We start from the raw sequence: 55,000 nt of genomic DNA, 5'->3' as shown, positions 1-55,000 counted from the left end.
CGTTTGTAACACTTGTAACACAGCGGAGGCCGGCCGGCAGAATGGAGGTAATCGGTCGGAATGGTCGAGGTGGAGAAGTCAAGATGCTTCTGTCAGAGGCCGACGGGCTGGCCTGCTGAGAACAGGAGAGAAAGGATATTTATATCTATATTGATATCTATGTTTGTATCTACATATTTATATATATATTTATATCTATGTTTATATTTATATATGTATATCTATATAGTTATATCTATATAGTTATATATTTATTTATATCTATGTTTATATTTATATATTATATCTATATATTTATATCTATGTTTATATCTATATAGTTATATGTATTTATATGTACTGTATATATATTTATATGTATATATTTATATGTATATATTTATATTTATATGTATATGTATATCTATATAGGCGATGAGACAAATTGGCAAAAAAAAAAGAGAAGAAAATAAACTAACTCGCCTCCATCTGATGTGATCCAGGAGCCTAAAGGTGATTTTAAAGTGAGACTATGTTGATACATACAACATGACGTCATCAGTTTATGTAGCCTGGAGACATTGGTGAGACGTCTGTCCTGGGGGGCTGGTGTATTAACCCCGGGGGGGGGGGGGGGGTCTGTCCTGGGGGGCTGGTGTATTAACCCCGGGGGGGGGGTATTTTTCTGCAGCAGGTTTACTAAAGAATCCACATAAATCCTCTAGGCCGGGAATGACAAATTATCTGGAGATTTGATATTTCCCAAATCAGCCGTCCGTCCCGCTAGTGTAGAACATGAACAGAGAGGGTTAGAGGGGTTAGGGGGCTGCAGGTCGCGAGGGAGACCGTATCCGGAACACCCGTGGACAGCGTGCTTCTGCAGACACAAGACGTCAAACTTCTATCATTCTAAAATTATAAATTAACAAGATTTACCTTTCTAACTGTTAGTCACAACACGTTAATGTGTGTGTGTGTGTGCGTGCATGTGCGTGTGTGTGAATCACACGAACGTCCGAACTGTGTCACCAAAAGATGACCGAATGTTTTTATTTATTATTATTTTATTATTATACATTTTTTTATTGCCTCATAGATCCATAGAAATGACGACAAATACCAGGAAACATCGGGAAAATAAAACATAACATCTATAGCTGTTTAACTTTTAATTAACTTTTAAAACCTTAGGGTAAATTATATTTATTATTAGGATATATAATTGTAACATTGATATTACAAAAAGCTAATTAAAAAGCTGACAGAAACCCCCCAAAACCAATGCTGACGACAGTAATGTTGATAATAATTAATCATAATAATAATAATAATAATAGTGTAGATATTGATAACAGTGACAGCAGCCTCTTTCTCCGTCGGCTGAAAGCTGAAGGTCTGTTACGTCACAGCGCTGTCACCTTCATAACCTACCTAACTACCTACCCTGTAACCTACCATAACTACCTACCCTGTAACCTACCATAACTACCTACCCTGTAACCTACCATAACTACCCACCCTGTAACCTACCATAACTACCTACCCTGTAACCTACCATAACTACCTACCCTGTAACCTACCATAACTACCTACCCTGTAACCTACCATAACTACCTACCCTGTAACCTACCATAACTAGATGATTGTGTTATAAACCAGACATAACCAGGTGTGATTGAGGGTGACGTCAGCGACTACCTCTGTGTTTTAATTACCCTGATCACCCGTAGCCATGACTACCCTGATCACCTGTAGCCATGACTACCCATGTCACCTATAGCCATGACTACACTGGTCACCTGTAGCCATGACTACCCTGGTCACCTGTTGCCATGACTACCCTTGTCACCTGTAGCCATGACTACCCTGGTCACCTGTAGCCATGACTACCCTAACCCGTCTTTACGCGACCAACACGTTACCATAATAATATACATCATCTCTGATATTACCTAATACAATTATTATTATATATTATGGACTGCACTTATATAGCATTTTTTGCTGCTCCAAAGCAGCCTCTCATTCACACACCAATGGCGGCAAGCTGCCATGCAAGGCGCTGGCCCGCTCACTGAGAGCAATTTTGGGGTTCAGTGTCTCATATTACTATATATTATATAGTTATTATTATTCTATGAGGCTCCAGCATTAGGTCAGACCAGGGTCACTGCTGTATGACTGCTGTTTTTATCTTCTCCTAGATCCTCCCTGCCCGCTGTGGAGGAGGAGGAGGGGGGGGGGGGGAGGAGGTTGAGGAGGTGGAGGAGAGGAGGAGGAGGTGGACTCTCAAACAGCCGCAGGAAGCTTTGTTCCTGGCCAGTCAACCTGAACAGCAGCAAAAGCAGAACACCGCCGCCTCCTAGAGGCCACAGGCAGCAGCTGCAGGTTCACCAGCCTGAACCACAACAGAGACTCTTCCTGCTGCTCTGCTGGTTGATGTCTGTCTGTCTCACTGCCATGGTTACCATGGAGACTACCAGATATACACCACCTGACCATCCCCACGGTTACCATGGTTACCACAAGATTACACACCGTGCTGGACAGTAACCGTGCCAACTGTTGCCACCTTGGTAACACGGGTCACAACTCAACTGAGAGAACCGACAGTTGGCAGATAATATAATAATATAATATTCACAGATTCTGCTGAGACGTCAATTCGGTCTGACGTCAAACGTGACGTTTAGCAATTTCCGGGTCAAAACCAGAAATTCCCTGCACCAGAGTACCAGTGTACTAAAGCACCAGAGTACCAGTGTACTAAAGCACCAGAGTACCAGTCTACTAAAGCACCAGAGTACCAGTGTACTAGAGCACCAGAGTACCAGTCTACTAAAGCACCAGAGTACCAGTGTACTAGAGTACCAGTGTACTAAAGCACCAGAGTACCAGAGTACCAGTGTACTAAAGCACCAGAGTACCAGTGTACTACAGCGGTAGAATGACAGTTCAATCGTTTTTTAGACTGGGATCTATTCATACAACAAGGGACACAGCAGCACTTTCCCGTTTTTCCCATTGTCAGCGTCTTTGAGCCTCGGAAAAGCGCTATACAAATATAATGAATTATTATTATTACTGAGGCATTTCGAAGACAGCGCCTCAGCCAACGTTGGACCCGGAAACACGTCACCATTTAACAACCAATACAGCAGAACATGACAGCAGAACAACCATGAGACTGCAGCTGGACTCAGACAAGGAGACGCGTTTAAACACTCAGATTTATTTACCAAAAATACAAAAAAACAGTAAAATCAGCGTATGTACACAAACACTTTTAAAATAGAATATTTATGATACAACATATGTACAGCTGTGGAGGCTGGGGGCAGGGCCTATCTGGAGCGCTTGTCTCTGATGGTGTAGTGGAGGACCAATGGCTGAGCCTGGAGACACAAAAACAACCAATCAGATATCAGATCAGTGCGAGGTCAGCCTGTGTTGTTTCCTCATCAATAACCAGTGTTTCCTCTATATGCATTGATTCGTGGCGGGCCGCCACAAATACATTTTCTCCGCCACCAATTGATTCAGTCCACTTTGATTCAGGCTGCGCAACGAGCAAGGTATTATGACCGGAGAACAGAAAAAAAGATTGAAGCTAGATTTAGGCCGCTTTCAGACCTACATTTCGTTCCGATTTAGGGTGTAGTAAATTACAATATGTTACAATTAACCTCGTCTTGGTTTGTGTTCGCGAGGTGACACGCTTGCAAAAGAGTTTTGTGACTGGTCAGAATTCAGCGGGACATTTGGATTTCAGGAACTCACTCACTCTCTCTCTCCCTTTAATCCCGTATCCAAATCGAAAATGCAACATCAGCGACGACTGTGGGTTATTGCATTTACTGCTGTTCTCTGGTTCATGTTCTTATACCAGTGCTCACTATAGAGTATTTTAAATGAACATTCGAAAACTGCCCACCCCGCCACTAATGTGAAAAATCCTGGAGGAAACACTGAATAACCCTGGAGAGTCTGCAGCAACATCCACCTTCACGTGTTCTATGAGACACGCTGTCTCTGTTGGCCCACAATGCACCACGGTTTCAACATGAAAAGGTTCTGTAGCAAAACAACAACAACAAGTTGCTTCTCTGCAGCTCCCAGGGCGTTAGAACACGACGTGAGATTAACATGTCTGCTTATCGCTGCAGAATATTCCACATTTCTATGTTGAGGAGTGTCAGTGTGAGTCTGCCAAGCCAACCCCGACCACAGACGGGCTGTTTGAAGTGTGAAGGAATGTGCTGGCGGCCGCCTGGGGAGGGGCGGGGCCTGAGCTGACGGTACCTTGCCAAACCAGTGAGACAGCCACAAGCGCTTCATAGTCATGTGATCTGGGAGACTCTCGTTGTTAAACAACATCTGGACCTGAGGGGGGAGGAGGGAGAGGGGGAGGAGAGAAGGGGGAGGAAAGAGGGGGGAGGAGGGAGAACAACACAATGAGTACATGAGGAGACAAGGCTGGTGAGTCTGTGTGTAAGGGGGGGGGGGCTTAGAGCCGCTCTCTCATGTCACTCTACAACTGTTACAGTAACTATGGTAACTATGGTAACTATGGTGGATGTGTAACCAGGGGGAGAGGCTGACCTGGTGTTAGAGTATAGGAGAGAGAGAGACAGACAGAGAGAGAGAGACAGACAGACAGACAGAGAGAGAGAGACAGACAGACAGGGAAATGGACTGACTTATATACTGTATATGTTACGGTACATGTGGGAAAAAATTGGGTTAGGTGCTACGTCGACTTGGTACATGCTGGCATGTCTAACCCCAACCCTAATCCTAACCCTAATCCTAACCCTAACCCTACCCCTAACCCTAGCACCCTAGCACCTAACCCTAACCCTAGTTTTCCCACATGTACCGTATTCCCACATGTACCGTAACATATGTATTTACAGTGGGGAGAACAAGTATTTGATACACTGCTTGATTTTGCAGGTTTTCCCACTTAGAAAGAATGTAGAGGTCTGTAATTTTTATCATAGGTACACTTCAACAGTGAGAGACGGAATCTAAAACAAAAATCCAGAAAATCACATTGTATGACTTTTAAATAATTAATTTGCATTTTATTGTATGAAATAAGTATTTGATCACCTACCAACCAGTAATAATTCCGGCTCTCACAGACCTGTTAGTTTTTCTTTAAGAAGCCCTCCTATTCTCCACTCATTACCTGTATTAACTGTACCTGTTTGAACTCGTTACCTTTATAAAAGACACCTCTCCACACACTCAATCAATCAGACCCCAACCTCTCCACAATGGGCAAGACCAAAGAGCTTTCTAAGGACATCAGGGACAAAATTGTAGACCTGCACAAGGCTGGGATGGGCTACAGGACAATAGGGAAGCAGCTTGGTGAGAAGGCAACAACTGTTGGCGCAATTATTAGAAAATGGAAGAAATTTAAGATGACGGTCAATCTCCCTCGGTCTGGGGCTCCATGCAAGATCTCACCTCGTGGGGCATCAATGATCATAAGAAAGGTGAGGGATCAGCCCAGAACTACACGGCAGGACCTGGTCAATGACCTGAAGAAAGCTGGGACCACAGTCTCAAAGAAAACTATCAGTAACACACTACGCCGTCAGGGATTAAAATCCTGTAGCGCACGCAAGGTCCCCCTGCTCAAGCCAGCGCATGTCCAGGCCCGTCTGAGGTTTGCCAATGATCATCTGGATGATCCAGAGGAGGAATGGGAGAAGGTCATGTGGTCTGATGAGACCAAAATAGAGCTTTTTGGCATAAACTCCACTCGCCGTGTTTGGAGGAAGAAGAAGGATGAGTACAACCCCAAGAACACCATCCCAACCAAGAAGCATGGAGGTGGAAACATCATTCTTTGGGGATGCTTTTCTGCAAAGGGGACAGGACGAATGCACCGTATTGAGGGGAGGATGGATGGGGCCAAGTATCGCGAGATCTTGGCCAATAACCTCCTTCCCTCAGTAAGAGCATTGAAGATGGGTCGTGGCTGGGTCTTCCAGCATGACAACGACCCGAAACACACAGCCAGGGCAACTAAGGAGTGGCTCCGTAAGAAGCATCTCAAGGTCCTGGAGTGGCCTAGCCAGTCTCCAGACCTGAACCCAATAGAAAATCTTTGGAGGGAGCTGAAAGTCTGTGTTGCCCAGCGACAGCCCCGAAACCTGAAGGATCTGGAGAAGATCTGTATGGAGGAGTGGGCCCAAATCCCTGCTGCAGTGTGTGCAAACCTGGTCAAGAACTACAGGAAACGTCTGATCTCTGTAATTGCAAACAAAGGTTTCTTTACCAAATATTAAGTTCTGTTTTTCTGATGTATCAAATACTTATTTCATGCAATAAAATGTAAATTAATTACTTTAAAATCATACAATTTGATTTTCTGGATTTTTTTTTTTGGATTCTGTCTCACAGTTGAAGTGTACCTATGATAAAAATTACAGACCTCTACATTCTTTCTAAGTGGGAAAACGTGCAAAATCAGCAGTGTATCAAATACTTGTTCTCCCCACTGTATATATCTCCTTATTCCAAAGCGCTTTACAACACCTCTCATTCACACATTCACACATACATTCACACACACATTCACACACACATTCACACACCAATGGCGGCAAGCTACCATGCAAGGCGCCGGCCCGCTCACTAGGAGCAATTTGGGATTCAGTGTCTTGCCCAAGGACACCTCGACATGTGGCCAGCCGGGGCTCAAACCGCCGATCTGCCAACCTTGCGATCACTAGACACCGGCTCTACCTCCTGAGACACAGCCTCTACCTCCACCAGCCTCTACCTCCTGAGACACCAGCCTCTACCTCCTGTGACACAGCCTCTACCTCCTGAGACACAGCCTCTACCTCCTGAGACACAGCCTCTACCTCCTGAGACACAGCCTCTACCTCCTGAGACACAGCCTCTACCTCCTGAGACACAGCCTCTACCTCCTGAGCCACAGCCGCCCCCGGGGAGGTAGACAGACAGGTACCTGGTGCTTCTCTCAGGGTTTCCGTTAGAAAAATTTGCCGTCGGACATCGTGTCCGGGAAGAATTCGATTTACCGGACAAACGTGATATATTCCGGTCATCATATTAAAATATAATATTTTTTTTTTTTTCCAAAATCATATTTTTTTTTCTTCAAATCTAATATAGCTGTTTGTCGCGGTGATTACTGTTGTGTAGCGGCCTATATATGCCATTTAATGTCTTTCTCATCCGATACGATTAGATGCGAGCTATATAATAATATAACATGATTTGACGCATGCGCGCTATGCCATGCGTCAAATCCAGCGCTGAACGGGTCCAGCGCTGAACGGGCGCCTCACTGGGAACTGAACAGACAGCATCGATCAATGAACGGACTCCACATTACGTTAACTGAAGTTTGTTAAATTGTTTGGGATTAATGTGAGTTTTCTATTTTCTCTTTCCAGTTTTACCCTTTTTTTTTATTTTTATCAATAAAACAACGTCATTTCTATAACCAGGGGGGTGTTCCATCGACGTCGCTGGAGGAAAGTCTGGGCTTGTTTTGACAAGTCTCGCGAGATCTATCAAGATATGCCTGGATCTTTTTAAGAGTCTCGCGGGACTTGGCGAAGTAGGCCTAGGTTTTCCTTTGGCGACGTTGATAGAACACCCCCCAGGTCTCGCTGGTTGGGAAGGCATTTCGTTTAGCTGCCTGTCAAATCATACTTAGGGGATAGCCCTGTAAGCTCATACGGGTCTGTATGTCGTCCTGAAAACCGGCTGTTAGATCATATCGCTGAAGTTTGTCTCCATCTTAGTGTAAATGTTGTCCGTTTCGTTTGTTATCCTTGTTATTGTGCGATAAAGTTAAGGCTTTCCGCTTCGGGCCACCATTTTCAGCTGGGCACCGGACACACACACACTCGTGCACGCGCGGCACTGCCCGAGAGAGAAGGACCCGCCCCCTTTGGTTAGCCTATAGGCTGGCTGGAGGGGGCGGGTCCTTCTCTCTCGGGCAGTGTTGTGTGTGTGTGTTTGGTGCTCAGCTGAGAATGGTGGCCCAAAGCCAATTTGAATACAAAATGTGAACTTTAGCGAATTGTATTCAAATTGTGCTTAGAGGGAATTATTTTCACCGGAAATTTTGTCCGACGAGTTTTCAATTTGTCGGACTTCGACAAATTTTACCGGACAAAGTCCGGGAATTACCGGTTAACGGAAACCCTGGCTTCTCTACGTCCAGGCGGTGACAGACAGACAGATAGGCAGGCAGACAGACAGACAGGTACCTGGTGCTTCTCTACGTCCAGGCGGTGACAGACAGATAGACAGACACAGACAGACAGGCAGACAGACAGACAGGCAGACAGACAGGTACCTGGTGCTTCTCTACGTCCAGGCGGTGACAGAGGACAGACAGACAGACACAGACAGACAAACAGACAGACAGATACCTGGTGTTTCTCTACGTCCAGACGGTAACAGAGGACAGACAGACAGACACAGACAGACAGACAGGCAGGCAGGCAGACAGACAGGTACCTGGTGTTTCTCTACATCCAGGCGGTGACAGAGGACAGACAGACAGACAGACACCTGGTGTTTCTCTACGTCCAGACGGTGACAGAGGACAGACAGACAGACAGGCAGGCAGGCAGGCAGGCAGGCAGACAGACAGGCAGACAGGCAGGTACCTGGTGTTTCTCTACGTCCAGACGGTGACAGAGGACAGACAGACAGACAGACAGATACCTGGTGTTTCTCTACGTCCAGACGGTGACAGAGGACCCTCCTCAGGTGTCGGACCTCGGCTCTGACGGAGCAGCGCACAAACTTCTGCTGTAGACACACGTTACACCCTGGTTACAACCTGGTTACAACCTGTGTAGGAGCCATTTTAGTCCGACATGTTATTTATGTTAATCTTCTAATATGAATTTTGAATTATTGATTTATGATATTGATTGCTTTAATTTAATTATGATAATATTTGCTTCCTAGTCTATATTCCCTATTTTATGTTATCGAGATTGTTCCTTATGGTCATTCCCCCCTGGTGGTTGGGATGAATGAATATTGGGGATATAAGGGAACAGGAAGGGGATGGTTAATTGGGAGCAAACAAAGTTTCAACTACAGTTTTGTAGACAGTTCAGGTTGTGAACAGTTGAATAGTAATGGACAGTTTTGTGGACAGCTATAGACTTTGCTGACAGGATCGTTAATGATGGTCTATGCTGATGGAGATTTTGAGTAAATAAAAGAATGTGTTTATTTTTATACACGCGTCACTCTGCCTTTTTTGGAAACTGTTTGTTGGAACCTACGACTCACCCAATGTAGAGTCTATTTGGATTATTAAGAAGCCTCTACAACCTGGTTAAAACCACGTTACAACCTGGTTACAACCATGTTACACCCTGGTTACAACCTGGTTACACCCTGGTTACAACCTGGTTACAAGCATGTTACAACTGTGTTACAACTTGGTTACAACCCCTACACAACATGTGTTCTAACCCTAACCCAGGGCTCGACATTAAGGCTTGTCCGCTAGTCCGGGACAAGTACATTTTATGTTCGGACAAGTGGACTTCCTCCTGCAGTTGTCCGATGGACAAGTCAAAACAAAAAAAGAAATCAATATGTATTAATATCTGCAAACATGAATTCCTCCTTCCGATCTGATAGAAGAAAAAAAATAGCAAGCAAAGCGATGCCGCGCCTCATTCTCGCTATTTCAGTCTCTCGTAGTTCGTTATCGTCATAGTTCGTAAATTCGCTCAGAGCGCCAGAGCGCACACTGCGTTCAACGTCATAAAGACGTGATTGGACAAAAGGCATTCCATGAGTGCTGATCAGATTCCAGAGCGAGTTTACGAACGCAGCCATAGTGTTGTGGGTCTCCTGTCACTAGTGCCATTCACGTGAATGCGTATTCGCTTCTTCTCAATGCCGCTTATTTTCATGTAGTTCGATGCGATCGTATATTTAAGCAATAGCTCACGACAGGCCGTGGTATATGCTTATTATATCACAGCTAAGGGGCGTTGTTCGGCCCGACGCGAAGCGGAGGGACGGCAACCCCCTTAGCTGTGATATAATAAGCATATACCACTGGCCTGAAGTGAGCTATTGCTTTTATAAAACGGTTACCAACACTGTCAATATGAATTAGAAAAGCACACTCAAATTCAAATAGTTTTTATTCGTAATTAATCATCTTAAATAGTTCCCCTCAAATAAAATAGTTCCTCTTATTGCAGTTGGTCGCTAAGCAACAACACTAACATTATTTTTCATTAACCTAGGCTACTAGCATTGTAGATTTCATAGGAATTTAGCATTTATTTACACAATTTCATTATTTGCATCTATTTATTTACATTAATTTGGATGTCTCCGTTGATTGTACACCCACTAAAAAAACTGTCAACGCGCGGCTGTAGTGGACGCAGGCAGGGCACTCCGAAAACGTCGAGACACATTTTCAAACAGGCTTTATTTTGATAAACAGACCACATATTGGGAATCTACATGGTTACTTTGCGTAGGATTTTTATTTTTATTTATTTTTAAGTTGATAAAATGTCCTTGCGATTGAATTAAAAGTCTGTTATATTTGGAATGTTGACCGTGAAACAGGCGTATTCATTTCGAACTGTGATGAGGCTCTACTAATCGTAGCTGTGGTATACGCTCAATATACCACGGCTATGAACCAATCAGATTGCTTGATTTCACCCATCCGTTTTATAATTTAGGTTTGAAGTTTTAAGACCAGCACATCGCAATACGAACTTCAGAATGACACTAATTATAGATTTCTCAATTTGAATATAGGATAGGCTACTATCCAAAAGCTAGCAAATAAGATTGCTTCCATTGGGGAGAGACTATAGTTACAAACATTTTTTGTAAATATTCCTAGATATTCATCCCTTTTGTGGCCAATCTTAATCTAAAAGGGTTAGGGTTAGGGGTTACGTTTTTAAATAATTACAAAACATCATTATCAAATCAATAGTAGTCAAATGTGTTATTTGCATACACATACACTCACTGGCCACTTCATTAGGCACACCTTGGGGTTGGACCCCCTCTTTTGCCTTCAGAACTGCCTTAATTCTTCGTGGCATAGATTCAACAAGGTGCTGGAAACATTCCTCAGAGATTTTGGTCCATATTGACACTATACTATCACGCATCAGCCCGTCTGGCACCAACAACCATGCCAGGTTCAAAGTCACTTAAATCACCTTTATTTCCCATTCTGATGCTGGTTTGAACTTCAGCAGATCGTCTTGACCATGTCTACATGCCTAAATGCATTGAGTTGCTGCCACATGATTGGCTGATTAGATATTTGCATTAACAAGCAGTTGAAAAGGTGTACCTAATGAAGTGGCCGGTGAGAGTATAATATATTATTATTCATATTATTGCTTTTTAAAAATCTTTGGATTTGGACAAGTAACTTGAGCTCTCGGACAAGTAAAAGATAAGTTCACTTGTCCGAAGGACAAGTACCTGAAAAAGCTTAATGTCAAGCCCTGCTAACCCTACACAACATGTCTGTTCCAACCCTAACCCTTACACAACATGTGTTCTAACCCTAACCCTTACACAACATGTGTTCTAACCCTAACCCTTACACAACATGTGTTCTAACCCTAACCCTTACACAACATGTCTGTTCTAACCCTAACCCTACACTTTTTTTTTTTCCATTCAAACCTTTATTTAAACTCGTAAGTTACTGAGGTTGCCCTCATTTACAGTAGCAACGAGTGAATAAAAGAGAACCAACAATATAAGTCATAAACAGAATAGTCATTAAACCAAAATATAAAACAAACAAAAAACATTACTAAGAAATGTACAACATAATTTAAAAACAGTTACAAGAAGTGACACAGAGGGGGAAAACCAAGTTCTTAAAATCATTGAGTGATGACATGTGTTCTAACCCTAACCCTTACACAACATGTCTGTTCTAACCCTAACCCTTACACAACATGTCTGTTCTAACCCTAACCCTTACACAACATGTGTTCTAACCCTAACCCTTACACAACATGTCTGTTCTAACCCTAACCCTTACACAACATGTCTGTTCTAACCCTAACCCTTACACAACATGTGTTCTAACCCTAACCCTTACACAACATGTCTGTTCTAACCCTAACCCTTACACAACATGTGTTCTTACCCTAACCCTACACAACATGTCTGTTCTAACCCTAACACAACATGTGTTCTAACCCTAACCCTTACACAACATGTCTGTTCTAACACTAACCCTAACACAACATGTGTTCTAACCCTAACCCTTACACAACATGTCTGTTCTAACACTAACCCTACACAACATGTCTGTTCCAACCCTAACCCTTACACAACATGTCTGTTCCAACCCTAACCCTTACACAACATGTCTGTTCCAACCCTAACCCTTACACAACATGTCTGTTCTAACCCTAACCCTCACACAACATGTCTGTTCTAACCCTAACCCTTACACAACATGTCTGTTCTAACCCTAAACAACATGTCTGTTCTAACCCCAACCCTTACACAACATGTCTGTTCGAACCCTAACCCTTACACAACATGTCTGTTCTAACCCTAACCCTTACACAACATGTCTGTTCTAACCCTAACCCTTACACAACATGTCTGTTCTAACCCTAACCTTTACACAACATGTGTTCTAACCCTAACCCTTACACAACATGTGTTCTAACTAGGGGTGCAACGGTTCAGTTGGCCCACGGTTCGGTACGGTTCGGTATTTTGGGTCACGGTTTTCGGTACGGTTCGGTTCAGAAACAAACGTTCCAGACCAACTCGACCTCTGACCAAAGGCCGCGTTCGAGGCATTCACGTGGACGCTCCGGCGCTCTCAGAGCTAATTTACGAACGCGGCCAAATTGATCTTCTCGCCATAAAGCTTAAGCGTACAGTGGGCTTCCTGTATAGATTTAAATCGTGCTTTTCCTTGGCTTCCAGAAAACGTCTTGTCTCCGCCCTTTTCCTTTCACAATTGGATTATGGTGATACAGTATATAGGTTTGCTTCTCTGTCCACTTTATCCAAGCTAGACCCCCTGTATCATTCGGTTCTAAGATACATCACCAATAGTGCCTTCAGGACCCATCACTGTACACTGTATAGTCTGGTTGGATGGCCATCTCTTTCTGTCAGAAGGCTCCAACACTGGTACACTCTTGTGTTTAAAATCATCTCTGGCTTCTTAACGAATTATCTGGGCCTGAAGTTCATCCCTATACCGAGTGGCTCGGGTCTCAGGTCTCGTAGATGGCTACAATACAAGGTGCCACTTATCATGAACAATGTTGGAAGGGCAAGCTTGTCTTATTATGGCCCTTGGTCTTGGAATGACCTACAGACTACTTTTAAATTAGAGGCCCTTATTTCCATAAGTATCTTAAAGCGTAGATTAAAGGATGTGGTCACCGCTCGCTGTACCTGCTTTGGTTAGACTTCTCAATGTTTTAATCACCTTGTAAATACCCCTACCATTGTTTGTCTATTGTATTGTTGCCACTGTCTTATGTCCTGTCTTGTTATCTGAACTGTTTTTTTAAGCTACTATTTTGACCCTGTCTTGGCCAGGTCTCTCTTGTAAAAGAGGTTTTAATCTCAATGTGACTTCCTGGTAAAAATAAAGGTAAAAAAAAAAAAAAGAAAAAAAAAAAAAACGAAAACGAAAACCGAAAACCGTCACGGTTCACTAGTGAATTGAGCCGTGGAACGCAAACCGTACCGTCCGTAAAAAAACCGAGAACCGTTGCACCCCTAGTTCTAACCCTAACCCTACACAACATGTGTTCTAACCCTAACCCAGGGCTCAACAGTGCGACTGTTTTGGTCGCATTTGCGAGTGAATATATTTCTGTGCGACTTGGAAATACATTCAATCGCACCAGTGCGACTAAAAGACTGCTGAACTACTGTCATGCGCAGTCAAACTTATGTGTATAAGCGATGAGGGAATGAAAACAGTGAACAGAAACGTGTGTCGCAGAAATGCTTCACGCGAGTCCTATATGCTCTTAAAACGCGCATAATGGGTATATGGGATACAGCTCTCATAGTTCGTAGCGCTGTGTTTTGTTAGCCGCTAGCTGTTAGCAGCGTTTGCTTCCAGTTTCATTACAAAGAGGTTAAACCTATATGTGCCTGACGTCTAACAACATTCAAATGACTCTAACTTCATATTTTTCCGGATTTCAATGTATGACACATCATTTGAAAGCTTATGATCCGTAGTTCCAATCCACAACACGTCACATTTGAAAGTGTTTATGTAATTTTTTTACATTTGAAAGTGTTTTGTTTATACAGTATATATTTATATTATACAACTTACCTATATTCTGGAATGTGTCTAAATGTTAAAGTTCCATAAGTATAAGCAAAATAAAGTAACAGTTTGTAAATAAATAGTAGCATTTAAAAAATAAAAAAAAGAACCGTGAACCGTGACCCAAAACCGAGGTTCATACCGAACCGTGGGCCAACTGAAATTAATATTCTCACTTCCCCTTTACATTGTGTGAGTCTCCATTTTTATTACGGCCAAGAGCCGGTTATGATCATTTTGATATGTTATGATTATGATAATTTGTTGTCGTTGTTGACAAAAATTGCGCAATTTTCATAGTGCTACTGAAATTCTTGGTGTGCTACTAAATTTTTCAACATGGTAGCACAGTGCTACCTGGGGAAAAGGTAAGCGTCAAGCCCTGCCCTAACCCAACATGTCTGTTCTAACCCTAGGTGTGTATTCAGGTCTGTGTTCAGGTGTGTGTTCAGGTCTGTGTTCAGGTGTGTGTTCAGGTGTGTGTTCAGGTGTGTGTTCAGGTCTGTGTTCAGGTGTTCAGGTCTGTGTTCAGGTGTGTGTTCAGGTGTGTTCAGGTCGTACCTGCAGGGTCAGCCTGGTCTTGTCCTTCCCTGAGAGAGAACAGCTGCAGAGAGAGAGACAGGTTAGTCTGAGAGAGAGAGACAGGTTAGACTGAGAGAGAGAGAGACAGACAGACAGACAGAGAAAGAGAGAGAGAGACAGAGACATACAGACAGAGACCGACAGACAGAGAGAGAGAGAGAGACAGAGAGAGAGAGACACACACACAGAGAGAGAGAGAGACACAGACAGAGAGAGAGAGACAGAGAGAGAGAGAGACAGAGAGAGAGACAGAGACAGAGAGAGAATGACAGAGAGAGAGAGAGAGAGACAGAGAGAGAGACAGAGACGGAGAGAGAGAGAGAGACTGAGAGAGAGAGAGAGAGAGACCTCTACATCCAGCCTAGTTACCAGCCTATTTACAGCCTATTTACCAGCCTAGTTACCATAGTTACCTCTGCCTCTCCAGACACAGAGACACCTGCTCGTCGTATCTGTAGAAGTGGGCTTTGGAGTGGTCGAAGCTGCTGTAGGGCAGGCCTGGGGCGGAGGGGAGGCAGTCTGGTGGGAGGGGGGAGGGAGGGAGGGAGGGAGAGAGATAGAATAACACATTACTTCTAACTTGCACATTCCAATGTGAGGTTGTGGTTGTGTTATATTGAGGTTGAGAGGTTGTGGTTGTGTGATATTGAGGTTGAGAGGTGGTGGTTATGTATATTGAGGTTGAGAGGTGGTGGTTGTGTTATATTGAGGTTGAGAGGTGGTGGTTGTGTTATATTGAGGTTGTGTTATATTGGGGTTGAGAGGTTGTGGTTGTGTTATATTGAGGTTGAGAGGTGGTGGTTGTGTTATATTGAGGTTGAGAGGTGGTGGTTGTGTTATATTGAGGTTGTGGTTTAGTTATATTGAGGTTGTGGTTGTCTTATATTGAGGTTGAGAGGTGGTGGTTGTGTAACATTGAGGTTGAGGTTGTGTTATATTGAGGTTGTGGTTGTGTTATATTGAGGTTGAGAGGTGGTGGTTGTGTTATATTGAGGTTGAGAGGTTGTGGTTGTGTTATATTGAGGTTGTGGGGTGGTGGTTGTGTTATATTGAGGTTGTGAGGTGGTGGTTGTGTTATATTGAGGTTGTGGTTGTGTTATATTAAGGTTGAGGTTGTTTTATATTGAGGTTGAGAGGTGGTGGTTGTGTTATATTGAGGTTGTGGTTGTGTTATATTGAGGTTGAGAGTTTGTGGTTGTGTTATATTGAGGTTGTGGTTGTGTTATATTGAGGTGGTGGTTGTGTTATATTGAGGTTGTGGTTGTGTTATATTGAGGTTGTGGTTGTGTTATATTGAGGTTGTGTTATATTGAGGTGGTGGTTGTGTTATATTGAGGTTGTGTTATATTGAGGTTGTGGTTGTGTTATATTGAGGTTGTGTTATATTGACGTGGTGGTTTTGTTATATTGAGGTTGTGGTTGTGTTATATTGAGCAGTGTTTCCTCTATATGCATTTATTGGTGGCGGGCCGCCACGAATGAATTTCCTCCGCCACTAATTGATTCAGTACACACAAAAAAAAAAGATATAATAATAATAATAAAAAAATCCACCTCTGAACATTTTAGCTGATTAAAATATATCTGATCCTAGATCAGCGCTATAATGGATGTTGACTAAAAGTGCACCTAAATCCACGCCCATCTCTCTCTAACCGCTGATCCAAAATCAGATTAATTACATTAAACATTCAGTTGACGACGTGACACAAGGGCTACTCCTGATTGGTCTAAATGTGAACCGGCATGAGAACCGTGCAGACTCAACCATCCCTGCTCAGCAGTCTTACCTGCCGAAATGCTCGGGCGCCTGTGTTTTCTCCTCGCAAATAACGGGCTAAAAGTCACCGGTAGTACCATCTAAAAGATACAAAAAGCTGATCTAGCTAGCTAGGTGCACAAATAAGATATCACGTTAAATAACTTCGAAAAATTAAACGAAAACAGCGACAGATGGATGGATTTTTCAAGAAAAAATATGTCCCAGACACTTCAAACATTGCTGAAGCTAGCAGTGGCTATGAGCGATCCGAAACTGCATGAACGTTTATGGCGGGGTACCACCACCACCACCAGCTACAGCGGGAGAACAAGCAGCAGCTACTGTGCGCTGTGGTATGTACACCAACATATATTACTTTCGTTTGTTACTTTTATTTGGACTTTGGATTTTAAGACCACTTTAATTCATGAAAAGGTCCAGAGTTTCTTGTTGCAAACGGAGGAAGGACAAACAACAGGTGCGTTGAAACCAACACCCAATCATGCCAGGACGATGGCTAATTTGATAATTTTGATAGACATGATAGCCATCACATCTAGTTGAAAAACTGTCGCAAGTTGAAGAACTCGCGCAAGTTGGAAATACTCGGAAACTTTCGCCAAGTTGGACATACTTTTCCTGTTGTGTTTAAGGCTGCCACGATTAGTCGACTAGTCATGACGACGTTGACTACCAAAATCGTCGCCGACATATTTGGTAATCGCCGTAGTCGCATGTTTTTTTTTAGCTGAAATAAGCGTTTTTTTTTGCCTAGCACCAGGGGAGCCCCCCCTCCCAAATTTCGTTGTTTGGTACCTGTACTATATCAATGACAATAAAGACCATTCATTTCATTCGATAAGCATTCGTTTTTCTTCCCTGAAGCTGCCACTGGCTAGCGTCTCCCAGTGTCTTTGATGTACATGCGCAGTGTCGGTCATCCGGGGCACACGTGACTTCCCCGGAAAAACAAACAGAGAAATGTCTTCCTGTCCTCGTACCTCTAAAGTGTGGGAGCATTTCAACCACAACGTTGAAAAAAAGAATGTAAAATGTAAAATTTGCAAAGCTGAACTCGCTTATCATGGCAGCACGTCTATGATGCGCGAGCATCTAAAAAGGAAGCACGTTGTGGCAGATGACGAGGAAGACGATGGCTCGTCTCGGTAAGCTAGTTAGCTTGTTATTGGCTAACGATATCGTTACGTTAAAAGCCTTCTTACATTATTTTACGTTGTCATCAAAGCGATACTTATCAAATAGCTAAAAATGTTGTCTTAACGTTACAGTGCTAAGAAGGCGCGTTCTACTATGAGATGAGTGAAGCAAAGCAAAACTTTTGTACTCTGTACAAGTATTTACTTTTGTTTTTGTATTCTTTTGGTTGCCTAGTGCCTAGCCTACCTCATTTTACTCAGCAGTTTGCACCCTCTACTACTCTTTACATTACATTACATGCAAGTGATGCCAGAAATAAATCTGCAAAGTTCATTAAAATATCTATTTTTGAGTGAACAATCATTTTAATTGTCTTTATTTTTAGTTAGCACATGCCTACAACAACAACTAACAACTTCAAGCTAAATTTAGAAGCTGATTTAGAAGATGATAGCTAAATAAGAGCGATTGAGTAATTGTGCGATAAGCTGTAATTTATGATCCGATTAGTCGACTAATCGTTAAAATAATCGGTGACTAGTCGACTATGAAAATAATCGTTTGTGGCAGCCCTAGTTGTGTTTGAGAAGGAGCCAGACTGCTCGTTTGGAAGGACATTGGATCCGTGAGTAACGTAAAGCTTCAGAGCTGATGGATGGAAACCGGTATCACAAGTTTATATTCTGTATATATATATATTCAGGGCTTAAAGTGGGAAAAAAATCCTGTGCCTGAAACTTTTTCTTGGGGAGGGGGGTCACAGTTTGAGATATTGGGAGAGCGGGTACAGAAGACAGCTTCTTGTCTCAATGTTTAAATGCATTAATACTATTTTATAGTCAATACAAAATATATGTCTCAATGTTAAAATGCATTAATACTTTAAATGAATGTGCAACAATACTATGTGCAATATGACAACCCTTGTGTACATACGGTTCAGATATAGGAAAAGTTAGGATATTTATAGCATAGCATAGAGTACAGCACAGTGTTTTATTGTATAGTATAGTAGTATAGTAGATAGTGTACATAGCCTTTATTTATGTAAACCAGCTCTTTTCCCTTTTTTATTTTACCCTTGGCCCTCGTGTTTTTAGTCTTTTTCCAAGCACCAGGGGAGCCCCCCCTCCTAAATTTCGTTGTATGGTACCTGTACTGTATTACAGTTTTTCTCAATTGCTAAAACACATTTCACAAAACTTTCCTCCATTTTCCCCAAACTCTAAACACAACACACTTTTCTAAAGCTACATAAGCAAAACCACACCTTCTCTCTTCAAAACTCAAACTCAAACCATACCCCTAATCCTAACCCAGTGTTTCCTCTACATGCATTTCATCGTGGCGGTCCGCCACGATGGAATTTCCTCCGCCACCATGCAGATTTCTCAACCCAAAAAAAAAAAAAAGATTTAGGCCGCTTTTCAGACCTTCACAGCGCTAGACACACCCACAAGCGCGAAGCGACGCGCTTGCAAAACTGTTTTGTGATTCCTCATTTAAATTACGTTGTACCTGTTACAATGACAATAAAGATCATTCATCTTCATCAAGATGAGAGATGGAGCGATCCGCTCACACAGCTGTCCCGCATCCGCTAATCAGCGCAGCACCGAACCGCCGGGCTCGTTGAGCGGATGCGAGGCAGCTGTGCCCGGGACCGGCCACTTCACATAAAGGAAGGAAGGAAGGAAGGAAAGAAAGAAAGCCGTGCACAAACGAGAGCTAAGTCAGACCGGGACGCTGCCAGTATGTGTGAGAGCCGGACTGCCGGTGTGAACATTTGAACCGTGTCATTTTATTTAATGGACCATTTCGTTGTCTGGTACCTGTACTGTAGCAATGACAAATAAAGTCCATTCCATTCCATTCCAGAGAGGGACGGACGGACGGACTACCCTTGTTTTTAATTTACAGGAAAACATTTTATTTTCGAGTTTTGGCTGAAATGACGTCGTTGTTTTGAGCGCGCGTGCGCGTTTCATGCGCGTGCACGCGGAAAAATCGCGCGCGCGCGATGCGCGGTCAGCACTACCCGCCACCATGGTAAAAATTCCTGGAGGAAACACTGCTAACCCTAACCTCACTGTAACCCTAGCACCTAACCCTAACCCTAGTTTTCCCACATGTATGATAGTCATGCATAAAAATAAATCTGCGCTCCCTGTCTAACGTTATATCTAACATTACATATTTTACATTACAGTAAGGCTGATTTTGCATGATAGTCATGCATTTTTAGATATCTATTTCCCCCCTTTAAATGGCATATGATGTCCGAAATTTTACTAAAGTTCAGCCGCGAAGTTGTTGCACTGTTGTCCTATCGAGTTTTACGTAAATAAAGGTTTGAAAAATGTTACCGTATTCCCACATGTACCGTAACATGTACAATACTGTACTGTATCACAACTCAATGCAAACACTACAGAGGATCCATTACACACAACAATACTCACTGAAAACAATGTTCAGGGTGTGATGTTTTTTTATTTATTTATGGAACTATACCACACACACACACACACACACACACACACCAATAATTTGCAACAAGTGTCTTACATTTTGAGTCGTTATGTTTAATGAATGAAGCCAGGTGTGTTCATTGTGTTAACATTTTGCTGACTGTGGCAAGCATTTTGCATCACATGAGCTTTAATTTGAGAATTTGACATTTTGAGCAGAGTTTGTTGCAAGTTTTTTGCAAAGGAGGATTGTGTTTTGTGAATTGTGTCTTCATGTGAAATGTGTTTATGGTTTTGGCAAATGGGAGCTAGTTTTGTTAAATGTGTTTAGAGAACTGGTCATTTGGTTTAGAGAATTGGCTTTTGTGTTTTAGCAATTGGGAAAAACTGTAATGACAATAAAGACCATTCATTCATTCATTCATAATACTGTTTCATACTTAATAAAAATAAAAATAAAATTAGATGTCTTTAAAAGGCCAAACTGATTGCATCACTTATTAAGCCACTATCACTATAACAATACAGAATAAAATATATACATGTCTTTAAAAGAACAAACTGATTACTTATTAAGCCACTATCACTTATATTCTCCTTCTTGGCACCACGTCCCATAAGGCTTCCCGTCACTACTCAGGGTTTTTCCTGGCTCAAAATGAGGCGGAGGTGGTACCAGTGGTGTTTGACATCGGGGGGGACCCATGAAGCAGGGCTGTCTGGGGGTCCTTAAACGAGCATCAAACACTTAATTTCTTGCATTCTGGTGAATTGATATGCACCAATTTGTGCCCTTTCGCCATCAATTTATGGTGGAAATGTCATTATATATGTAAAGGAAAAAACAATATTCAGGCACCAGATGGCCATTCAAAATATAATGTAATATAATGCAATATAAGGCTCTCAGGCATTCTGTACTTTCAAATATGTATTCTCCTTGAGCAGTCAACATCAACTATCAGCTGTTTCGCTAGCAAACACGAAAGCTAAGTTATTTGTGAAACAGCGCCCCCGCCACCACGTCGGCGCAATGCCGCAATTGCAGTTTTTATTTTTATTTTATTCTCCCGCGCCGGAAATCCGGCACTGTGCCGGAGTACTTTAAGCCCTGTATATTATTATTTTTGCCATCCTCCCTCTAGTTTTGGTTGAAATTAGGTCGTTGTTTTGAGCGCACGTGCACGCGGGAAAAAATCGCGCGCGTACAGGGCTCTCCGCCACTAATGTAAAAATTCCTGGAGGAAACACTGTTGAGGTTGTGTTGTATTGACGTGGTGGTTGTGTTATATTGAGGTGGTGGTTGTGTTATATTGAGGTTGTGTTATATTGAGGTGGTGGTTGTGTTATATTGAGGTTGTGTTATATTGAGGAGGCGGTTGTGTTATATTGAGGTTGTGTTATATTGAGGTGGCGGTTGTTATATTGAGGTTGTGTTATATTGAGGTGGCGGTTGTTATATTGAGGTTGTGTTATATTGAGGTTGTGTTACATTGAGGTTGTGTTATATTGAGGTTGTGTTACATTGAGGTTGTGTTATATTGAGGTTGTGTTATATTGAGGTTGTGTTATATTGAGGTGGCGGTTGTGTTATATTGAGGTTGTGTTACATTGAGGTTGTGTTACATTGAGGTTGTGTTATATTGAGGTGGCGGTTGTGTTATATTGAGGTTGTGTTACATTGAGGTTGTGTTATATTGAGGTTGTGTTATATTGAGGAGGCGGTTGTGTTATATTGAGGTTGTGTTATATTGAGGTGGCGGTTGTGTTATATTGAGGTTGTGTTACATTGAGGTTGTGTTACATTGAGGTTGTGTTACATTGAGGTTGTGTTATATTGAGGTTGTGTTATATTGAGGTTCTGTTATATTGAGGTGGCGGTTGTGTTATATTGAGGTTGTGTTATATTGAGGTTGTGTTATATTGAGGTTCTGTTATATTGAGGTGGCGGTTGTGTTATATTGAGGTTGTGTTATATTGAGGTTGTGTTACATTGAGGTTGTGAAGGTGTGTCCTCCTACCTTGGCCAGATGGCTGGATGACTCTCTCCAGCCCTCTTGACTGGTAGAACTCCTTTATCCTCTTATCCTCACCTGCAGAACAGACAACCACACACACCATCAGACAACCACACACACCATCAAACAACCACACACACCACCAAACAACCACACACACCATCAGACAATCACCTCTGAGCTAGCTAGCTAGCTTGCTAGTTCGTTAACACTATTCACACAATGGAACTAGACACTTTCTAGTCACCATGGAACTACAATCAGACACTTTCTAGTTAAGTCACAATAATAACGAACAATTTGAACCAATGTTTTCTGTCAGAAATTCAGAAATTATATTTGCTACGGTTGCTTACCTCTCACACACACGCACACGCGCGCGCACTAAACAGTTCTATATCGTGGAGCTCCGCCCCATAGGGGAGCTCTGCTCCTATTGGTTTACCCCGCTACCTAAAGTAGCCAATGACTGAATTTTTCGATGCCTGCGCCCGCCCTGGGGTGCTATAAAAGGGGCGTCCTTCGTTCCCTCATTCTCCCAAAAATTTCAGCACAGGTTTACATCTGAGACTGCAGAAGGACGTCTACAAGAGACTGGAGAACCCGCCAGACACTTCCCTTCAAGAGATGGATCGTCCGCCGCCTGAAACGAAGAAGTTCCTCCAGGACGCCTGCTGCTGCGACTTCCAAGCAGCGGAGGACAAGCACGACTACTGCCACGTCTGCCTCGGCCCCCAACATGCCGAGGCGGCGTTGGTCGCCTCCCCCAGCTGCCTCCCCTGCTCTCTCCTTTCTGTCGAGGAAAGGAAGAAGAGGATGGCCTGGTTCAAGGAGAGCATTCCCCTGGCGGACGCTATCTCGGGGATGCTATCCGACTCGGATAGCTCTGCCGATGATGCGTCCGGACAGGCCCCAGAGCGGCGTTCTGGGCAGGCACCTCCCCGAGTAGGGATGGGCCCGCCCGCTCAGCCGGCCCTGACATCACGCCGCCCTCACCCAGCTGAGTGGTCGGTGTCAGGGTCAGAGAGCTCTGATGAGAGCGAGCGGCAGGTAGAGGCTCACAAGCTCCCCGCCCTCGCCCCCCCATCACTCCACCACGACTTCCAGGGCCTCCTGGAAGCTGCGGCAGGCGTGTTGGGGATTCCCCGTCCCGCCTCCCCTCCCCCAACGACGGAGTCCTTCTGGGAGAAGGAACTGTTTTACGGGAGGAGGGCGAAGCGACAGGGCCAACCTCCTAACGCTGTCCTCCCGGGCTTAGATACGTTTGTGGAGGACACGTGGGGGGAACCACTCGCAGGCAGGGCGCCGGTGAAGGCGTTCCTGCCCTTTACCAGAGTGGAGGGGCTCGCGGAGGGGATGACCGACGGCTCCCCGCCGCTCGAACCAGCGCTGGCGGCCTACTTGGTACCGGGGTCCAGCGCTTGGTCGGTGCCGAAGAAACCTACGCTGCCCAACCAGCGTGACCGGTTTAACGCCACCCTGGTGGACAAGAGCTACGCTCTCGGTGCGCAAGCGGCGAATAACATCGCCGTGTTTAACGCCGCCATTGCGAAAATCACCACAGACCGACCCGACGGTCTGTCTGCAGCGGAGGCGGAACTTCTGAGCAAGCTCAGTGCCGCGACGATGTACCTGGCCCAGGGCGTCGCGATCTGTGGGGGTCGCCTGATGGCAAACGCGGTGGTGCAACAGCGGCAGATGTGGCTGTCTCTCACCACCATGACCGGGGCGGACCGGATGGCCCTACTGAATGCTCCAATAGAGCGACAAGGGCTATTCCATCGTTTCTCAACGGGGGCGGTACCGCCCCCCAGGGGGCGTTCAGACAACATCGGGGGGCGCTGGAACAAATATTTTAAAAAGGGGGGCGGTGTTGGAGGTGTTCTTGGGGGGCGTGTTCTTGGGGGGCGGTGTTCTTGGGGGGCGGTGACGGATAAAGTATTTTTCTCATGAAAAACAGCTGTCAGCAGTGTTATTACGTTCGTAAATGTTCGCTCGGACAAACCGTCTTTTCAGTCAGAACACCCGTCTCTGAGCGCTCCCAGAGCGCAGTGCTCTGAACTTGGCCGGGCTCTGTGACGCAGACAAATACTCCCTCCCCCTGCTTGCGATTGGTCAGCTGTCAGCAGTGTTATTACTGGTACGTTCGTAAATGCACGCACGGTCAGGTGGACAAACTGTCTTTTCAGTCAGAGCACGCATTTCTGAGCGCTCCCAGCATAGCATTATAAAACAACTAAAATCATATTATATCATCAAAATGGCCGCGAAAAAGCTAAAATGCAGACAGTACTCTATTGAGTATCTTAGCTATGGCTTCATACCGTCTCCTACCAATGACCAACTCCCAATGTGTTTACTGTGTGAACAAGTATTTTCCAATGAGGCAATGAAACCCTCACGTCTAAAGGAGCACCTTAACAAGATACACCCGGACAAGGCAGATAAGCAGCGTCCATTCTTCCAGGCCCTCAAAGAGAAACATGGTAGGAGCACCATCAGCAGTCTCTTCGCTAGGAAGACCACCCAGACTGACAGCGGGCTAATAGCATCCTATACTATCTCCCTGCTGATAGCCAAATGTGGGCAGCCGTTCACAATTGGAGAGAAGTTGGTACTCCCTGCCATCAAAGAGGTAATATCTACTGTGATGGAGCATGATCCCACACAGGTGCTGAAATCCATCCCACTCAGCAATGACACCGTAGCACGCAGGGTTGATGAGATGGGCGCCGATACAGAGGAGCAGCTGTGTGCCATCCTGCGGGAAACTCCATTCAGTCTTCAGCTGGATGAGACAACCACTGCTGACAATAATGCTCTGTTGATGGCCTATGTCCGCTATAGTGCCTCCAACAGTCAGGAGATGGCTGAGGAATTTTTAATTTCCAAATATCTGGAAACAGACACCAAGGGCCAGATGATTTTTAATGCACTGGATGCATATCTACAGGAGAAATCAATCCCAATCAAGAACATCCTTGCATGTGCCACTGACGGTGCCCCGTCCATGGTTGGCAGGTACCGTGGCTTCACCGCTCTGCTGAAGGAGCAGGTCCCGCATGTCCTCACAGTCCACTGTGTCTTGCACCGCCACAACCTTGTGGCCAAATCTAAAAGTCCACCTCTCCATGAGTCTCTCAATGTTACAGTCAAGGCAATAAACAAAATAAAAGCCCACGCCCTGAATACCAGATTGTTCAGACAGCTGTGTCAGGAAAATGACGAGACCTTCTTCTCCACACTGAGGTCCGCTGGCTCTCAAAAGGAAACAAAAGGAAACTGCCTTGCTCGCTTTTGTGAGCTGTTTGACAGCATCGTGGAGTTCCTGGAGGAGGTGGATGCAGCTCTTGGGGAACAGGTGTCATCCAGCCGCTGCGACATCATGTACCTCGCAGACTTCTTTGGAAAAATGAATGAAGTCACACTGAAGCTCCAAGGAAAAGGAGTTACTCTGGTCCAGAGCAAGGCGGTCATCCAGAGTCTCACCTCCAGGCTGGATCTATACAGGCAGAGCATAGGCAGGAAGCAGTTTGCCTATTTCCCACTGTTGACCAAGGTAATCTAGCCTAGGCTACTAAATTATGATAATAATAAATAATACATGTAATAAATGTAGGCTACTCTATGCAAAACTATATTTGTGTTCCTGGTAAGTATAAATAACTTATGTTCTGTGTTCTTATGTATTATGAGTATAAACTTTAAGAAACATCAATTAGTTAACTAATTGGCAATAAAATAACCAGTTCAAAATCAGCATTCTGCACAGATAACAATTTCCTGGTTATGCTCATTGCAGGTGTCTGAGGCTCTTACCGATGAGCGCCTCCTCATTTACACAGAGCACCTGAGGATGGTGAATGCTGACTTGAAGATCCGCTTCAGGGATCTTTTGGACCTTGATGTTCCCATCTGGGTGGTGCAACCCTTTCAGGCGGACGTGGCGGAATGCGAGCAAGCAATCCAGGAGCATCTCATCGACATCCAGAGTGACGATGAGGCCCAGGCTATTTTCCGCACCTCTGGCTGGGGCAACATGTGGGTCAAGTACTCTCAGCGTTACCCGGCTCTGTGGGAGAAAGTGAGGCTGCTTCTTCTGGCTTTCCCAACCACATACCTGGTGGAGCAGGGATTCAGCCAGGTCCTCCACATGCAGTCCAAGTACCGCAATCGCTTGGACTTGACGGCCTCAGGTGCACTGCGACTGAAACTAACTTCTCTGCAACCCGCAGTGAAGAAACTGGCGGAGAACCACCAAGCGCAGGGCTCACACTAATCCCCCCCCCCCCGTGCAATTTGGCGAAATGTCACAACAGCACACTTAAAAAACGAACAATGTTAGTTGTGATGTACCGTTTTGTAGCCTACTGTTTGTTCTGCACCAGACGTGTGCAATTGCTGCTGTTCCGTAGCGTCTGTCTGTATTCTGTTTGTATTCTCTTGTCTGAGTTTGTTTAACACTCATAAACATAATTTGTATTCACATGGCTTTTCTGCTCTCTGATGACTAATGATAATGATGTAGCCCAGTTACTAAAGTGAGCTATGAGCATTTCAATAAATAAGTCCATTTAATAAATAAGCATCATTTCATGGTTATGTACACGGTTATTAACATTGTTATAAGTTTATAATGTGTACTTGTTTACAAACTCTAATGTGAGTTCGCTCATTGGTTATATGTCATTCATTCATTTCTTTATTTAATTGGTCCATCGGGAAGAGCTAGCCAATGAAATGTATGCTGAGAGAGAGGGGGCGGGACTTTGTACTAACAGCGTTAGGTTGCGTGTCAGAATGTTTGAGGACCTCGTGAAGTAAGACTTGTTGTGTATGCTGTGTGTATTAACAATTCGGGAATCAACGAACAGTTATTCTTTTGGATGTTGGTGCACATTGAAGCTACTAGAGGTAAATACATATGTCTGGTGTTTGTTTATAAGCTACATCTACTCGTTGTAGTATGTTATATTTTACTGTAGAGCTAATCGCGGCTAGCGGTTAGCTTAGCATAATTACGTTAGTATGTTGCTAGCCTTTGCTGAGTGATAAATCGTTTCTAGCTTTATCAAAACGAAATAGCTATTGGATTTTGTAGCTCAGTGTATTCTGTTAATTCAGAATTGGAAGTCGAGAGACCCAGCAAAAGGAAAGCTCTTCGTTGGACAACGGAGACCGTTTCCAATCGCCTGGGGTAACTCGAGACCGTCCATTGAATCTTCGCGTCAGTGTCCTTCAATCATTCTCCTGCGCTCGTGGGAGAGCGCTGGACCTCATCCCCCCTCATCTCTGCCTCTTTTTACACCATCTTTCAAACCCCTCGTTTACCTACGAGTTCCCCACGAAGTTACGTGAGTACTGAACCACGCACAAGCTTTTGTTTGGACCTCGTGTGGACGAGTGAAGTGGCCATAACAGTTTCAAGGCCCCCCCCCGCTCACAAGCAGCGTCAGCTGCAACGGTAACACGTGTTAATGGACTGAGTTACAGAGTGCGTGTGTGTGTGAGTGTGGGCCCACCTTTTTATTTTACTGAATGATATATTGTACAATTGTGAATCCTTTGAGTTGACTTTGAGTTTATTGGAAACATTACATTTATTTCTTAGAAAGGAATTGGAATAGGCTTTGAGCCTATATTTTGTTTTATGGGATATTGTGATATTGTCTGTTGACATTGCATTGTGAATATTGTCTATTGAATATGTCTAACATTATAATTGACTACCAACACTTTAATTTGAGCATTTAGTAAATAAATATATACCCTTTGGTATTTGATTTTAAAGCCACTGTGTTGTGTCATAAACAGGTAATACCGCCACTTATTTAAAATAGAACTCAGGCCCCGCCCATATGGCAGGGGTTACAATGATATTCCAACTGCCCAGTTAAATCCAATTTATTATTTGGCATTCAGTGACATGCTTTTTAAATGATATAACACAGAATATTAGTCAACATTAATATTCAGGGGAGAAAATAAGCCTACTTTTTTATGGGGGGCGGTAAGAGACCTGGATAATGGACAGGGGGGCGCTGGCCCAAAAAAGGTTGAGAACCACTGGGCTATTCGGTCCCGCCATGGACACCATGACGAAGCGCCTGGCCGCGATGGAGGAGGCTAAGAAGCACCTGGCCAGACACCTCCCCCTCCAGCGACCCTCCACCTCTTTTTCTTCCGCCGTGGTGACGACTAGACCGTCAACGGCTACGAACCGGAGGGTGCGGCGTAATGTGGCGCTGGCTCCACCTCTACCGACGGAGCCATACCCCACTCGGCCTCCCCAGCCCCCGCCGCCGACCACTGAGAGGGCCCGCTACGGCCCCCCACGGCAGCGTGACCCCCCCACAGCATGGCGTGGGGGTAAACGCAAGAGGAATGCGTGACTGGCGGGGGGGTCGGTAATGACCCCACCACCGGTTTCCTCTTCATGGCTGCTACCTCATAAAGAGGCAAAAGAGGGAAAATCCCCACCTTACTTTTTCAGTAAAGGAGATTTTTCCATGGTATCTACCAGAGCGGAGACCCACCTGCCTTGTCAGAGTGTGGTCGAATCGCTACCGGTTGGAAACAAAGCGGAGACTGGCCCAGCTTACCAGCGTGTGGCCAGCTCTCTGCCTAGCGGACTTACCCCTATCACGACACAAAGAGGGTTAAACACCCCTGTCTGTAGCCGTATAGAGGGACCGTTATTTACATCAAAAACCCCACCATGTCTATCAAGACCTGGCCCAGCTCATGAGCGTGCGGCCGGTTCTTTGATTATCAGGCATAATAAACCTACGTCAATAAAGGGCATTGTTACACAAAACAAACACTCTTTACAGACGGCAACCCATCCCTTTCGAAATGACCCCACCTTGGGCTGTGCCACCTCCTCGGTGTGCAGCGGCGGCTGGGGTCATACAGAAATTTAAGCTTTTTCTGTCGACTGCACCACAACAGACGGGCCAGCCGCTGTCGTTGCGTTATGCGGAATGGCTAGAAGGGGCAGGTATTCTGTCGGGCTGGCTAGACAGGACATTGAGGAAGGGATATGCACTACAGTTCATTCAGCCTCCTCCGCCCTTCAGGGGCGTGAGAGAGACTGTTTTGTCCTGCCCGATAAAAACATGTGCGCTCCAGGAGGAGATTACGAATCTCCTAACAAAGGGCGCAGTGACAATGGTTCCGAGGGACCAGTGGGACATGGGGTGGTACTCCCCGTATTTCCTTGTCCCAAAGAAATCAGGAGGCATGAGACCCATACTAGATTTAAGGGTCCTCAACGAGAGAGTGGCGAAACGCCCCTTTCGTATGTTGACGACGAGGCGCCTCCTGTCTTGTATACAGAAGGGCGACTACGGAATCAGCATAGACTTGAGGGACGCGTATTTTCATGTGCCAATCACAGAGAGGCACAGGAAATTTCTACGTTTTGCCTTCCAAGGGAAGGTTTACGAGTACACGCGCCTGCCCTTCGAAAGCGTGTACCAAATGCGTGCAGACGGCACTCGAACCACTGAGGCGAAACGGGATACGCATATTAGCATATCTCGACGACCTACTGGTCTTGGCCCAATGCCCAAATCGAGCCTCACTGGTGCAGCACCTCACTCAGCTGGGTTTAGCTGTCAACTGGACAAAGAGTGCTCCGTGGCCGGCTCAACAGTTTTCCTATCTAGGCATTCAGTTGGATACTGCCAAGATGAGGGCCAGTTTATCGGCACCACGGAGAGCAACACTGACGTCAGCTCTCCGGGTGTGTCGAGTGACAAATACAATCACCGCTCTATCAATGATGTCCTTACTAGGACTGATTTCTGCAGCCCATGTAGTGGTCCCCTTAGGCCTATTACACATACGCAGACTGCAGAGGTGGTTCGCACGACTGCGACTGGATCCAGTGAGACACCGTCGCAAGTTGATTGTAATACCGAGATCGGTCAAAACCGACCTGAGCTACTGGAGAGACCCGCGCGGAGTCGCCATGGGCAGACCGGCATCCCACTACCCAGTCTTCACGGACGCGTCACTGACTGGGTGGGGAGGAGTGTGTCAGGCAGGTTCGGTGGCAGGAAGATGGGGACCGTTGGAGACGCGTCACATCAACCTGTTGGAACTCGAGGCGGTCAAGTTAACGCTACTTAATTTTGCCCCGGTGTTAAAGGATCTGGACGTGTTAGTCAGATCCGACAACAGGACAACAGTAGCATACATCAATCGACAAGGGGGAGTACGCTCAGCGTCACTTCATCGCCTAGCGACAGATGTATGGCTGTGGGCTGTCACACACCTGAGTTCGCTAAAAGCTCTCCACATTCCAGGTCTGCTCAACGAAGGAGCAGATCTGTTATCACGGGGAGGCCCGAGGGACGACGACTGGAGGTTAGCACCCTCCATTGTGTCTCTGATTTGGGCACGGTTCGGGCAAGCAGAAGTGGATCTGTTTGCGTCACGGACGAATGCGCAGTGTCGCCTTTGGTTCTCCCTGCGCGAACAGGACAACCCGCCATTGGGAGTCGATGCATTCGCACACCACCCATGGCCGAGGGTCCTGTTATACGCGTTCCCACCCCTGATATCTATCCTCCCACTGTTGGCACGAGTGAGGTCAGAGAGGCTAGAGTTAATTCTTGTAGCCCCAGACCGCCCCGGAGCTCCGTGGTTTCCGGAACTGATGGAGATGTTGGTAGAGGGCCCATGGCCCATACCTCATCGACAAGATGCACTCTCTCAAGCCAGAGGCTTGGTGAGGGGGCCACCTATGATGGGGGGCCCCCTCATGACCTGGTTACTGAGAGGGACTTGTTAGAACGCAGGGGTCTGACAGACGCAGTCATTCAGACCATTCAGAGTGCGCGCGCGCAATCCACTGCAAAGGGATATGCGGCGCGCTGGCGAGTGTTTACACAGTGGTGTGAGGGACAGGACGTTGACCCAGTCTGCTGTCGGGTCGAAACGTTCTTGTGCTTCTTGTTGTCTCGCTGTTTGACAAGGGATTGGCGGCGGGAACTATTAAAGTTTACGCGGCTGCCATCTCAGCTTGCCATGAGGGTTTTGCGACAACGACACTGTTCAGTCATTCGCTGGTTAAGCGTTTTTTGACTGGAGTGTGTAGGCTTAGACGCCCTCATAGGACACTAATGCCAAAATGGGACCTGTCGATTGTGCTAGAGGCTCTGTGCGTGCCCCCATTCGAACCCATTGACACTGTGTCGTTGCGTTTATTGTCTCTCAAGACGAGTCTACTCCTCGCCTTGACTACGGCTAAGCGAGTGAGTGATTTATGCGCTCTCTCGACACGGGCAGATTGTTTGATCATATCTGGTGACGAAACAAAAGCTGTATTACGCCCTAACCCGGCTTTTATCCCTAAGGTTAATCGTGGGTTTAGGGTTCAGAGCTGTGCACTGAGCGCCTTTTTTTCTCCTCCTCACGACGGAGAGAGGGAGAGGCGTTTACATTGTCTATGTCCGGTGCGCGCGTTGGCACAATATGTGAAGCGCACAGCAGGACTGAGATCTTCTCCCCAGCTTCTGATCTGCTACGGCGGACAGAAAGCCGGGGCACCACTCTCGAAGCTGCTGTCCCATTGGATTTGCGAGGCGATGAGCCTCGCATACGAATCGAAGGGGCAGCCCGTGCCGACTGGCATTCGGGCTCATTCCACCAGGGGCATGGCCACATCAGTGGCCATTCTCAGGGGAGTGGGAGTGGAGGAGATATGTGAGGCGGCGTCTTGGTCGTCGCCATCACTTTTTGTACGGTATTACTTGAAAGATATTTCTTCCTCATCCTTTTCTCATTCTGTCCTCAGTTTTGCTGATGACTGATGTAGTGGGGAAGGCACTTGGATTACCCTGGTCATGGGGATTCTATTCAAGTGCTGTCAGGATGAATACGGATGTGCCTGGGGAGGGGACCCTCCTCCAGGACATGTTCCGTTAGATCAACAACCCTACGTGCTCACGTAAGGGCTAGATCAGTGGAGCAGACTCGGTGTGGGTTGGGCCAACTTTTTAAGGTTGTCTTGAACCAACATCAGTGGTCAGCTCCGGGTGCCGCTGAGATTTTGTTTTCTGACTAATAGTCTCAGTGGGGGTACATTTGGCCTCGCTCGCTCCGCCTAAACCAATAGGAGCAGAGCTCCCCTATGGGGCGGAGCTCCACAATATAGAACGATAGTTATGGAGATATACTCCAGTTCTTTGAGTGGAGCGGAGCCCCATAGGGCTGCTGGCCCACTTCGACTTGTTCAAACCCGGCTGTATTGTATGTTTGGGAGAATGAGGGAACGAAGGACGCCCCTTTTATAGCACCCCAGGGCGGGCGCAGGCATCGAACAATTCAGTCATTGGCTACTTTAGGTAGCGGGGTAAACCAATAGGAGCAGAGCTCCCCTATGGGGCTCCGCTCAACTCATAGAACTGGAGTATATCTCCATAACTATCGTTATTCTCCGGGCGAAGCGCGAGACTACTTGCGGACCAACGAGGTGCGTGTATGTAGGCTACTGGACCGGAGTGTGTAACATCATGACTGTAATTGGGCTAGAATGATTTCAGAAAATAATAATAATAATAATGATAATAATAATAATAATAATTCTTTTTTAGGTCGTGCTGAGATGAAATTTAGGGATACTCAAGCACCCCTAAAAAGCGTCTAAAATCGTCCATATCGCCAGATTCGGGTTGGGTGCGTTTAATAAACACGGGAAGTTAGCCTGCTTGTCAGAGGTTTGGGGTCTACGTCCGTCCATTACTAAAACTATTATTGTTGGCCTTTATTTGCACTTACAGCAGAGACGAATGGCTTGTTTGAGATTAGCACGTCAGAGCGTGTGTGTGGAGGGAGCTGAGCCCCGCCCTTCGTGAAACGAGGAGACAAGCGGACAAGCGTGGCAGCAAAACGCACAGAGGAGAAACATATTAAATGAGGGTGCACATAAATTAGGCAAATGACACAGAATAAACATATTTCGACCACATAAACATATTTCGGCCATATACAACTGGGAGAAAAAATTTATTATTAAAAAATAAAATAAAATAAAAAAAGAACCAAATTGACATTGAACATTTTTCTTGCGGGGGCGGCCCGCCCCCCCAAGGCAATGGTAGGGGAAACACAGTATATTATTTATTATTTTTTATTAATACTTATTCATTTTGCACATGTATAGGCCTGGCTGATTTAGAAAACATAAAATTAAATTTGCAAAATATTTCCCCCCGATTAATCAAAAAAATGATCGGCAGATTCATCGATTATCAAAATAATCGTTAGTTGCAGCCCTACTACTAACACACTACAAGCCAGTAATACATTACATTACATTACAATTCCAACAATTACTGTGGATAAGCCAGAGAACGTTTGATTTCAAAGTTTAAAGTAAAGGGGTCATGCCAGCATTAATGTTTTGATTCAAAGCAGGGTTCCCACACCTTCTGAAACATCAAATTCAAGCACTTTTCAAGGACTTTCAAGACTCAATTCCTTCAAATTCAAGGGCCCACCATGGCATAGTTTGAGACAGATCCAGATGAGAATGTATATAATAGGAATGACCATGAACGGTTTTCAAATCTAACAGGCGTTATGTCAGTTTAAAATCTCGCTAACTAATTAACCGTAGTAACTAGTATGGTAGTTTTATTCCCTTCTACATGTTACCTATATTTCTTTTTCAGAGAGAGAGAAAGAGAGAGAGAGAGAGAGAGAGAGAGAGAGAGAGAGAGAGAGAGAGAGAGAGAGAGAGAGAGAGAGAGAGAGAGAGAAAGAGAGAGAGGGGAATTCAAGCATTTTCAATGACCCATGTCGATTTTCCTTTTTTTTTTCTTTCTCAGATTCACAAACTTTTAAAGATTTCAAGGACCCGTGGGACCCTGTCAAAGGCATGACACCATACCCCGCGCTCCCCTAGTCAGCGGACAGACTGTTTGACAAGGCAGCTACATTGACAAGGCAGCTACATTGACAAGGCAGCTACATTGACAAGGCAGCTACATTGACAAGGCAGCTACATTGACAAGGCAGCTACACTGACAAGGCAGCTACATTGACAAGGCAGCTACATTGACAAGGCAGCAGACATTGACAAGGCAGCAGACATTGACAAGGCAGCAGACATTGACACGGCAGCAGACATTGACAAGGCAGCTAGATTGACAAGGCAGCTACATTGACAAGGCAGCTACATTGGCAAGGCAGCTACATTGGCAAGGCAGCTACATTGGCAAGGCAGCTACATTGGCAAGGCAGCTACATTGACAAGGCAGCTACATTGACAAGGCATTACATTACATTTACATTTTTGGCATTTAGCAGACGCCTTATTCCAAAGCGACTTACAATCAATACATTTGAGTGCTAAGCATGTGAATCATCAGTCCAACATTCGTGGCAGGAAGAGTAATCTTGACATGGCAGCTACATTGACAAGGCAGCATACATTGACAAGGCAGCTACATTGACAAGGCAGCTACATCTTTATGCATGTGGTGTGCTGTGTTGGGAATATCGGATCACACCACACGATCAAAACTGTTCAATCCGTGATTTTGTTGTCTTTATGTGTGGGGTCTCTCTCAGATAAAAAATCAGTTAAGATTTAGAAAATCTTTATGTGTGTACCAGGCTTTAGAATGGAGATCACACAGCCCTAGGTGGTGAGTGAGTGTGTGTGTGTGTGTGTGTGTGTGTGTGTGTGTGTGTGTGTGAGTGTGTGTGTGTGTGTGTGTGTGTGTGTGTGTGTGTGAGAGTGTGTGTGTGTGTGTGTGTGTGTGCGTGAGAGAGACTCACTCTCCTGCAGGCCTGGGACCAGCTTGTAGACGATGTCCTGCATGACCCGGTCCAGCTTGAGGTTGAGGAGCGGCTGTGTCTCATGGATCTTGATGTTGCACATGGGGCAGTACTTACTGGTCTGCAGGTACTTCACTATGCAGCTCTTACAGACTGGGGGGGCAGAGGGTCACAATGTTAGCAGGGTTCCTACAAGTTTCAACAAGTCAGATTTAAGACCTTTTAGACCTTTTTTAGACCTCTTTGAATAGAATTTTGGACCTATTCACGACACCATAAGATAGCTTTTTGTCATCCTCGAGGTGATGGAATTAGACAAAAAAAGTCTGAAGGTTAATTAATATAAAATAAATAAGTCCCATAATTACTCAAAAGTACATTTTCATTTCCGCGTAAATAGATGTGGTCGGACTGATTTCCTTGCAGGACAAGCTAATCTCATTTTTAATACCTAGCACCTCATTCTTTAGACCTAATAACTGAAATGTAAGACCTGAAATGGAACTCACACGTATGCAGACACTCTGTGATGGTGGTGGCATCGATGAAGTAGCCAGCACACAGGTAACACACGATGTGTTCATTCAGCTCCTTGATCTTCAACTTCACCTCCTCCTGGAACAAACACAAGGACTTAGGCCAGAGACTGTCTATGCTAGGCTAGGCTAAAGCACAAGGACTTAGGCCAGAGACTGTCTATGCTAGGCTAGGCTAGGCTAAAGCACAAGGACTTAGGCCAGAGACTGTCTATGCTAGGCTAGGCTAGGCTAAAACACAAGGACTTAGGCCAGAGACTGTCTATGCTAGGCTACGTTCAAACCTCAACACAAGGGCCAAGTGTCCCAATGTAATAACACTAGCTGTGCGTTTCACTGACCTCAGCAACAGTCATGTCATTGCATCAAGCAAAGCAGGTGATGTTTGAGGAGTACTAACCCTAACCCTGGGTACAGTACTAAGGCTGTCTGACTAACCCTAACCCTGGGTGTAATATGTACAGGCGTGTGTCTTTAATGTGGTTAACAACCTTCACACATTCACACACACACATGACCTGGTTTTTATTTTGGCAAATAGGAGCGTGTCTTGCCACACCTGTCTGAAACACAACCACACCTGTGAAACACAACCACACCTGTCAAACACAGCCACACCTGTCAAACACAGCCACACCTGTCAAACACAACCACACCTGTCAAACACAACCACACCTGTCAAACACAACCACACCTGTCAAACACAACCACACCTGAACCACAACCACACCTGTCAAACACACAACCACACCTGTCAAACACAACCACACCTGTCTGAAACACGGTCAGGAGACTACAAGTAAGGTTGACCTCAGATGATGATGATAAACGTAGCGCAGTCCAACACCGTGTCTCAATCAACACTAGGCTAGTGTGAACCTCGTCTTTGCTGTTGGGCGACTATCTGACCCTATTACAGCTAAACTATCTGACCCTAGCACAGCTAAACCATCTGACCCTAGAACAGCTAAACCATCTGACCCTAGAACAGCTAAACCATCTGACCCTAGAACAGCTAAACCATCTGACCCTAACACAGCTAAACCATCTGACCCTAGCACAGCTAAACCATCTGACCCACGCACAGCTAAACCATCTGACCCTAACACAGCTAAACCATCTGACCCTAACACAGCTAAACCATCTGACCCTAACACAGCTAAACCATCTGACCCTAACACAGCTAAACCATCTGACCCTAACACAGCTAAACCATCTGACCCTAACACAGCTAAACCATCTGACCCTAGAACAGCTAAACCATCTGACCCACGCACAGCTAAACCATCTGACCCTAGAACAGCTAAACCATCTGACCCTAGAACAGCTAAACCATCTGACCCTAACACAGCTAAACCATCTGACCCTAACACAGCTAAACCATCTGACCCTAACACAGTTAAACCATCTGACCCTAACACAGCTAAACCATCTGACCCTAACACAGCTAAACCATCTGACCCTAACACAGCTAAACCATCTGACCCTAACACAGCTAAACCATCTGACCCACGCACAGCTAAACCATCTGACCCTAGAACAGCTAAACCATCTGACCCTAACACAGCTAAACCATCTGACCCTAGAACAGCTAAACCATCTGACCCTAACACAGCTAAACCATCTGACCCTAACACAGCTAAACCATCTGACCCTCGCACAGCTAAACCATCTGACCCTCGCACAGCTAAACCATCTGACCCTAACACAGCTAAACCATCTGACCCTCGCACAGCTAAACCATCTGACCCTAGAACAGCTAAACCATCTGACCCTAACACAGCTAAACCATCTGACCCTAACACAGCTAAACCATCTGACCCTAACACAGCTAAACCATCTGACCCTAGAACAGCTAAACCATCTGACCCTAGAACAGCTAAACCATCTAAACCATCTGACCCTAGAACAGCTAAACCATCTGACCCTAACACATCTAAACCATCTAGTTCAGTCCTAACCAGCTAAACCATGACCACAACCTTTCCTGACCAGCTAGCATCGGCTAACGGTAACAGAGACCAGATGAAACTTCACTTTCGTTCCAACTTCGGTTTTTAAAAAGCGCATATCCATCACAGTGACACTGTTTTACAGCCACATCATGGAGTTTTTTAGGGAAATAAACAAGCAGATGAATTGAACGGTCACATGTGTTACGCGAGGCGCCGCGCGAGGCTGGGGAACAACAACACGAGCCTGGTCCCGCCGCGCCTGCGCACTGCGCGCTCTCACCGCGCTCTCCATCCCTCCGCTGCCTCCCGTTACCTCCCGTTACCTCCGGCTCCGGTGACATTTGACCCTCCTAGCGGACCTCGCCGGGTCAGCGGGTCTCGGGTGTAACGACACGTACCTCGTTCCGCAGCGGGTCGAGCTTGTAGACGGACTGCAGCTGGTTTCGTAGCCGCATCGCTATCGCCATCGGACCACCATCCGCCATCTTGTTTCCGGGTGTGTTCTGACTTCCGCTGTGTTGATAATATATGTATAACATAATAATATAATAATATATATATATATATATAACAATATTTTAATATATAATAATAATATATATTAATAATTTTAAAATGTGGGCATAGTACCGTTAACGGAGAGAGGGCTCCGCTCATAGAGACATGTGCATAATAGACCATCTGATGAAGGAATATCTAGGAGTTTTTCTGGGATCCTACCACCCCCCCCCCGACACACACACACACACACACACACACACACACACACACACACACACACACACACACACACACACACACACACACACACACCCTTCAGAATATATAACAAGATAAATATACTACAATACAATAGAACAGGAGGAGCTCCCGGGGGCTTGTATTGTCTTGTCTGTGGCATTCAGATGAAACGGTATTAATACATAATGCCCAGTATCCGGTACATGACACATGCATGTTCCAGGCCTAACCCTAACCCTAAGCCTAACCCTGACAGGACAGACAGGAAGACGCTCTTAATGGGTAGATTATAAATACCATACCATACATAAACTCTGGTGTGTCTGGTCCAGGGTTATTTGTGCATTCCTTATTATATGTTGTTATGTTAATAACATATGTTATGTTGTGTGTGGAGCCCAGGAAGTGGGGAGTGAACGTTAGTGTGTTCAGCAGTGAGGCCTCCTGGAGCACTGGAATGTAATACACATTTATGCCCACGAGATGGCGGTGCAAACGCACACTTCAGCGTCAACTCATCAGAGGATCTGGTCACACATTGTTTTTGATACAAGACAGAGAGAGAAAGGAGAGAGAGAGACAGAGACAGAGAGAGAATCAGAGAGAGACAGAGAGAGAGAGAGACAGAGAGAGAGAGACAGAGAGACACAGAGAGAGACAGAGAGAGAGACAGAGAGAGAGACAGAGAGAGAGACAGAGAGAGACAGAGAGAGAGAGAGAGAGACAGAGAGAGAGAGAGACAGAGAGAGAGAGACAGAGAGAGAGGGAGACAGAGAGAGAGACAGAGTGACAGAGACAGAGAGAGACAGAGAGAGGGAGAGACTGAGAGAGACAGAGAGAGAGAGACAGAAAGAGAGAGAGAGACACAGAGAGAGAGAGAGACAGAAAGAGAGAGAGAGAGACAGAGAGAGAGAGAGACAGAAAGAGAGAGAGAGAGACAGAGAGAGAGACAGGTACTGACCAGTCTAGAGGTGTAAACAGGCTGATGCGTAAGATTGTTCGGCCGCTTCCTGTGTATGTGTGTGTGTGTGTGTGTGTGCGCGTGGTGTGTGTGTGTGTGTGTGTGTGTGGTGTGCGTGTGCGTGTGTGTGCGTGTGTGTGTGTGTATGTGTGTGTGTGGTGTGTCTGTGTGTGGTGTGTGCGTGCGTGTGTGTATGTGTGTGTGTGGTGTGTGCGTGTGTGTGTATGTGTGTGTGAGGTGTGTGTGTGTGGTGTGTGTGGTATGTGCGTGTGTGTGTGTGTGTGTGTGTGTGTGCGTGGTGTGTGCATGTGTGTGTGCATGGTGTGTGTGTGTGTGTGCGTGGTGTGTGTGTGTGTGTGCGTGGTGTTTGTATGTGTGCGTGCATGGTGTGTGTTTGTGCGTGGTGTGTGTGTGTGTGTGTGTGTGTGCGTGGTGTGTGTGTGTGTGTGGTGTGTCTGTGTGAGTGTGTGCGTATTGTGCGTGTGTGTGTGTGGTGTGTCTGTGTGTGGTGTGTGCATGCGTGTGTGTATGTGTGTGTGGTGTGTGTGTGTGTGTGGTATGCGCGTGCGTGTGTGTGTGTGTGTCTGTGGTGTGTGCATGTGTGTGTGTGCATTGTGTGTGAGTGTGTGTGTGTGTGGTGTGTGTGTGTGTGTTTGTGCGTGGTGTGTGTGTGTGTGTGTGTGTGCGTGGTGTGTGTGTGTGTGTGTGTGTGTCTGTGTGAGTGTGTGTGTGTGTGTGTGTGTGCGTGGTGTATGTGTGCATTGTGTGTGTACGTGGTGTTTGTGTGTGTGTGGTGTGTGTGCGTGGTGTGCGTGTGCGTGTGTGTCAGGGTTTCCGTTAACCGGTAATTCCCGGACTTTGTCCGGTAAAAGTGGTTGAAGTCCGACAAATTGAAAACTCGTCGGACATAAATGTCCGGTGAAAATAATTCCCTCTAAGCACAATTTGAATACAATTCGCTAAAGTTCACATTATGATTCCTTCTATTTAAAAAAAGACGAATATATAGGCTATGTATTTATTTTATTATGATATGATTTGACACCGGCATGATGATGACTCCTAATGTGTAGGCTGCCTATGCGAAACAGCGGTTGTTTCCGGTGTGCGCTATAACTCGTGCACAATCGAGTCGAGGCAGAGAGGAGGATAGCGATGTTTCTCTCTGTGATAGTGTGATTATGCAAGCCTTTTCTGAAAGGGATGAGAACCCGATTGTTTCAGCTTCTCCCAGGGAGAAAGTGGTAGAGTTACCATCCTCCCCGAGTCCTACCATACCATCCGCTGACAGCCTATCTCTGCCTGTAACCGGCGAGCGATTGCGTGTCGCTCAAGTAGCTGATCAGTCATTAAACAAATGTTTTTTACATGCAGCTAGTGAGGAATCTGAAATAGGGGGCAACGTAGTTTATTTCCTTAACGATGGGATATTAATGCGTAAATGGTCTCCTCCTAATGCAAATGGTTGTGAGTGGAATACTGTAAAACAAGTGGTTGTGCCTGTGGGTTATAGACAACAGGTGTTATCTGTAGCACATGAGAGCCAGTGGTCAGGACATTTAGGTATAACTAAAACTTATCAGCTGATATTGAAACATTTCTTTTGGCCCGGACTGAAGGCGGATGTTGCCAAGCACTGCCGCTGTTGCCATACTTGTCAGATGGCGGGTAAGCCTAATCAATCCATTCCACCCGCACCATTGCATCCCATTCCTGCTATAGGGGAGCCATTTGAACGTGTAATAATTGATTGTGTTGGACCTTTGCTTAGGACTAAAAGTGGAAGTCAGTATTTGCTTACTATTATGTGCGCTGCTACTCGTTTTCCCGAAGCTGTTCCGTTGCGTAACATATCAGCCAGCTCAGTGGTGAAAGCTTTAACAACGTTTTTTTCCACATTCGGTCTTCCTCTTGTTATACAATCTGACCAGGGCACTAACTTTCAGTCTAAGCTTTTCAAACAAGCCCTAAGAACGTTAGGGGTACGATGTCACGCCAGAAGCCTACATGCTTGCACTGTTCAATAAAATGTTATACATCTAGACATTGTGGTATTTCTTTATATACGTATCCCAGCCTGCCTATTGTTTCTCAATAAACAGTTATGTTCTCCTCATTGACATACTCCCGAGTCCGATTAAGTATGATTTGACAGGCAGCTAAACGAAATGCCTTCCCAACCAGCGAGACCTGGTTATAGAAATGACGTTGTTTTATTGATTAAAAAAAGGGTAAAACTGGAAAGAGAAAATAGAAAACTCACATTAATCCCAAACAATTTAACAAACTTCAGTTAACGTAATGTGGAGTCTGTTCATTGATCGATGCTGTCTGTTCAGTTCCCAGTGAGGCGCCCGTTCAGCGCTGGACATAATGGCATAGCACGCATGCGAATCATGTTATATTATTATATATTATATAGCTCGCATCTAATCGTATCGGATGAGAAATAGACATTAAATGGCATATATAGGCCGCTACACAACAGTAATCACCGCGACAAACAGCTATATTAGATTTTTTTTTTTTTTATTTTTTTTTTTTTATATTTTAATATGATGACCGGAATATATCACGTTTGTCCGGTAAATCGAAATCTTCCCGGACACGATGTCCGGCGGCAATTTTTTCTAACGGAAACCCTGGTGTGTGTGTGTGTGTGGTGTGTCTGTGTGAGTGTGTGCGTGGTGTGCGTGTGCGTGTGTGTGTGGTGTGTCTGTGTGTGCGTGTGTGTATGTGTGTGTGTGGTGTGTGCGTGTGTGTGTATGTGTGTGTGTGGTGTGTGTGTGTGTGGTATGTGCGTGCGTGTGTGTGTGTATGTGTGTGTGTGTGTGCGTGGTGTGTGCATGTGTGTGTGTGTTTGTGCGTGGTGTGTGTGTGTGTGTGTGCGTGTGTGTGTGTGTGTGTGTGTGTCTGTGTGAGTGTGTGTGTGTGTGTGTGTGCGTGGTGTGTGTGTGCGTTGTGTGTGTACGTGGTGTTTGTGTGTGTGTGTGTGTGTGTCGGTGTGTGTGTGTGTGTGTCGGTGTGTGTGTGTGTGTCTGTGTGAGTGTGTGTGTGTGTGTGTGTGTGTGTGCGTGGTGTGTGTGTGTGTGTGCGTGGTGTGTCTGTGTGAGTGTGTGTGTGTGTGTGTGTGCGTGGTGTGTGTGTGTGTGCGTGTGCGTGGTGTGTGTGTGTGTGTGTGTGTGTGTGTGGTGTGTGTGTGCGTGGTGTGTGTGTGTGTGTGTGTGTGTGCGTGGTGTGTGTGTGTGTGTGTGTGTGTGTGTCTTATCTGTGCGTCCCTGTCAGGTCACTGCCTATCTGATTGACAGGAGCCCCGGGGCGAGAGACTGGATCACAGAGGAGAGAGAGAGGGGGGGGGGGGGGAGGGGAGGGGAGGGAGGGGGGGGGGGGCAGGAAACAAAGAGAGAGAGAGAAAGAGAGAGAGAAAGAGAGAGAGAGGAGAAGAGAAAAAAAGAAAGATGTCAAATAAGTCAGCAGTCCTTTCATCTAATTAGTCATTACCTCAGAGGATGTGAAATTCTCCTCTCCTCTCCTCTCCTCTCCTCTCCTCCCCTCTCCTCTCCTCCCCTCTCCTCCCCTCTCCTCTCCTCTCCTCTCCTCTCTTCTCCTTCCTTCTCCTCCCCTCTTCTCTCCTCTCCTCTCCTCTCTTCTCCTCCCCTCCCCTCTCCTCCCCTCTCCTCTCCTCTCCTCTCCTCTCCTTCCCTCTCATCTCCTCTCCTCTCTTATCCTCCCTCTCCTCCCCTCTCATCTACTCTACTCTACTCTACTATTCCCCTCCTCCTCTCCTCTCCTCTCCTCCTCTCCTCTCCTCTCTGGTAAATGGACTGACTTATACAGCTCCTTATTCCAAAAAGCTTCACATTGGCCTCTCATTCACACACACATTCACACACCAATGGCAGCAAGCTACCATGCAAGGCGCCGGCCCGCTCACTGGGAGCAATGTGGGGTTCATTGTGGTATGTATTCTAGTATGTGTATATTGTGGTATTCTATTCTAGTATTCTATTTGTAATCTATTTATTTGTAATCTAGTATGTAATCAATTTATTTTTTCTAGTATGTAATCTATTTGTTGTGGTGACCACCACGTAGACCCGGTAAACACACCTCCCAGACAGGAGACAACACCGCGCTAAAGTTTCAAAACCGCCCACTGGACGCATTTATTTAGGAAAAAAAGAATAGAAAGCAAAAAGGTCCAACTAAAACTCGCCTCCAGGCGGCTAACGGTGGAACTTAAGGTGCCTCTAGGGGAGGGCAAAAGGGTGGACTTAGTTCCTCTCGGGGGGACACTCCGGTGTCCCGTCTCCGAGCTCCGGGGGGTATTTGGGCAGAGGGGCTGGTCGCTCCGCTATCGGCAGGCGGGCTCGCGCTCTCCCTACTCCCGGCTCTCTCTTTACTGTGGGGAAGAAGACATACAATTAGTTCCACCAGGGATTGATATTATCCGCCGTACCACGGCCCTCACCCATACGCGTGTCGTCGCGTAGCCTCTCGCTCCCTTTCTGACGTCTCCGCCTCCGCTTTTCATTCCTCCACCCATTCGCGTTGCAGGTGCTCCGCATTCCCGTAACGAGCCCTCGACCTGATGGAGTGATGTGCAGCAGCCGGGTGTGTTGGGCGTTGACTCCGTTAATGACACTGCCCCTTAATCTATGCAGCCGCTGTCCAGGGTGCTGAAGGCCAGGTATACCCGGGGCTGCGTGCTGGTCACCACACTTCCTCCTCCTCAGCTCAACATTGTGGTCCCTCTCGAAAGCCCCGAGACAGGCGTCCCGTCTGGACAGCGCGTCTGCGTTCCTGTTCTCCTTCCCGGGCCGGTGGTCCACCTGAAAGTTGTAATCCTGTAGTAGGAGGAACCACCGTGTTACCCTGGCGTTAGTGTCCTTCGCCGTCGCCATCCACTTCAGCGGCGCGTGGTCTGTCACCAGGGTGAAGGACCTCCCCAGGAGGTAGTAGCGTAGCTTGTCCACCGCCCATTTGATGGCCAGGGCCTCCTTCTCCAGCGTCGAGTAGGCCCTCTCGTGGGGTAGGAGTTTACGGCTGATGTACATTACCGGGTGTTCCTCACTCCCCCGGGCCTGCGACAGCACCGCTCCGAGACCCCCTTCCGAGGCGTCGGTGTGGACTAAAAAAGGTAGGGAGAAATCAGGGGTTATTAGGACAGGGCTAGAACATAGGGCTTGCCTGAGGTTTTCAAACGCCTCCTCCGCCTCCGCGTTCCATATTACCCGGTCGGGGAGCGCCTTCCTGGTCAGCTCGTGTAGTGGGCTGGCTAGGGCTGCGAACCGCGGGACGAATCGCTGGTAGTAGCCCATCATTCTTAGGAATGCCTTTACCTGTCGTTTGGTGCGGGGACAGGGCCAGTTTCGAATGGCCTCCACCTTGGGCTCCTGGGGTTGAACGCTGCCCCGCCCAACCCGATATCCCAGGTAGGAGGCCTCCTCCATCCCGAGATGACACTTGTTCGGGTTGGCGGTGAGCCGCGCGTCCCTCAGAGCCCCTAGGACGGCTCGCAGCTGCCGGAGGTGTAGGTCCCAGGACGCGCTGGATATTATAATGTCATCCAGGTAAGCCGCTGCGTAGTCCTGGTGGGGTCTCAGGACACGGTCCATCATCCGCTGGAACGTGGCCGGCGCGCCGTGCACTCCGAACGGGAGCACCGTATAGTGATATAATCCGTCGGGGGTGGCGAACGCTGTTTTCTCTCGCGCTCTCGCGGTGAGTGGCACCTGCCAATAGCCCTTAGTCAGGTCAAGGGTGGATATGAACCGGGCGGGGCCCAGCCTCTCAATGAGCTCATCCACCCGGGGCATGGGGTATGCGTCAAACTCCGACACTGCATTCAGTCCCCGAAAGTCGTTACAGAAGCGGTACGTCCCATCCGGCTTCGATACCAGCACCACCGGGCTGGACCATGCGCTGTGCGATGGCTCAATGACTCCGAGCCGCAGCATTCTGTCGACCTCCTTTCGGACCACCGCCCGGCGGGCCTCTGGGATGCGATAGGGCCGGATTCGGACCGGAGCTCCCGGCTTGGTCCGGATGTCATGTCGAGCCATCGTAGTCCGTCCCGGCGTCTCTGAGAATACGTCCCAGTGCTGCAGTAAGATTGCATGGAGCCCCTGAGTCTGGCTCGGGCTCAGCTGGTCCCCCGTGGGTACTTGGGGTATTTCGGGCTGGGTGGTCCGCGCCAGGAGGGCCGGTGCCTGGAGAGGGGTTAGACTTTGCCATTTTTTTTACAAATTGATGTGGTATATTTGGGTCGGTTTGCGCCGCCCCGGCTGTCTGACCCGGTAATTGACCACCCCCACCCTTCCGAATATTTCATATGGCCCCTGCCACTTGGCCAAAAATTTGCATTCGGACGTGGGGACCAGTACGAGGACCCACTCCCCTGGCTGAAACTCTCTCACTTGCGCTCCCCTGTTGTAAACGCGGGCCTGGGCCTGTTGGGCTCGCTGCATATGTTCACGTACCACCGGCCATACTCGCCTCATCCTCTCTTCCATCTGCTCCACATGCTCGATGACCGTCCGGTGCGGGGAGGGTCGGCTCTCCCAGGTCTCCCTCGCGATGTCCAAGAGCCCCCTCGGTCGCCGGCCATCTCAAGATGGCGGCGCGCTACTCAGACGCGCGGCTCGGAGTGGCTTCAACGCTGGTGTTTTTTTAGTGTTTTTAAGTACATTTGTATGTACATTTTTATTTTAGTACTTATAGGGAACGGTTGTGTAAATAGTACCTACAGCAGACTAGACTTACTAGAAGTTGGTGCGCAAAATGAGAGGACTGTAACAACGGAATCCCATTCGAAATCGCTAGGTCGCCGGGTGAACAGTACTACGCTATCCCAACACTCAGGCGTAAACGTCGGCGGCGAGACCGTAAGCAACGCCGAGGACGAAGGGGGGGCCTGCTAGCTAGGCTGAGGAGAAGCCCGAATAAGCCAGCTTTGCCGAGTATTTTCCTATCCAACGTCAGGTCCCTGACGAATAAGATGGATGAATTGAGACTACAGGTTGCCAAAAATAACATCGTGGGAGATAGCTGTGTGATTATTCTCACTGAAACCTGGCTAAATGAAACTATCTTGGACTCCGCGATTAGCTTGGAGGGACGGACCCTTCACCGCGCGGACCGAACGCTGCTCAGCGGTAAGACTCGCGGAGGCGGCATCATAATATCTACGAAGGATAGCTGGTGCTTAAAGACGAAACTGTTCCACTGTTCCCCAAACCTTGAATACCTGACTGTTAAATGCCGACCCACTTACCTACCGAGAGAATTCAATGCAGTGTATATTACAAGCGTTTATATTGCACCAAATGCAGACGGTAGCTTAGCATTGGCGCGGCTTTATGACGTCATCAGTGGTCAACAAAGCACAGATCCACAGGCAATTCACATTATAGCAGGAGATTTCAATCATGTCGACCTGAAGGCAGTACTACCCAAGTTCTATCAGCATGTTAAATGTGCAACAAGAGGAGAAAAAACACTGGACAAGGTATACACCAACATCAAAGGTGCTTACAAGGCTAGACCGCTAGCTCATCTAGGCATGTCTGACCATGTGTCAATCCTCCTGATCCCAGCATACACTACCATGGGGAAAAGTGCTCCCATCACCACTAAGACTGTCAGAACCTGTCCAGAAGGGTCCGCTCCACTGCAGATCTGACTAAATGACACCCCATGGCAGGAATATGAGCATGAGGACCTGGAACAGTTCACGTCGTCGGTTCTGAACCACATAGTGAACTGCACCAACTCAGTCACCGTGGACAAACGGGTCCGGGTCTACCCCAACACGAAGCCATGGATGACTGGGAAGGTCCAAAAACTGATCAACGAGAGGGACAACGCCTTCTTCGCAGGGAAGAGCACACCGCTGTACAGAACCACCAGGGCTAACCTAAAGCGCGGCATCAAAGAGGCCAAGGCAGACCACAGAGAGAAGATTGAGGAATGCTTCCTGAGCAACGACTCCAGGCGGATGTGGCAGGGGGTTCAGCACATGACAAACTTCAGAGCCAACAGGCTCACAGCCGCAGAGGACGACCCCCTGCTGGCGGGAAAGCTGAACACCTTCTACGCCCGGTTCGACGAGGGGCGAACGGAGGTAACCACAACACAAACACCACTCTCTCCAGCTCTCAGCAGCCTCACCCTCACAGAGCATGAAGTGAGACGCGTGCTGAAGGCGGTGGACCCCAGGAAAGCCTCGGGGCCGGATGGCGTCCTGGGACGGGTGCTGAGGGACTGCGCCGACCAGCTGGCCGGGGTTTTCACCAACATCTTCAACCAGTCCCTGTCCCAGGCCACCATCCCACCCTGCCTGAAAACCTCAACTATCATCCCAGTCCCGAAGAAAAGCACGGTGAGCTGCCCAAACGACTACCGCCCGGTGGCACTCACACCAATCATCATGAAGTGCTTCGAGAAACTAGTCCGGGCCCACTCACACGGCTCCCGCCTAACCTGGATCCATACCAGTTCGCCTACAGAGCCCACAGGTCCACAGAGGACGCCATCGCGACGACTCTCCACGCCACTCTATCCCACCTGGAGAGGGGAAACAGCTACGCGAGACTGCTCTTTGTGGACTTCAGCTCCGCCTTCAACACCATCCTTCCAGACAGGCTAGTGACCAAACTACTAGACCTGGGTCTATCACACTCTATATGTGCATGGATCAAGGACTTCCTGACCGACCGCCCCCAGAGGGTGCGGGTGGGCCCCCACACCTCCACAGCCCTCAGACTCAGCACTGGGTCCCCCCAGGGCTGCGTGCTAAGCCCCATCCTCTACAACCTCTACACCTACGACTTCACCCCCGTCCACCCCAGCAACTCCATCGTAAAGTTTGCAGACGACACCACCGTGGTGGGATGCATCTCGGGGGGGGACGAGGCGGCGTACAGGGATGAGGTAGAGCAACTGAGCAAGCTGTGCAAGGTTAACAACCTGCTGCTGAACAAGTCAAAGACCCAGGAAATCATCGTAGACTTCAGGAGGAAAAAGTCCGAGATCCAGCCCCTGCTCATCGACGGAGAGAGCGTGGAGAGAGTCTCAACCCTCCGATTCCTGGGGGTGCACATGCAGGATGACCTGACCTGGAAGGACAACACAAAAGCCACCATCAAGAAGGCACAACAGCGGCTATACATCCTGAGAGTCCTCAGGAAGGAACACAGCAAGCAGGAGATACTGGTGACCTTCTACCGCGGCGCAGTGGAGAGCATCCTCACCTACGGCATCTGCAACTGGTTCTCCAGCTGCACAACCGCGGAGAGAAATGCGCTACAGAGAGTCGTGAGAACAGCCCAGAAGATCACCGGCGCCACCCTCCCCTCTCTGGAAGAGCTGTACAACACACGCTGTCTCAGGAAGGCCTCCAAGATCTCCAGGGACCCAACCCACCCTGGGTACGTACACTTTACCCGGCTGCCCTCGAAAAGGCGGTTCAGGACCATGGCCGCAAGGACAAACAGACTGAAGAACAGCTTCTACCACAGGGCCGTCCAGGCCCTGAACACAGCAAAGACCTAGGTCCTGGGCCCTGGACAGTCTGGACGGATTGATGGCAGCTGCTGGACTGAAAAAATCAGGTGTAGTGCTGAGGCACAAATATGTACATTTCAAGCCTGCAAACTGCGACACTTTAAATAAATGTGCAATAACACTATGTGCAATATGACAACCCTAGTCGTCTATCTGTACAGTATAGTATAGTGGATAGTGTACATAGCCTTTATTTATGTAAACCAGCTCCTTCCCTTCTTGTGTTTTTTTTTTTCTTTCTTTCCTAACACCAGGGGAGCCACCCCTCCCAAATTTCGTTGTTTGGTACCTGTACTGTAGCAATGACAATAAAGACCATTCATTCATTCATAGAGGAGCTTGAAGGGGGAGAACCCGGTGGAGGCTTGGGGCACCTCGCGGATGGCGAACAGCACGTGGGGTAGCAGCTGGTCCCAATTCTTCCCATCGGCCTGCATGTTTTTTTTTAGCATCTGCTTTAATGTTTTATTAAACCGTTCGACCAGGCCGTCCGTCTGAGGGTGGTACACCGACGTACGCAGCTGTTGGACCTGGAGGAGGCTGAGCAGACTTTTAAACACACGGGACATAAAACACGAGCCCTGGTCGGTTAAGATTTCCCTCGCTATGCCCACCCGGCTAAAAAGAGTAAATAGTTCCCGGGCCACCGCCTTGGATGTAGCGGCTCTCAGGGGTAGAGTGTAGCATAGTCCACCATTACTAGAATATATCTATGCCCCCTGCTAGTCTTCGGCAACGGCCCCACTATGTCTAGAGCCAGTCGTTCAAACGGTACATCAATGATAGGGAGGGGGATTAGGGGGTTCCGTACTGTGGGTCTCGGCGCGTTTCTCTGGCACTCGGGACAGGCGAGACAGTATTCGGTCACCGACTGTCGGATACCCGGCCAGTAAAACCGTGCGAGGACCCTCTCCCTCGTCTTAGCCATCCCCAGGTGTGCCCCTAGTAGATGCGAGTGTGCCATGTACAATATTTTACTAACATTGGACCTCGGTACTAACAATTGATCGGTTATCCTCCCCTCCCTCTCGACTACCCGGTATAGTAATCCCCCCCGTGTGACAAAGTGTAGGTGGCTCGGATCACTCACCGGGTCGGACGCCCGCCCGTCATGGCGGCGTGCCTGTCCCCAGGCGTGTTTGAGGGTGTCATCCTCCATTTGGGCTGTCGCGAACTGCCCCGGTCGTCCCTCCGGGATCTCGTCGGGTCCGGGGAACTCCGAGAACTCGGTGAGGGGGGAGGAGGCCGCTCCGCTGTCTCCGGGGTTGGGGCGCTCGGATGCGGTCACCGTCTCAGCGCTGGTAGCCGCGGCTGGTGGGGTAGGCCCGTCTGAGTCCCGGGGTGTAGGGCGCTCGGATGCAGTCGCCGTTTCTGGGCTGGGGTTCTCTCCTTGGTGGGGGATATGTGTCGCTGGATCCTGCGCCCTCCTCCTCGGTTCGTCCGGGGAAGAGGATCGGTCTGTGGACGGAGGTGAGGGGGCTGCACACGCTGGGCGCACCCGATGACGCGGGGCCCGTCGTCCTCGATGTCCCAACCACGGGCTCTTGGGTCGGACCTCGGCGGCTAAAGACCAGAAGCGGGAGAAGATGGGGCAGTCGCGTCCTATCAGGAGGGGGACTGGTAGGTTAGGCACAACGCCCGCCCGCACCGTGAACTTCCTGTGAGGTGTCCGTACCTCTATGCAGCGGGTGGGGTAGCGTTTCGTGTCCCCGTGCACGCAGGCCACATCTACCTCTCCACTCGACTCCCCCTGGGCCATCTCGGGGCGCACCAGGGTAATTACGCTGCCCGAGTCGATGAGGGCTGAGGTGTCGCAGTCTTCAATGCGCACGGGGAAGTTTGGGGTCTTAATATCCTGATGGGACCAACATGTAGTCAGGAGGCAGGCGGCCCGGTTTCCTTCGCCGGTGCTGGCGGAGGGCATGGGGACGTCCTCGCCGGGGCACTGCTGTGCCCAATGGCCAGTTTTACCACAGCTAAAACATCGGCTGTTATCGCCCCGCGTCGGGGAGCAAGGTCCTCGTCTCGAGAAGCGGGGGATGGTCTGCGGCCGGTAGTTTAGGATGGGGCCGCGGCTCTCCGTTCGGGTCTCACTACTGCGAGGTCTGGTGTCGGGCACTCCCATCATCTGTCGGGTCACCTGGTGGCTCTCTAGTAGGGTTATTCGCAGGGGTGCACATAACTTTTTGGGGCCAGTGCTCAGAGGAGCACCTAGGGATGCTTGGTGCTCCCCGAGCTCGCGAGTCACGACCCGTCCCACAGGATGGATAAAAAAGGGATACATGGATAACTTATATTAGCAAAACGACATTTATTCATAAATAAAGATGAACGAACAAATGATTGTGTGCAAAACAAAAGAAACAAATGCAAAATCAAATGACTGCTCTTTAAGCATGAAAGTCTGTCCGACTCCTTTAAACACAATGAAATCAACTGACATCTCTTTAAGCACTAACTGAATGTCTGTTCTTTAAACACAATGAAATCAACTGACATCTCTTTAAGCACTGCTCTGTTCTGTAAACACTGAAATCAACTTTTCAACAAAAAGTTACAGCCTAAGCATTTATTTATGCTACAAGCTTAATCATCATCATCACTGCTCTCTTGACTGCTGTAAGTTATCACTGTCCTCAATTTCAACCATGGTAGAGGATGTTGTAGGCTATCACTTTAAATAGCTCATTATTTTGATTGTGCAACAAAGTCTTTTTTTTTTCCTAATATAATTCCCAACCATATTCCCTGGGTCAGGGGTCTAGGTGCGATAATGAAGCTGTAAAACAAACGTCTGAACGTTTGAAAGCTTCAGAGAAAAGAAACGTGAAGTTCCTTGGTGTTGTTTTTCCTTTTAGCGACGAGTCGTTCGGGACTGAATTGTCACGTGTCGGCGTGATAACCGTGCGATACGCGATACGCGGAATGAAAGTACAAGTTACGATACTTTCCGAATGTTTTCGTGAGGGGAGTCGCCGTGGTCGTTGTGATGGCGTTACGGGGCTTGCAGTGATGCAGCAGTCAGCAGTCAGCAGGTGGATTTTGAGGAAGTAAATTCCTCTCCCAGCGCTCCCAGCTGTTGGTGCGCAAGAGCGCGTTCATGCCGCTGATCTTCCGCGCAGCATGCATTTTGGCGACGCATGCGCACTGGCGCACCAGTTATGTGCACCCCTGGTTATTAGGTCCTCGACCGTCTCGGGGTGGTTCTGAGACGCCCACCGCTTCGTCTCCGTCGGTAGGGCGCGGATGCACCGGTCTAGGAGTACCCTCTCCTGTGGCGGCGGTCCATCCCCTGCCTGGAGCCAGCTTCGGATCAGGCGGCTGAGCTGAGATACCTGGGACCGGACCGGTTCATTCACCTCGTATTTCCACGTGTGGACCCGTTGGGCCCGGGCGGCCAGGCTGTATCCGTTCTGGGAGAGGATGGCGTGTTTCAAGGTGGCGAACTCCCCGATCGCCGCACGCGCGCTGGGCTTGCCCCGTGAGGAAGGGCGCGATGATGTATGCCCACCGGTCGTTCGCTCCGGGCGGTGCGCTCGAACAAGTCCAGGTAGGCTGCGATGTCGTCGTTAGGTCCGAGTTTAGTTAGCCATCGGGTGGGTGCCGACTCTGGGCCGCCCTGTATCACGTGGGTCGACAGCCGTCCCACCAGATCCTGTAGCACAGTCATCCCCCTCACCTGCTGCATCTGGGTGTCCATCAGGATGGTCAGGGGGTCTGTCATGGTCCCGGCTGGCTGTGTCGTCCCTAGCCTGGGTGTGTTCTAGTAGTGGTTCGGACTGCCCGCGTTCAACCACCATATGTGGTGACCACCACGTAGACCCGGTAAACACACCACCCAGACAGGAGACAACACCGCGCTAAAGTTTCAAAACCGCCCACTGGACGGAAAAAAGAATAGTTACGGAGAAAGCAAAAAGGTCCAACTAAAACTCGCCTCCGGGCGGCTAACGGTGGAACTTAAGGTGCCTCTAGGGGAGGGCAAAAAGGTGGACTTAGTTCCTCTCGGGGGGACACTCCGGTGTCCCGTCTCCGAGCTCCAGGGGGTATTTGGGCAGAGGGGCTGGTCGCTCCGCTATCGGCAGGCGGGCTCGCGCTCTCCCTACTCCCGGCTCTCTCTTTACTGTGGGGAAGAAGACATACAATTAGTTCCACCCGGGATTGATATTATCCGCCGTACCACGGCCCTCACCCATACGTACCACGACCCTCACCCATACGCGTGTCATCGCGTAGCCTCTCGCTCCCTTTCTGACGCCTCCGCTTTTCATTCCTCCACCCGTTCGCGTCGCAGGTGCTCCGCATTCCCGTAACGAGCCCACGACCTGATGGAGTGATGTGCACCAGCCGGGTGTGTTGGGCGTAGACTCCGTTAATGACGCTGCCCCTTAATCTATGCGGCCGCTGTCCAGGGTGCTGAAGGCCAGGTATACCCGGGGCTGCGTGCTGGTCACCACATTGTAATCTATTTATTTGTAATCTAGTATGTAATCTATTTATTTATTCTAGTATGTACATTACATTATTTTTGTTTTTGTTTTTTTATCTTCACACTTCACATGCTTTGGCAATGTAAATGTATGTTTCCCATGCCAATGAAGACCTTTGAAATTGAAAATTGAAAATTGAGAGAGGGAGAGAGAGAGACAGAGAGAGATAGAGAGAGACAGAGAGACAGGGAGAGAGAGAGAGAGAGAGAGAGAGTGGCAGCTCAGTAGAGTCTCAGTAGAGAGTAGAGAGTCTAAGTAGAGAGTCTCAGTAGAGAGTCTAAGTAGAGAGTCTCAGTAGAGAGTAGAGAGTCTAAGTAGAGAGTAGAGAGTCTCAGTAGAGAGTAGAGAGTCTAAGTAGAGAGTCTCAGTAGAGAGTAGAGAGTCTCAGTAGAGAGTAGAGAGTCTAAGTAGAGAGTCTCGGTAGAGAGTCTCAGTAGAGAGTAGAGAGTCTCAGTAGAGAGTCTCAGTAGAGAGTCTAAGTAGAAAGTCTCAGTAGAGAGTCTAAGTAGAGAGTCTCAGTAGAGAGTAGAGAGTCTAAGTAGAGAGTAGAGAGTCTCAGTAGAGAGTAGAGAGTCTAAGTAGAGAGTATCAGTAGAGAGTAGAGAGTCTAAGTAGAGAGTCTCAGTAGAGAGTAGAGAGTCTCAGTAGAGTAGAGAGTCTCAGTAGAGAGTCTAAGTAGAGAGTCTCAGTAGAGAGTAGAGAGTCTAAGTAGAGAGTCTCAGTAGAGAGTCTCAGTAGAGAGTAGAGAGTCTCAGTAGAGAGTAGAGAGTCTAAGTAGAGAGTAGAGAGTCTCAGTAGAGAGTCTCAGTAGAGAGTAGAGAGTCTCAGTAGAGAGTAGATAGTCTCAGTAGAGAGTCTCAGTAGAGAGTCTCAGTAGAGAGTCTCATTAGAGAGTAGAGAGTCTCAGTAGAGAGTAGAGAGTCTAAGTAGAGAGTAGAGAGTCTCAGTAGAGAGTAGAGAGTCTAAGTAGAGAGTCTCAGTAGAGAGTAGAGAGTCTCAGTAGAGAGTCTCAGTAGAGAGTAGAGAGTCTCAGTAGAGAGTCTAAGTAGAGAGTCTCAGTAGAGAGTATAGAGTCTCAGTAGAGAGTATAGAGTCTCAGTAGAGAGTCTCAGTAGAGAGTAGAGAGTCTCAGTAGAGAGTCTCAGTAGAGAGTCTCAGTAGAGAGTAGAGAGTCTCAGTAGAGAGTCTCAGTAGAGAGTCTCAGTAGAGAGTCTCAGTGGAGAGTAGAGAGTCTCAGTAGAGAGTCACAGTAGAGAGTCTCAGTGGAGTCTCAGAAGAGAGTCTCAGTGGAGAGTCTCAGTGGAGAGTCTCAGTGGAGAGTCTCAGTAGAGAGTCTAAGTAGAGACTCTCAGTAGAGAGTAGAGAGTCTAAGTAGAGAGTCTCAGTAGAGAGTCTCAGTAGAGAGTCTCAGTAGAGAGTCTCAGTGGAGAGTAGAGAGTCTCAGTAGAGAGTCACAGTAGAGAGTCTCAGTGGAGAGTCTCAGAAGAGAGTCTCAGTGGAGAGTCTCAGTGGAGAGTCTCAGTGGAGAGTCTCAGTAGAGAGTCTAAGTAGAGACTCTCAGTAGAGAGTAGAGAGTCTAAGTAGAGAGTCTCAGTAGAGAGTCTCAGTAGAGAG

General features: G+C 47.3%; 1 protein-coding gene across 1 annotated transcript; it reads right to left on the bottom strand.

Moving 5' to 3' along the window:
• Positions 1–3,246: 3,246 nt before the first annotated feature.
• pcgf1 (polycomb group ring finger 1) lies at positions 3,247–38,113 on the bottom strand. The gene is made up of 9 exons (XM_080536467.1): positions 38,026–38,113; positions 35,646–35,748; positions 35,137–35,289; positions 22,345–22,416; positions 15,346–15,451; positions 14,912–14,954; positions 8,713–8,799; positions 4,282–4,362; positions 3,247–3,374 (listed from the first exon to the last, which is right to left on the bottom strand). The coding sequence occupies exons 1-9, from the start codon at positions 38,110–38,112 to the stop codon at positions 3,324–3,326; spliced, it is 783 nt and encodes a 260-aa protein (XP_080392593.1). The 5' UTR covers position 38,113; the 3' UTR covers positions 3,247–3,323.
• Between the last annotated feature and the right edge of the window lie 16,887 nt (positions 38,114–55,000).

Source organism: Nansenia antarctica, assembly GCF_963989245.1.
Source record: "Nansenia antarctica genome assembly, chromosome: 7".
Lineage (NCBI taxonomy): Eukaryota > Metazoa > Chordata > Actinopteri > Argentiniformes > Microstomatidae > Nansenia > Nansenia antarctica.
This window is presented reverse-complemented; position numbering and strand designations above follow the sequence as displayed.

Excerpts from the sequence above, each read along its gene's own strand:
- pcgf1 (XM_080536467.1), bottom strand. The coding sequence starts at position 38,112 with ATGGCGGATGGTGGTCCGATGGCGATAGCGATGCGGCTACGAAACCAG. Across the intron at positions 14,955-15,345 it reads CTGTGTCTGGAGAGGCAGAG|CTGTTCTCTCTCAGGGAAGG; the intron begins GTAACTATGGTA and ends CTCTCTCTGCAG. Across the intron at positions 8,800-14,911 it reads AGACCAGGCTGACCCTGCAG|CAGAAGTTTGTGCGCTGCTC; the intron begins GTACGACCTGAA and ends GTGTGTCTACAG.